Source organism: Seriola aureovittata, chromosome 20 (genome assembly GCF_021018895.1).
Source record: "Seriola aureovittata isolate HTS-2021-v1 ecotype China chromosome 20, ASM2101889v1, whole genome shotgun sequence".
NCBI classification, from domain to species: Eukaryota; Metazoa; Chordata; class Actinopteri; order Carangiformes; family Carangidae; genus Seriola; species Seriola aureovittata.
In genome coordinates, this window is record NC_079383.1 from 7,408,142 (window position 1) to 7,480,230 (window position 72,089).

Sequence of the window (72,089 nt, forward strand, 5' to 3'; positions counted from 1 at the left end):
TTTTACAAATCCTTCAACTCCACCAGAGGGCGATGATAGGCTCAGAGCTGCCTTCAGATAACTATAACCCTCAGTCTGACTGAGTAATCCTGCTGAGCCTTAGCCTGGCTTCCAGTAGCTGATAATGATGATGATGCCATCAGGACTGTCACCGTGGTTACTGTAGACAAACTGACGTGATCAAGGTCCCAAGCCTTTTACAGGAAAAGGTCTCATCGAGGTCCAGTCCCTTCGTATACACGAAGCATACTGATCCTGTCTCATGTGTAAAGCATATGGCAGGGGTATTTAATTTAAATTCAAAGAGGTTCAGTTGAACAAAATTTCCTCAAGCAAAGGTTGTGGAAGGTGGCTCCTCTGTGTGTGTATCTCATTGACTGACTCAAGTCATAATGATTGGCTGAGTTGCCTCATATGACCAGTGTGTAAAGGCCAGAAAAGTGGTTAAAATAGAAACACTCTTTCAAAATTTAATATTTCTCAATAATTTATAGGTTATAGCTCCGGGTCCGGATAGGGCAGGGTCTGGGTCCAGGTCTGCACTGCGATATTAGTGAACCCCTCCCTACAGTTCACTTACTAGCCACATGTGCGGGTTGAGGATGCTCTTATCTAGCTTCAGCACAGAGCCTATTCACACCTGGAGATGGCTGGGAGCACTGTGAGAGTAATGTTCTTTGACTTCTCCAGTGTTTTTAATACCATCCAACACCTCCTGTTGAGGGAAAAGCTGAGTGAAGCACAGGTGGACATTGCCCTGGTTTCCTGGATCACTGCCTACCTGACCGGCAGGCCCCAGTACATGAGACTACAGAGCTGTGTGTCAGAGCAGACTGTGAGCAGCACCGGTGCTCCACAAGGGACTGTTCCCTTCCTTTTCACTTTCTACACCTCTGATGTCAGAAATGCTCCTGAGACATGTCATCTACAGAAGGTCTCAGATGACACTGCTATTGTAAGGTGTATTATGAGGGGATGGAGGAGGAATACAGGAGCCTGCTGAACAACTTTGTGAACTGGTTTCAGAACAACCATCTACAGCTTAACACCGGGAAGACAAAGGAGCTGGTGGAGAAAAAGTCTCCTCCAGCTCTTGTCACCATCCAGCTTGTGAGCATCAAGGTGGTTAACACCTACAATTTCCTGAGTGGTCATCTGCATGACAAGTTCGGATGGGAGGCGAACATGGACGAGCTAGATGAGAACGGCCAGAGCCAACTCTTCTTCTTGAAGAGGCTGAGGTCCTTTCTTGTTAGACACAATTGTTGAGGACTTTATATCAGTCTGTGGTGTCAATTGCCATCTTTTATTCAGTTGTGTGCTGGGACAGCAGTATCACAGCCGAAGAGAGGTCGGCTCTCCTGGAGGAGAAATTGGACACAGTGGAGATGGTGGAAGAGAGGCAGATGCTGGCAAAGGTGTAAGCAGTCATGAAGAACCCGTCCTACCTAGGAGTCCACTGAGCAGCAGACTGCTCCTGCCCTGCTGCAGGAGGTAACACTACTGCAGGTCGTTTCTTCCTGTAGCCATCAGACTGTACAACTCTGTACAACTGTAATTCATCCATTCACCATCTGTATCATCACCTGCACTGCTAATTCTACATGGGTCATGCTGTCTAGCACAACACAGCATGTAGTAAATACTGTAACACTGCGTTGGCTAAATACTGCCCTGTACTGTGACACTGTGAAGGCACATTACTGCTTTATACAATCCAACCAACATTTCCATTTTACTTGTAAACACATTACGTATGTAGAGTATGTAATGTACACAACTCATTATTATTATCACACACACACACACACACACACCTCACCACCTCCTCTAAGGAACTCTCACTCTTCACCTGGCATTGTTAGTCAGTAGTACCAGTCAGTCTCCAGTAGGTGTCATGGAGTCCTGGCACATAATGAACAAACTAATGTTTTCCACTGATACTTTGATACTAGTGAGTTTTGTCGACACTGGTACATTCTGCCTCCAGGAAATAGCCACATCCTCCTCTCTACAGTCTGACACTACTACAGCTCTCATATTCTCTTGCCTACTCAGCATTTACATGATACCAAACAGACTGTCAGACATATCTGGGAAGCATTACAAACAAGACAAAATTAACCTTAATCGAGTGCAGTGAGTGAATCAAGTTTTATCCTCTGGAGTTACCATAGTTGTGTGCGCTCTCTGCTGACCCGTATAGACCCATATACTGGACTGGACTTCACTGGACTGCTGCTGATACCAGCTCTTGTATAGACTCACTGCCTTTCACACTTATCTACATACTGAACTGCAGCTCATACATTGAAGAATGCTGAAGACTGTGTCCTGCACTCTGTGTCCTTAAAGGTGCTCAACACTCCATACTGTAAAAATCTAAATCTTTAAAATACTGGATACATGTAACGGCCCACTCCTGGTATATACCACTCTCAGCAGTAGTGTCAGTGTATTGTATAGACAGCAAACACTGTGTGTGAAATGGAAGCAGAAAATGCTGTGACTGCTATCCAAGAGAATTGCTGTTACATTTTGAGTAATTATTAATAATTAAATAATTAAAAGTGTATTACCACTGTGAGACATCGCTCTGTCACACTAAAAGGAAAACTCAATTTAAAGCTCTGAAAAACAGTATTATCTGTTTATCTTGTGTGACCTGTGACTTTCGATGGGATACACTGCCATAGTGGATTCTTAAAAACAAACAGTAACATTGTCACTGTGAGTCAGAAATACAGTTAATATACTGTACATTTCCACACAAAAAGTGACAAACACTGTCTGCGAGGGGCTGACAGTGACATGTGACACAGTTCATCACAGGTCGTAAGCATAAAGCATGTGTTTGTGCTCAGAGAACCAACACATTATTTCACACTGAATGTAACAAGGTAGACTGCAGACTCATGAACTGCTGATTTACCTCCATCCCAGCCGAGCGCGGTTAGAAGTGTTGAGATTTATGGAAGACACAGGTACGGCTAGTTTACCTCGTAAGTGATGAAACACAGAAATCACCCAAGGAGTGCCTAACAGATAAACACCTCAGTGTGAAAATTTTACATTTCTACTCAAGGTTAAGATTATGCCAGAGTCTACCTCTCACTCAAAACATTGTGTGAAAGTATACTTGTATACAGAAGTAAAGAGCAATAACTACATAATGGGTGAAAATTTCATATATATATAGTTTTACTATATAAATGTGTCATTTCTATAAAAAAAATTTTTTAAATATGGATCACTGGTTACACATTAGTAGTTACATGTGTGGGCCTGTCTGATTCATCAGTCGGGCTCTAATCAAAATGAACCAGACTCTAGATAAATGCCAAATGTGCAGTATGAGTGCACAGCCTCATATTACATGACACTAGTGAATATAGGTAAAACTTCCCCCAAAGGAAACTAGGTCAACACAGCATTAATGTTATTTATCAGCCAAATAGGATCATTGAAAGAGCATATTCTGTCCAAAGCCATCAGTTCAACATATCTATCAGCCACTAAAACTCTAAACACACATCAAACGGATCACTTCAAGACTGATCAGTGTTTTCAAGATCCAGCCTTTGAACTAGTGTTTCTTCCTCACCAGTTTCCATCACTGCATCAAATCCAGGGCCTCCATCTGGGATCACTAGATGCTCCTGATCTCAGGCTTCAATATTTCCACCCTTTACTGTTGCAGTTTATGGTACAAAAGCAACTGCTAATCTCCTGCCAAATGCACACACATTTCACAATGACATTGCAGAAAAGGGCACATGCATGACTTTTTGTTACTTAATGTGTTGATTCATATGTTTAACCTTCAAATATATGTGTGTTTCTCTGACAATAGTGAGGATGATGTGTAATCTGCATCACTTTTGGTTGAATATTTGACTAATATATATATAATATGCACTTTGACTAAAGTGCACGAACACAGCTGAAAAGTACAACATGCAGCTAAGCACTGACACAGAAGTTGTGCCAATGAATTCAAGTCACTGCAATTTGCTGTGATAACACTTTACAGTCATATGGCCAGTGTGAAAGTTTGACTTCCTTTCTTTGTTCCCCTTGTGCTCACTTAGAAGTTTGTTGGCCCGTTGACTCATTTTCTAATCCTGGCTTCCTCTCTCCTTTTCCAGCTCTCTCTTCCTCTCCTCCTCTTATTTCCTCTCTCACTTGATAATCCTGAATAACCTTTTTGAAAGGTTCTTGCCCTTTCCAACTGGTCCTCCCACCAGCGCAGAGCTTTGCCAGGATCTTCAAAGCCTCCCATTTCAAACACGACTGTCTTATAACTGCTGCACCTGCTCCCAGTCAGATCTCCTGTATCTCCTAGCAGCATGGATCCAAAGCCTTCAGTTTGTCTGCCTTTCTCTCCGAGCAGAAGAGTAAAGAAAAGATATGATGAAGAAAGGCCAGCAGTCTGCAGTGGAGCACTGCTCGCTAATTTAAACAGAGACTTCCTCCAAATGTTTGTATCTGCTCAGGCATTTCCTTCACTTCTGTGGGCGTAAAACTTCACATCATGGTATGTCTGGCTGCCTGAGGTTGGGTGGGATCACCAAGTTCACATTCTCTGTCCAGATGAAGCTCCAGGGTTGAGATGGAAGCACAATGACAAGACGCTCTCTCAACAAGGTCTCAGATTGATTGCTGTGTTATCGTGTGGCCTGCTGCAGCCAACTAAAATCCACTCCAGTCACTGCTCCAGTCCAACAAGAGCCTTTTTCAGAGTTGGACCACTTCACTTGAGACTGAACCCAGAGTCATTTTGGGGAATTTTTCACCATGTCAGAGTTGCTTTCTTTCACATGGAAATTCTTCTAAACCATGAATAGTTTGAATTTTTGTTTACTTCACGCCAAGCTCCAGAATCTTAATGTATCTCACATTGCTGATAAAGATATTTTCATTAAAAGGATTTCTTGGTTGTTGGGTTGGTATTGTAGTAATGTACAAACCTTTAGCCTTTTGAATTATAAGTTGGGTTCTAATTTTTGTTTCATGTGTGATATATATTTTTTGAGTTGTGTACATACATTATCCCAAATGTTTCCAGCAATTCTCAAACCCAGAGAAATTTGGGTGATTTTAATCATGGCAATGGTCTGTTTCATTAAGTCACATGTCATCGACATCATATCCCCTATGTGCATTCGTTGGTGTTATGGTTGCCTGCTAGAAGCTCAATATTGACTTTTAAACATTAAGCCAAATTTATAAGATACATTTTAACACCTTGGTCATTTTCAACTATATTTTACTGGATGACGGATTTTAGTCATCGGACATATGGATCTTATGTTATTAGAGATAAAAGAGTCAAAGAGTGTAAGCATAGCACTGATTTTTAAAGTGAAACTTCTTTATTTGTTATTTCTACCAGTTTTAATGACCTGGTCTGTTTGTTATGGAGAGGAGGAGACCACTGTGGATAATTCATCAGCCAGTAAAAAGTTATTAAAGAAACAAAGGTAAGCAGGTAACCAGCTGAAAAGCATCTGTGAATCACTGATTTATTTTTTTTTATGTTATTTTCTGGGCACTTTTTGCCTTTATCTGGATACAGTGAGAGAGAGAAAGGGGATCACATGCAGGCCACAGGTCGGACTCAAACCCGGGCCACTGCAGATAGGATTAAGCCTTCGTGGTATGCGCTCCATCAAGTGAGCCACCGGAGCATACCGAATCACTGATTTTGAAAGTGAAACTGCTTTATTGGGCGTTTCTGTGGGTTTTAATCCCCTGGTCCATTTGTTATGGAGAGAAGGACATTGCGGATAATTCAGCAGCCGGTAAAAGCTTCCTGAATGTCTGGTTCTTAAATTAACAGAGAAAAAATTTAAACAAAGAATAGCAGCAATATTAGCTTCCAACATCTCATGTCCGCCATACAGCATCAGTGAAACACTGACTTTAATGTGAAACTACATTATTCAGTGCTTCTAACGGTTAGCAGCGACAGTGAAGGACTCCAAACTGGGAGAAGCTGACAGTAATGGTAGTGGTTGACAACAACTCCCATGATCCCATGCTATTTCATGACATCACCCAACACCGTCTTTTGATATTGTTCTCATTGAGAGCCCCAGAAGTTACATACATACTTTTCAGTGGCTTTATAGCCATTTGAATTTCAAGTCTGCCAATGCACATTAAGTAATTCAGTTGAATAAAACATGAAAGGTCTATGCGTTTTCTCTCCAGCTTGTATCATACCCTTTCACACTTTCTCATGCATTCCCACACATGAAGTAATTTCATCAAACCCAATATGGCACTGCATATGCACTGAGCTAAAACCCTTTAATTTTGTCTCTCTGAATCATGGTTTGGCAGAGCTCTCAGGACTAAATGACACAGGAAATCAGCACATCTGGGACTCTGGCTCCATCAGTGATGTGACTGCATCTCCTTCTAGGAAGTGAGAGCTGATCTCTACTAACCCAGCGAAGATGCCAGTCCCTGCCATAGAGCACCATCAGAGCTGGGCTTGTTTAAACTCTGGACACAGAAATTCAGACAAACAGCAGAAATGAGTCGGCTTGGTATAAAAATAACCTGATTACAGCCCACACATTGCCATTGAGGAGAACAGATATTTACATAAGCTTAGTGGTGCAGGCAGCTTCACACCAGCATGAAACCAGATTCACTTTGCGGAGACAACAAGGTTCCTGTATCCTGGACTGAGACAGAAACATGCAGGTATGTGATAAACCACTACTACCTGTAGCTTATTGATAACAGATAGCTACACATGAGAAGCCGTTCAGAGTGCTGTAGTAGAGTGTGGAAGACTGGAAGTTACCTTTATGTAATCGAGTCTAGTCCTTTCACCTCAACTAGAAATTGTTTGCTACTACATCAGTGAATCACATTCACACCTATGGGCACTTTAGAGTCACCAATTAACCTAATTTGCATGTCTTTGGACTGTGGGAGGAAGCCAGAGTACCCAGAGAGAACCAACAAAGGCACAGGGAGAACATGCAAACTCCACACGGGAAAGCCCCAGGCCCGAGGTTCAAACCCAGAACCTTCTTGCTGTGAGGCAACAGTGCTAACCACCGCTTTGTTTCATCATAGTCATGTTTTTATCATGGTTTTAACATGCTTCACCTTCAAACATTCATGTTGCACTTATATATTCATTCAAACTATGCATGTAGTGACCTGAGTCTAAGAACAGTTTCCTTATAATTCATATTTGTTTCGTGTCACATATTTGCCATCTCAAAGTCATGGGACTACAGCAGGAGGACAAGCTCAATGAAGCTAAAATTGTTTTGACAAACATTTTTGACAAACGGGGGTGTAACTTAAGCCTTCGTGTGGGTAGGTGAACAACCAGCTTACGTACTACAGCACTCACGTTACTTTAACGTTACTGTTTATAAACTATTTCTGCACTGGTGTTGCTGATAACATTGTGAGTGTTTTCAATTGAATGTTTTCAGCACCCAAATGTTGACAAACTCAAACAAAAGCTGGTAAGTGCAATAAGGGTAATTTAATAAACGCAAGAAAGTGCAAAAACTTCCAAAAAACTGGTGCACAAGGAAATCACTGAGGTTCAGGTAGGAAACACAAAACTCAGGAACACGAGGAAACACATGCTGGGACAACAGGAACAAACAGTAGCAAAACAGACGACCTGACACAGACAGAAGGGAAGATAGAGACCTAAACACACAAGGGAGGCGAGGGGTAATTGAACACAGGTGAAACACAATAGGGCAGGCAGATAGGGTTATCTCCCTTGATGTTTGGGGGAGGCAAAGTGTTTTGTTTTTTTATACAACACTTTTGCTGCCACCTGCTGTTGTACCTGTTTTCATACGCTTATGGACACAGGATTGGACATAACCAAAAAGTCCAGACATAAAAAGTCTGAAGTCCAAAAGTGTCCAAAAACAGTCAAAGAAGGGTCAGATCATGAGAGTACTGACCTATTTCTTTTATTTTGTGGTGTCTTTTGGAAATGCCTTAGTAATAACATTACACGCAAACTTTTCCGCTTTTCCCCCTCCAAATTACATCTGGGTCTTCTTTGTCTTTTAATGGTATTCAAGGAAACTAAGTACAATGGCTAATTATCCACTAGACTACTGTTAGAGTGACTGTAAGTCATTTCACTTTGATGGCCCAACACATAAATTGGTTTGGGAAAGAATAAAACAACAAAAAACGACTTTATTTCTTGGTCTGACATGGGATATGAACTTCACAGTGCCATAAGTTTTTCTGCACTGCATTAGATGTAAATCTACAAAACAGTCCATTTTAAGAGAATTATTTTGGGAATGCTGGCCTAATGAATAAAATAAGGAGACTGATAATAATGTGGATTCCCACAATGTAGAGAGAAAACTCCAGAGAACATGATTATACTTGGTTTACACATCATGTTTTAGTAAGGAATCACATTTATCAGCGTTTTAAATGTTTCTACTTATCATCAAAATCAAAGTATTTATTGTAACTAATCAAAATGTAAGTAATCAAAATGTTACAATAAAATACTTTGATTTTAGTTACATCAACATATATTGATGGTACCAACACACATTAATATACTGACTTCATTTTCTAGATGGCCACTGCAATGCCAAAAATAGTTGTGTAGTTCCTCCCCATAGATCTGATAGGACTACAAAACTGTAACTTCAACATTAGAACAATAGAAGCTAATTCACCACACACACACACACACACACACACACACACACACACACACACACACACACACACACAGAGCTTTGGGGCCTTGGAGAGATTTTCCCTTGTGATTGGTTGTGGTTAGCAGCTCTGAAACCCAGAGTCTCTGCACTAAAATATTCCCACCCTTCCTGTGTGGGATAAACATTTGTACCATGCAGCCACCCACTGGCCAAAAACCTGAAACTGATCCTCAACACAAAATCAGATGTAGGTCGATTGGCGCTGTTGGCAAACTCTCTCTCCTTCTCTGGCACAGCGTGGCCAACAGTTTCTTTTTCAAAATTGGGCTTGTGGGAATAAGGCAGACTGATGCCATAACACTGTTAATAACTTCTGTGGGAGACACTTGGAGGGGAAGTATAGCACTAAAGAAGGCAATAGCCACACTCCATCTCTTGCACTTACTGACAATGTTAAGGATTAGTCATTTCAGGACCCAAATGCAGACAAGAACAAAAGATAGTACAAGCAAAAATGTAATTTAATAACAAAACTGACTTACAAACAGGTAATTGAAATTGAAGCATAACTCTGAAAATCGAATTGGCAAAAGTCAGGAACAGAAACTGGAGTACAAGAAACATCAGGGGGACTGAGCAGGAGCAGGAGAGACACTGGGGAAACTGAACAGAAGCAAAACAGATGCACTGACAAAGGCTGAGGGAAAGACGCATGGTGTGTCTAAAATCATATCTACTTGCTATACTATACACTGCATATACAGTACATTCAACAGGGTTAGGAATGGTGCCAGTTGAGGGTGAGAAGTGGAGTTTTACAGTTCTTTGACCATTTTGAGGGAAACATCTAAGTACTTAAAGTGCATGTTGCTGTACAAAATAACAAGTGAGTATGGAAGCAGGTGAATTGAGACACAGCATCAGACTAAAATACAAAAGGGCGGCAAGGGTAATTGATATAGATGAAACATGTCAGGGTGGGGTAGACAATCACAACAGTGGGAAAACTAGACAAAGACAGGAAGTAAAACAGTGGACCCACCAGGTAAATTATAAAAAAAAAAAAAACTGACAGACAGTCAAGATATATAAAGAATAGTGTTTTTGCTGACAGTTTTATTTTCTGCACTGAGTGTGTTTTCGGAAATGCGTGATATAATCAAATGAATAGTTTGATGTTTTTGGAAATGCTTGCTTGAGAGTTAGTGTTAATTTTGTTAAAAAGGACTTTTTGCTTTTTGTGCATGTGAATGGTCTACAGAGTCACAAGGCTCAAAGTTTACACCAAAGGAAGTAACTCTGTGAAGGCAAAACCCAATTTTCTCCTTTGTAAGAAACGCATCATTGGGGGTCCAGACATTACTTGGTGCTGCCCACCTGCAAGCTTGACACCCTCCTGCAAGCTTGGCATGCCACAAGCTTACTTATAATGAAGAGTTTTCTTTAGTTTTGTAGCCATGCTGAAAAGAGACAGTATTCTCAGTTGCCTGGAGAAATCTTTTTTCAATGGTTCCCTCAAGTGCTCCTAACATTGTACTGTGAGCCTGGTACTTCAAGAAGCACTGCTTCAGAAACCATGCCATTACATGCTTCATTTTCACAACTGTTTTCTCTGTAGTTCACACCTAATGTGGCTGAATAGGGGACTCAAGCTCACAGCCTGTCAGTCTACATTGTTAATGTGGATGATGTTTTACCGCGTTGCTGGTGACTCTTATTCTGTTCTGAGCTTTTCATGGACTTAAGCCGCGTTTTGACCAAAAAGTACCTGGAACTTAAAGGTACTTTGAATGGGATGAAGAGTGAATACCTCGACTCTCCTGACTGCAGACCCGGGTCCACGACAGACAGGCCTTGTATATGTTTCAGAATATTTCTGAATTGTTGGCCAGGTTCATATGGAGTGGAAGACTGACAGAACATTTCTGTCAGTTTAGCTTAACCCCATACATTCCTGTAAAATTTGCCAAATCTGCTAAAGTACATACCCATGATTGTACCTGCTGTTATGATTTTATCGTGCATCAATCAGCTTTCAAAAGATATGTCACATGAGTACACACTTACACACTGGAGTTGTGTACATAGCATGGTTATGTACTTAACAGTCTGAGGCAAAAGAGTAGCTGTAGTTTTAAGCCTAAATTACACCCCACAATTTCCTCCTTTTTCCTTTTGAGGCTAAAAACAATTAACTTTTCTTTTCTTGAACTTGCATGTTTGTTAAACTAAATGTTTTTCTTTTCCTTTTTTGTTGTTTCAGGCAAACCAAAACATTCAAGTCCAACATTCCCTCTCTTTTAGCTCTGGTTTCTCTCAGCTCAGAATGAGCTGGAAGATGCTAAAACACTTGGTGAAAGGAACTTAAAGGTGAGTTCATAAATCATTCCTCCATTACTCACCTGATGTTGTATTGTATTCCTACTAACCTGACATTAACTCTTACATGTTACCATTCAGTAGGGCATTGCACAGTCAAAGGCTTGATTCAGTCCAACATCTAATAACACATAGTCCTCTAAGATCTTTAACCATACTAACTAAAACCCCTCTGTCATAAATAAACATATATCCATCTGTATTCTAGCGATCAGACAAATATAAGCATAACCTTAGCACAGTCCAACTATAATACATGATTTAAAATGTTAATACACTGCAGTGTGAATTTAAATAACTTTAGAACATGTGACAACAACAAACTTAACCACAACCACACTTAAGTGGCTTGTATCTTTACAGGGAATTGTTGTTCATATCAGTGCTGAATAACATGGGTTAAATCACATTCCATGTGAGTATTCATATGCATTCTCCGTTGTCTTTATGTTTTCATAGTTTTGTTGTTGGTAATGTCAGCGAGCCCTCTCCAGTGCTCACAGTAAGCAGCTCCACACATGTCTAAAATGTAAATGTAAGAAATGTAATGGACTAAATTAGCCCAGAACTGAGAATAATAATGACATGTGGAAATCATTATCCTGCAGATGCTTCTCAGATGATTGATCACATTAAAACAAAGGTGTTATGACATTAGAGCCTTTAAAATGTTAATTATCAGCAAACAGCCCTGACCATTCAAAGGCAATATTTCTGTAATATTTAAGAAACACTTGATGAGGAGGTTGAGCTGATGCTGATGGGTCTGGTGTTGTATTTCACTGAGACATGGATACAATATACTCCTAACTGAAATCTTTAGTGTCCATGGATGTGAAAATTTGGCTTTAGTGTCACAGGCTGGCTAAACACATCCTTGTAACTTGTAACAAACAATAAATACAATAATAAATTAACACCACATGCATAGTACACACAACAATAACAGACATAATTCCAGTGTGAACGATGTTGACGCATTAAAAGAAGTTTACGAGTTTGCATTGGTATGAAGGACTTTCTCTAAATTTAAGGAAGTTAATGCGACTCTAGTGTCTTACTGTGGGAAGTCCTGCGAATTTCTTCCTATTTTTGTTTCACCTGCATCCTGTTTACACATTCCAGTTGTTTCTGCTCTTTCCCAATAATTTTACTGGTCATGTTTGTAATCCTGGTCAATCGTGGTCTGTTTTTGTTCTTAGACCCCAGGGACTCATACCATGTACCAATGGCATGCTGTCAGGGCAAGCAAGACAAGGAGTGCTTGCCCAGTTAAAGCTAAAAAGTGGAATCAATATCTCTCCTTAAATCTGATCTCAGAACAGCGTTCTGTCCCATAAAGGATCTGTTGCCTGTTTGCATGCATCATGTAATTTACTGCCCACTAGCTAGCTTGACTTCCGTCACATCTATTGTTTCTGTCATTTTTGTGGGTGTGACTGTGTCCCTTTAACAAAGGCTGGGGCTTGTCAAGCAGAGAGTGGTGACTGGTGACTAGCTATATCCAAAACATGCTTGTCAAGCTGTCCTTGATTCAGCTTCTACCAGTCTGAGATCAGTAATGATATTGAGTGCATACTGTGCAGACGTGTGTGGAAACTAAACTTGCTTATTAAGCACTAAGAGGCAGCAGTAGCAAGTAAACAAGCAAATTACACTAATTTATCATTTCTGTGCATGATCTGCTGTAAGTGTGACAAGTTTGAGACAGAATATTGTTACAGGAGTAGAGCCACTCCTTTTGGGAATAGCTCAGTAAGTAGGTTGTGTATGTAGTGGGTGAGAGAGGGAGAGAGAGCACTAATGCTGGCAACTACAGCAGAGCATGGCTGTATTATGAAGCAGAGAGTTTTTTAGTTGATTAGACATGCAACGTATGTGTACTGCTACATTATTGTTTAAAATCTTGCTTGCAGAACCTTTAAAAATGTATTCTGTATAGGTTGTAAAACTGGAAGTACAATCAAAATCCTAGATATTTAGTTAGTAAAGCTCAACAATATGGTGGAAATATGTTGACTGATAATCTATGCCCCCTGTCCCCTGCATAAGACCATCTAGCACCATGTCATGAGCATATTAATACATTTGGCAGGTTGGATTCATAATTTGCACTTCATTTGTGTATTTGTGTATATTTGTGTATAAGTAGAACAAAGCAGGTGAAAGCACACAGCCTTGAGGTGTTCCTGTATTCAGAATAATTGTGTGAGAGGAAATACCACTGCACCTTACCCTCTGTTTTCAATCTGTGAGTAACTATTTAATCCACTGTGAAACGTGGCTGTTGGTGTTAATGTCACACAGCCTTTTAATCAGAGTGTGTTTCAGCATACAATTCAAATCTGAACTGAATAAAAAGTCTGACATAACTTTTAAACTGCTGTAGATGTTGAATAACATACATATATGTGTATATACATATATATATATATATATATATATATACATTATATGGACAAAAGTATTGTGCCACACTTCTTAATCATTGAATTCAGGTGTTTCATTCAGTGCCATTGCCACAGGTGTATAAAATCAAGCACCTAGCCATGCAGTCTGCTTTTACAAACATTTGTGAAAGAATGGGTCGTTCTAAAGAGCTCACTAAATTTGAGCGTAGTAATGCAATAAGATTGCCACCGTTGCAACAAGTCTGTTGCTTACATTTTTTCCCTCGTAGATAAACTGTGAGTGGTATTATTGCAAAGTGGAAGCCATAATTTAGAATTTGCTCTCGTTGAAATGGGGCACCAGTCCTCTGGGAGGACAACAATGAATTACTTCTTTGATAAATTTATCAATCTCATAGCAGAAGCCATGACTTCTCGATTCAATGGATCTCCAGTCTCTACGTCAAAAGAACACAACAGGACAACAACTGGGTGTAAATAAAGGAATTTATAAACTAAATTATGATCTACAGAGTAAATGCAAGGTGTAATAATCATAAAGATAAAAAAAATAATGAAATGAGCTGGTTGATGAGTTGGCAATTGTGGGAGAGAATATGTTATGGCTATACACTGTGGCTATACAGCTAATGATACTATCTCTACAAATGAGATTTGGTAATTAAATATTACTATATTTAGACATCAACCCATTAGTGGAGTGTTAAGACCGGCCTACTGTGAGTTGCGCTGTAGCTGGAGACCCTTGGCTGGAACCCAGGTGGCTGTGGTTGCCGTAGTAACCCTGGAGACATAGTGGATTCTCCTGGAGGCCGTGTCCCATTATCACTGTGACGGATTCTGCCGGTGTCTCAGCGTTTCAGCTCTGGTGGAGTTTGCCAGGAGACTTTCTGTCTCGGGTGCTCTTGATTTCTGGTTGACTTCTCTGCAGGCGGTCATACAGAGGTGTTATCTGCCGGTGCCTTTTGCGGGTTGATGCGAAATAAACTCTAAGGCACTTCACTTTGGCTAGATAACTTTAGAGGAGACTGGTGTTGACCAGATGACTCTAAACTGTCAAAAATCTTCAAAGAGGAAAACTTGATAATAATTAAAAGTTACAAAATTACTCTGAGGCACTTCTGTTGTTTTGGTTCAGTTGGTCTTGACTTGGCTTATAAAAATAAAAGATCGCGCATGTAGACAAAAAGAATGTTACTTGGAGCCTATGACAAAGAAAGAATAAAGTACGTGGACAAAATGATCATGTGCAAAAATGGCTAAGAGCCATGAGTTTGTGACCAGCAGCTTAGAGCTAAGAGTTTACATAGCTACAGAGCCAGCTTTGAGCCGGGACTTTGAGCTTTGAGCAAAGTTTTCAGCCATGTGTGAAATGACCACGACTGTTTTATACCTTGGGGGCTGGCGCATGTTTCAGGGGCGTCATCTGTCATCATCAACTTGGAGAAGAGAGTAATTTCCCACAAAACTTTTGAAGTTTAATTATAGAGTTTACCTATAAACTCGCACAAATCCATCTTCCACCATGACCATAGACCATTTCATATTACATCCTTCAAATCTGGAATTAATTATAATACAAGTGGTTAGCTGATCAAATAACAATAGAAACATTTCCTTAAAGCTAATAGTCTATAAATGTGGATTACACAGCAGTTCTTTGACTGTAATAATAATAATATGGACATTCTGGATGTCATGTAGTTTGTGATACCTTGTATGCTGACAGTATGGTCACATGAAGGACATTGTCTTGATGTCGAAATGTTATATTTCAAACATTTTATAGGATAGAAGTTAGGGATTGAAGTATTACATAGTAACATATCGTGAGTTACAGAACAGTTAGATATTTTATTATACACTGTTGCTCATAAAGTTGGAACAAAATATTTTTTACCTCTTTCCATGAAATGATTGTAATAATGTGATTTATTCTTGACAGATAAAGTGTATATCTTCTCAAAACTTTGGTAGTCAATCTCTTCCAAAGTGATTACTGATGCATTTAAATAGGAATAAACAGAGGATTATGTCTGAAAACAAAATTATTCCAACTTTATGGGCAACAGTGTATATTCTTCCTCAGATCTGTGTCTGTGAAGAGTGTTCTGCTGGTCACCTCTCAGGATTGGAATGTGGGTTGTAGTTTATGACTCTTATCTAGAGAGGGACACCTTAGTGATAATCAGTCCTTTTGGTGTTACTTGTCCTATATAAGAAACAATCAAATATCATTAGACAGAGTCTTATTGTTACAAACTGGAGATTTTGCCTATTTTCTCCAGTTACATGGTGTCCATTCGTTGATCCTCTGGAGCTGACCCTTTGACCCTTGATCTGATTCTGTGTTCCTCTGGCATGCTAAAAGCATGGTCCGTTTGTGAGAAAAGGGTCCTTTGATGGTTTGATGGTGGGAAGAGTAACAAAGTGTCAATTTTGGGTCCATAACTCTGTATGTCCTTACAATTAACTTCTTTAATGGCTTGTGACTGATGCCAGGTCAGGTATGTACGCTAAAAAGCGTTTAGGAACCACAGAAACTCAGCCACGAAGTGGCAGACCACGTTAAGTTACAGAATGGGGTCGCCATGTGCTGAGGCGCATAGTGCGTACAAGTCGGCAACGTTCTGCTGACTCAATAACTGCAGATTTCCAAACCTCCTCTGGCATTAACATCAGCACAAAACTGCGCCGGGAGCTTCATGGTATGGGTTTCCATGGCCGGATAGCTGCATGCAAGCTTTACATCAGCAAGCACAATGCCAAGCATCGGATGGAGTGGTGTAAAGCACGCCGCCACTGGACTCTGGAGCAGGGAAATGTGTTCTGTGGAGTGACTTATCACGCTTCTCTATCTGGCAGTCTGATGGACAAGTCTGGGTTTGGCAAATGCCAGGAGAACGTTACCTGCCTGACTGCATTGTGCCACCTGTAAAGTTTGGTGGAGGAGGGATAATGCTATGAGGTTATTTTTCAGAGGTTGGCCTAGGCCACTTAGTTCCAGTTATGGGACTCTAATACTTCAGTTTACCAAGACATTTTGGACAATTCTATGCTTCCAACTTTGTGGGAACAGTAGGGGGAGGGCCCTTTTCTGTTCCAGAATGACTGTGCCCCAGTGCACAAAGCAAGATCCGTAAAAGCATGGTTGGGTGAGTTTGGTGTGTAAGAACCTGACAGAGCCCTGAGCTCAACCCCATCGAACACCTTTGGGATGAACTAGAATGGAGATTGCAAGCCAGGCCCTCTTGTCCAGCATTAGTGTCTGACCTCACAAATGCTCTTCTGGATGATTCCAGAAATCTCCAAATTCTTGTAGAAAGCCTTCCCAGAAGAGTGGAAGCTGTTATAGCTGCAAAGGGGGGACCAACTCCATATTAATCCCTATGGATTTAGAAATGTATGTATATGTATACATATATACACTGTTGCCCATAAAGTTGGAATAATTTTGTTTTCAGACACAATCCTCGGTTTACCCCTATTTAAATGCATCAGTAATCACTTTTGACCAGGTGATGATTACATTATGTGTCTCAATTACCCAGGTGAAATGTAATAAATCACATTGTCGCAATCATTTCATGTAAAGAGGTAAAAAATATTTTATTCCAACTTTATGCCCAACAGTGTTTATATATATATATATATATATATACATATATATATATATATATATATATATATATTCTTGCTCATAACCCAAAATTACAAAAATATCCTAATGCTGATTTACATTTAGGATTAGAGAAGAAAGGCAGGGAGAGAGGATGACATGCAGCAAAGGGCCAGAGGTCAGACTCGAACTCACACCACTGCGGTTTCAATTAAGCCTTAATGATATGCACACTACCAAGTAAATGACCAGAGCGCCGTACTGCTGTCTTCTGCATTTTTTCCCAGCAGACAGAGCTTGTCAGTCTATTGCTACTTGATAAACTTTTCCAATCCACTTGTAGGCTACAACTGGTTTGGACACAGCATTTTATTGTTGGGTCTGAGCTCTACCTCATGAGCTGGACACCAAATATGTTGGATTTTGGTTGTTTATCAATTTATTGGCTATCATAAATTAAGAAAATATTAATATTAAAAAATAACTTCAAAATTAATTAAAGTTCACTGGGCAACAGCCTAAACTTATAGGCAAAATAGCCACTATGGTTTTTGTCTCAATTTATTACCATTAATCTGGAACTCTGATTAACCATTAGCTTACTAACTGTAACCAAATTACCAAATCAACAGTAAGTTACAGTTGAAGGATTGAAATTCTACAAAGCAGAGGTTGGCAATATTCACGCTTGTGCAACATTAAACACCAGTAGTTACTCAAAGACATTTATTTACAATGCAGCAGAGTAAAACACAATGTCTAATCTAGTATATACAGGTGTGTGTGTGTGTGTGTGTGTGTGTGTGTGTGTGTGTGTGTGTGTGTGTGTGTGTGTGTGTAGGTGTATGTGTTGGTGTTTGTGGGGACACAGACAAAGGCAAGATGGCCGATTCAAAGTGGTCACGGTGACCACATGACCTGAACAAAGAAGACTACAAAAGATGGCGGTAAACAAAGAAACTACTCAAAATGGCCGCTGAGACCACCTGGTGTGTGTGGGAGGGAAGGTGTGAGTTTCTTTGTTAGTCTAGCTCATGTAATCTAAAGGTACCAGGTTAGAGGGGGAAGGTTAGCTTCATGCAGGTTCTAGGACTGAAACGTACTGCTATGTGTGTGAGCATACGAGTACTCGATTAACTGTATGACTGACCACAACCTAAGCAAACATTACAACAACAAGACATCAATCAACAAGTGCATTAACAAAGTTAAGACTTCTCCTGCTTAGCTGTGCTGTGCTGGGAAAGGTTAGGCCCAGTCAGTTAACGTTACCCAGAGGTCCTTTCCAGTGTTGGTGTAAAGTCCAGTGAGTTGGGATGCTTCCTGGTGGAGTAAAGTCCTGTCTGGCTGTGTTGCTTGCTGTTATCTCCTTAATTCTCCTCACAGAGTTAGCTGTTCCATGCTAACTCTGCTACGACTCCTGTTGCTTGGAAATCAGCTGGCCTTGTGTCGTAGCTGCTGATTCTGAAGAGGATTTGGTTCACTCACAGTTAATCCGAAGCAGGTCGCTGCTGTTGAGGAGAAGAGTGCTTGCAGGCTGCTGGTGGCAGGTCGGCAAGAGAGCTGGTTTCTCAGGTAGCAGAGCTGACCTGGGCTGGGGCCTTGTTGCCCTTTGAAGAACCAAGAGGAGAGAGCAGGAGCTGCTCTCCAGAGCAAGCCAAGAAAAGAAGAGAGAGAGAAGAGGTCTAGAAGACTGGTTTTGTTTGGTGACACCCTTGGGGGTCACATGTCACATGCTGACCCACACTGGCTGGCCAGAAGGGTCCGTGGGGGGAAGGGTCGTCCCCAGGTGTGAACGGTGAGGAACTGTGGAGTGTGAGTTCCTTTGTCCAGTGGAGCAAAGAAACATTTGGTCTATTGAATGATTGAGTCCCAACATTATCTTCAAATACAAGACGGCTTCAGAAAACATCAAAAACATATATTTAGGACAAGTCATGGAGTGAGAGACCTGTAGTTTTTATTTAAACAAAGTTATTTACATAATAAAAACTCAAACGGTCCATCAGACCGTCTTGGCGGTTCTAGTGTTAAAATATGATTGTTGCTTATTTAATAATGAATATTTAATGTTATAGAAGAATACTGAAGCCAGGTTTTCAGGGACTATGTTTATGGTTAAGGTTGTCAGATCCCGAAAGGGGAAAATGTTGCTACTGAGATCATATGGTCCATATGTACAAGATATGAGCACAATAACATCAAGCACCATGTCCTAGAGGACAGGGGTCGTACACACAACCATATGGTACATACACACACATTACATAGATGATTACATTACATAGATAAACACAAAGATGCACAAAGTTTAGGTGCATGTGTGTGTCAGAGAGCAACCTGGCAGCAACAAAAATGTTTTAACATGACATTTCAACAGATAAAATTTTTTAACAAGGTTGTTGGTAGATTTCAGGTATATAGAGGAGCTGCATGACAGCAGGTGAACATGTCAGACTGAACCATGTGTTTTTGCAGTACATTTCACACCGTCAATTTTCCATCATGTAACTCCAGACAGGTTTGTGATGATTGTTGACCACAGGTGGGAGAGCAGACTTTTATTCTCTGTTTGCGTTGTGGAGGTCAACAGTCTCTGATGAGCAGCTCATGGCTTGAAGCAGGATCCATCAAAATGCCACAGCAAATAAATTCAACCAAAGGGAGCACTGTTGTTTGTATTCAGCGAGGATGCAGCACAAGTTCAAACAAATCTATTAAAAATGTTTTCATGATAAGATGTATTCATTTGAAAGGTCACACTTGTCTGAAACAGACAGCCAGAGATATTTGCCAATATTACATTATCTATGTATTGAATATTGTGAAGCTCAAAGTTGTCCAGGAGATGAACAAACGATCAACAGACAGTGTCTGCATGCAGATTGAGGCCTAGAGTTTATACTGTCATAGTTTCCTTATTTCCGAACAGAAGAATATGAGATGACAATAAACAGAAGGTAGGCAAACTGCAGATAATCAGTGTTAATGTTGGTGAAAGGTGACAGTGTTAAAAAGATCCTCAGCAGGTTTTTCATCCTACTGCTTTTCTCTTTGGTTTCTTACTTTCTCCCAAGTGCAGGAACTAATTTCAACAATATGCAATATAATCAATATCTATGTAATCAGGGTGTTGGGACATGTCAGTGTGCGTTTACTTTGCTGTGTGTTCACTTGGTGGAGGCCGGAGTTCATCCTCATCATTAATCCCTATTCCAAAAGCAAACAGTGATATTTGACAGTAACAATGCTCAATTGCTCCCATTCTGTTGTAATGAATCCAGTGTGGCCTGCTGCCGAGTCAAACAGCTGCTGGCATTAGTTTGCTATAACATTATCAATGCTGCACGTGGAAATCTGCATTATTAGCTATCAGACCCAGTAATGGCCCGCAGCACATGGGTGCTTAGAGCTTTATCTAAAGTTATGACTAGAAACCTGTGGCTGCTGGAATCAATGGCTAATAACCATCCATGCGTTCAGAAGTCAGATGGAGGGGCGTCGTGTAGCGTAGTGGTTTAAGCAGGCGCCCCATGTGTAGAGGCTACAGTCCTCGCTGCAGTCGGCCCCGGTTCGAATCCTGCATCGGACGGCCCTTCGCTGCATGTCATTCCCCCTCTCTCTGCCTCCCTGTTTCCTGTCGCTCTCCACTGTGCTGTCCATTAAAGGCATAAAAGCCCAAAAAATATACTTAAAAAAGAAGTCAGATGGAACTGGATTATCTGATTGGTTCTTTAACAATTCACTTGAGTGGGTAGTGAGCCATTTTAGCCACGTACAGGGGAGATGCTCAAAGTGGGAACATCATAATTTCACTTGCTGGTGCCCCCAACCCTACATGGGTGCCAGTCAAGTGGCAACATTCTGTGACATCACCCAATAGTTTGTTAACTGCCATTTTGAAGCCTCGAGTTTGGCTTAATGGACATCACCATCTTGGTTTTTTGGAACCAGAAGAAACCATATTTGAATGAGAGGGTGGTGCTGGGGGTAGCGAGGGTGGATCTGACCTGTGTCCCTGAGGACACTAAAGCCACGTTTCGACCAAAAAAGTACCTGGAACTTTTAACTTTTCCTCAGGAACTAAAAGGTTCCTGTGGCCCATTGTTGTCTGCGTTTCCACCACAACATAAAGTCCCGGGAAGATTATGCAAAATTATCACTTGACATTACATTACTCACAGCACTCATAACATGAACGAAAATATGGGACAAATTGCGTCCCGTATATATTCAATACAGGAACCAGCATTTTATTTTCAAATATGGGACGATCCCGTATTATACGTGGCGGATGGCAACCCTTGCCACTCCGGTTGTTGTGGTCCTTTATTTTTTTGAAGTCCTGTTTCAGACCTTCTCCCGGACCTGTTTCGCGGTGTGGAATATGTGTTTGCTTGCTCGGTGCTCGCTTGCTGCAGACACAAATAAAATGCAGCAAGTTATTATGTAAACTTGTCTTGTGACAGTGAAGTTCACCTGTACCTGTAGGGTTGCCACCTTTTATGTGAATAATAAGGGACGACCCCCTTTTGCTCTTTTCATTTAGCCAATGACACCATAATGAGTGTGTATTGGAGCGAGAGTTCTTTGGGGCCAGCCCCTAGCGGCCCTCAGTGGCATTGTACTTAAAGTCACTTCCGCATTGGCTTCATTTTTTCAGCACCGCAACCCAAATCCATTTTTATGTACAATCTATGGTGCCAATGTGGTGGGTTACTGGAAGGTCAGAAAGGGTTGCATACTCACAAACATCCAAACATAGACCATTTTGATCTTGAGACAGTTGCTGATATTTTGGATTGAAACTGGTTTGTGTTCTTTAATCGTGAAGTCTCCATATTAAAAATAGTAAGAAGTGTTTGTTTGTTTCAAAGTTGTGTAACTGTTGTGTAACTAAACTGCAGCAGGAAATGGCAGCAGGAATCAGGAGTGTTATCCACAGGTTAACAAGCTAACAGGCTAACAAACACTGAGTCCACTGTCTCACTCTGGCACATGGACTAATCTGTTGAGTCTTGAAGCTCCCAGTCGGTCTCCTTCAGCATACAAGCTGTAGTTCAATGTGCAGGGAAGGGTGGAGGGCAGCAAGCGATCAAAAGCTAAACCTGTCACAGATTACTGAGTGACTTTGTGACACTGTTTAATGTTGTAGGCTAATGCTTCATTTACATGTCTGAAAGTGCAGCTTGTGGTTGTTTCCAGTGTAAACAAACCACAGTGTAAACTCGCTTTGTATCAATATCCAAAATACCAGTACAATATAGGGTTGTTAATTTCTGGCCAACACTCATTGAAATCATTATCAATACCTAGGATCAATACCCAAAAAAGTGTTAGATCACATCCTGAACTCATGAATATTTTGTAATTTGCCATTAAAACGTGTCCTGACTAATTTACAGGATACTACATCAGCTGATTTTAACATTAAGAAATGTGATGCTGGCCCTGTTGCTACTTCAGATTGAATCCAGATTTTACAGTGTCACCCACACCTACTTTATGATTCCAAATGTTGAGTGCTGAGCTTTCAGGACTAGCTGTAGCTGTGAGTTTCGTCAGTCTGGCCATTTGCCACCACCACAATTGGACCTAGAAATACTAGCTAGACCCCACCGTAATAGGGGGGGCAGGAGCTGCTGAAGACTTGGCAATACTAATAAAAGTTAAAGTTGTCAAGCTAACTCTCCTCCAAATGTCAGAACTAAACAGACCTATTTTTTACAGCAGAAATTTTGGCTGCTCATAGCAGAGGATGTGTTTGTGTGTGTGTGTGTGTGTGTGTGTGTGTGTGTGTGCATTGTTACATTTGAATCTTTGGCAATGTGTCTCTTTCTGTATCTGTCCATCCCTGACAGCGTCTTTGATGGAGATCATGCTGTCATCTGTTTCAGTGTTACTTACACTCAGAAATGAGACATGTCCCTCCTACTGCAATCTGTCTCTGTTACAGAACTGGGGTGGGAGTTGGGGGCGGGGGTGGGGAGGTGGGGGGCACTCTGGTCACCTTGAACACTCCTCTCTCTTTCTCTCTCTCTCCACCCACTCATCATTCAGCACCCAGATGGAGCCATCGCAGGTGAAAGCTTTAGCTGTGCACTACTTTTTCAAATAAATGTGCTGCAGGGAGAAAAAATATTAATGAACACTATGAGTTTTAATCTGTGTCCAGTGGAGTAAGCAGACACAGAATTTAACCAAAAAGGTTTGATGCTTAGAAGTTCCACCTGACATTCAGTGGCTTCTTGCTGTGATACCTATTTTAAATATGTTCATATATGTTATTATACATGTTAACAAATGTCTGCACTAGTGTGTACTGCACTGATACATGCTCTGGTTCAGTCGCTGTATCAATTCAGTCCCAAGATTCATTTACTAACATCATCATCATTATTCTGGCTAGTGATGTCCTCAAACTTTTATCTAATGCTGACTTTTGTCAGGTCAACACTTTATTTTACATGTTCCATAATTACAGAAATGCACTGATAAGAAAAAGAAAATTCATAGGAAGTTTCCTGAAAAGACATAATTATTTCTAATGACACTGTTACCACAGAGTCTTTTACTGTGTCATTGCTCAGCTGTACATGAAAACCATACAAGTAGACATATATGTAATAATAACGATTATTTAATTTAAATGGAGCAGTTCTTTCAACAGCTATTTATAAACACTACACAACTTTATAGCTCAAAAATGTCTGTATTTTCTCTTTTAACAGTGCTAAGTTACTTAGTTCTTAATAGGAAACTGGAGCTGAAAATGATGGACCCATAATATGAAAATACTGTATATGAAATCAGTGCTGTACTGCACCTAAGCAATTTCAAACTTTCTACTGATATTTATATATATATATATATATATATATATATATATATATATATATATATGTATGTATATATATATATATATGTGTGTGTATATATATATATATGTGTATATATATATATATATATATATATATATATATGTATATATATACACCTATATAAACAAGACACACTTGTGGTGGTGTGTAGACTAGTTTATTATTCTTAATGATTTCACACAACCCTGAAAAAGGATGTATGTGAAACTACAGGTCTGTATTCACAGGATTATGAATGAATTCTAGTTTATTTGGTAGCTATTCCTGGTGTGAGTACTGTACAGAGAAAGAAGTGCGCTATTTGATAGATTCCCTGCTCAAGTGGTGTTACCGGTGGTCAAACTACACCACCCTTCCCATCTACCACTACCTCTGAGAGTGAGAGAGGAGGCCTTCTCAGCAAGCAGAACCCTGCAGAAACTAGAAAGGGCACCTGCTCTGACACCCACAGTGACATGATGTCATTGACATCATTTACAAATGAGCGATAGAAGGGCCCATGCCACCCCTGACAAGATATGGTGGGTGCCCATGTCACCCCTTTCTAAATTCACCACTGGATTGCAGCTTTGTATCAAAAATATAAATTTGTAAAGTGTGAATGAATGACTGTAATATTTGCAAGAACACTGAATTCTGGGAGAGTAAGGATATTTAGAGCTGCCGGAATATAAAGCCTTCTTTCTGCTCAGGGTGCCGCTTCTATCTCATTTCAACCGTAATAAAGTTCAGGGCCTTCTGTTCTTCCATTCATTTTTGATTTGGTATATACAGTATATACAGTCTAATCACAGTAATACAGTATAATGAGAGCACCCAGCTCCTGTGCAGCTCAGTGGGTAAAGCTAGTTATTGTAAAAACCTGTGGTTTGCCCCCTACAGGAGACAGCCATTCTGAGAATGCATGTTCTCCTTTGAACCAGGGCACCTGGCTCAGTAATGACAGCCTTACATGGACTGTGGAGCAGGTTGCTGACTGTGGATGGAGTGGGATGTGTATGAAATGTGCTTCAGCATGCTGTCCAGAATTAAAACAACGTATTTCGGTGAGGGATTCCCATCAGGGAGGAAGTGGAGAGCTTGGACTGGATTATAGGTCATTTTCAAAACATGTCCTCCTTCATACTGTGCACAGGCATCAGCTGCAGTTCTCAGGCTCCTACAGCTTCTTCCTTTCACTCCACAACATGCAGCCTAAAGCAGCAAGGCCAAACATCTGGCCTCAGAGGAGCAGAGCTCTGTCAGCTCTTGGGTGGATAAAAAGTTGCAGCAGGACTGTGAATATTTCCACTGCAATATGTATTTATACAGGTAACTGTTAGAGGAGCTTCTGATTAGCAAGTCCTCTTTACATATACAATATGACTGCTGTATAAATATAATAAAAATGTCGTAAGATGTTAATAGAGAGACATTTTGATATGGTACTTTTAGTACTATGTGTACAAACACACGTTTGGTGGATACATGACAAGTTACACCCCAGAAAAAAAAAAAAACTTTTTAGGGCCCTTTCCATGTTGAAGAGTGGGGTATGTATTTTCCCCTTCACTATTCCTTCAGTATGTGGTGTAGACCTAAAGATATGCAACAGAGCAGGACAGAGAGACTGACAGTAGCTTACACCCCCACAGAGGAGAAATATTTCATCAGCTAGCTGTGACCTGTAAGCCATAAAATAATGTAATATGAATGAAACGCCCTTGGCCTTCAAGCTAACATCACGCTATAGGTTAATATTATAAAATTGTCTGCAAAAGTTTGGTCAAATTCCTTATCTAGTAGATTGTTGAAGTGTAAGTCCAACCCTGTTCAACCCCTGCGACAAACACAGATTAAAATCTTGCTATATGTTTTTTTTAAGTAAGCATCAACTCAATCATTACTTACAAAAAGTATGAGTTTGAATTCTGCCCTGTTTTTATTTCTATAATCAGCAGCCTTTTGGAGGAAGACAATGTCTGTACACAACAATCTCTCCCATTAATGGAAAAGTTAGCATAATGTATTCATAACATAAATAGTAGTGGCCAAAACACTACGAGAAAAAAGAAGGTTAATTTTCAAACAATAACACCCATAAAACTATCAGCAATGGTATCTGAAGCAGAGTGCAAAGGCTTCTTTCTACAGCTACCATGGGACATAGGATCAGCAGTGATACAGGGAATCCATGTCAAAGATATCAGGCACAAACTAATAATGGGCCCACAAAGCAGACTTCAGGCAGGAAAAAGTTCAAGGGTCTTAATCAGTCACAGGTCAGTACACAGATAATCAGTCAAACAGGCAAAGTAATCCAAATCGGCAGGCAAGTCAAGACGAACTAAAACAAAACAACAGAAGTGCCTCTGAATAATTTTGTAACTTTCAATTATCAAGTTTTCCTTTTTGAAGATTTTTGACAGTTTTGAGTCATCTGTTCAACGCCAGTCTCCTCTAAAGTTATCCAGCCAAAGTGAAGTGCCTTAGAGTTTATTTTGCATCAACCCGCAAAAGACGCCAGCAGATAACTCATCTGACCACAACTGCCTGCAGTGAAGCCGACCAGAAATCAAGAGAGCCCGAGACAGAAAGTCTCCTGGCAAACTCCACCAGAGCTGAACTGCTGAGACACCGGCAGAATCCATCACCGTGATAACGGGATACGGCCTCCAGGAGAATCCACCTAGATCCCGCATCTCCAGGGTTACCATTGCAACCACAGCAACCTGGGTTCCAGCCAAGGGTCTTCAGCTACAGCGCAACTCACAGTAGGCCGGTCTTAACACTCTGCTCATGACTGGGTTGATGTCGACATATAGTAATATTTCATTTGTCAAATCTCATTCGTAGATGTAGTATCATTAGCTGTATAGCCATAGTGTATAGCCATAACATATTCTCTCCCACCATTGCCAACTCATCACACAGCTCATTTCATTATTATTTTCATCTTTATGATTATACCTTGCATTTACTCTGTAGATAGTATTTTAGTTAATAAACTTATTTATTTACATCCAGTTGTTGTCCTGTCGTATTTTTTTGACATAGAGACTAGAGATCCATTGAATTGAGAAGTCATGGCTTCTGATATGAGATTGATAAATTTATCAATGAAATAATTCATTGTTGTCCTCCCAAGAGGACTGCTGCCCCATTTCAATGAGAGCAAAGTCTAAATTATGGCGTTAATGCTACAGTATGCTTACTGTAAATTTAACCACCTATAAAATACTGTAATTTTTATTACAGTAATAATTACAGTACTGTAATTGTCATCACAGTAATAGGGTGCTGTATTGTTTATCACAGTAAATATTAGACTACTGAAACAGGCATTTTTGCATTCATTTTAATTAAGAATTGTAAAATAATTACATATTATAAAATGAGGACACTCTTCATCAGAAAATATTCATTTATTTATCATTTCATTTAACTTTCAACATTTTACATTTGATAATACCTAGGCACTAAACAGAAGGTCTTACAACAAAATTGTGTGGAGAAAGGCAGCTGTCCAGCATAACCATTATACTCCCATCAATTGTATAACATGTTTGGAAGATTGTAGAGATGTCGGGTCCTCCTCTGTCTGCCTGATAACAAACATCTGAGTTGAAAATGAGGCCAAAATGTATGTCACCAAAGACAAATTATGGTTTCTGCTGCTGAAAAAAATCCCACTCAAAATTAATGTATTGTGATTAACATGAAAAATATTTTTACTGTAGAATTCACCCACCAATAAATTTTGACCATGATGCATTGGAGATCTACAGCTACATGTTGTGTACAGGTTCTACAGTAAGCATTTGTTCATTATACAGTAGCCTAATAATGCTGTGAAAACTACAGAAACTTATTACAGTGTAATAAACAAAAGCAAAGAAGCACACTAGGAACACAATAGAAAAATGCTGGAACTCTCACACTAAGGCAAAGAAGATCTGGCACAGAAAGAAGGGAAGACACAGACTAAATCCACTAGGAGAGGGAAGACAATGAGACACAGGTGCAACACATTAGGTTGAGGCAGGCAATCACACAGGCGGGAAACTTGACAGGAAGTGGATCTGAAACGAAGCAAGTGACCAAAATAGAAGAGGAAACACAAATATTGAAAATAACTGAACATGACCTTATGTGGCAGGAAAGACTGTAACAGAAGAGGCAAGCGTCTAACATCCATACAGCAGCATTAACATCACCATATACAGAACTTTACTTTACCCAAAGTTCTCCAGAAATCTTCATCGAAACACTGAAGAAGAAGACAGGTTGATGGAAACACAGTAAATATGGAACTACAGCCAGCAGCCAGTTAACATGATTAGCACAAAGACTGGAAACAACTGGTTGGCTCCGAAGATGGATTACTAACAGGTCTCATTGTGTTATAATCCATTCGTGGTCCGAATGCAACAAAATCCATTAAGACTCACTGATTAAAACATTGTATCTTGATGGTTTAATATGTCAGACTCGCTGCTAAACTAAGCCAAACAAGCTTCATATTTAGTGGTATCAATCTTCTCATCACACACAGCAAGAAAGCGAATAAGCCTATTTCTGAAAGTGTTAAACCATCTGTTTTGGGGATATCCAAGGCATGAATTTCCTTTAAATCTGGCACTATTCACTGATTGACAGATTAGTCAATAGTGAAACTAACTTTTTCTGTCAAAAATAGATTTAATGTAGTTGAGCAATAGTTTCACACTGCACCTCTTCCTGTCCAGGATTGCTGTATTTCAAGTTAACCTTTTGGAAGAGTCACACGTTCGTCCTGAGAGGGGGATTTTCTGAAGCACCTTTAAGACAAGTGATGAAGTGCTGATCTTTGTCAGCTCTCATCTGGCTAGAAAATAAGCACTATGACGCTGAACCTCAGTGAGAGAAAATGTTGAATTTTACAAAGCAGGGGGAGATTTTTCTTTTCAATCTGGTCACCTCCTTTCATCTTTGTTTTTTTTTTTACAACAACATTACCAAACTTTGTAAAGTGCATTTTCAACAGAATCACCAAGTAATGATTCAGAAGACCAGAAGAAATTATTAGATCTAATGAACCAACAAACTGCTGCCACTATCCAGCCACAGTTTATATGTGTGTGTTCAGTGCAAGATGTATTAGTAACAACTGAGAGTCATCCAAGTTTGGAAAAAGAGTATGAAAGTATGAAAAGCATCATAAAACAACAGGTTGCTCTTCAATTATTTTTATCTTCCCTTAAGGCAAACTGTTTGAGGTTCACCCACAATGCAGTGAAACTCTGTGCTCAGCCATTGGGGAAATTTTTATGATGACATTGCACCTGTGAGAGCAATAATAATAAACCTAATCTTAATATGTAGAGAGAAGGAATCCACCATTATGAAAAGACATTAACACCCTATTGCTTGTGTCATTTGCTGCAGGCAGGAGCCATAAGATTGGCTAGCGGAAAAGAAAAACACCTAATCATCATCAATAAAATCCAAATACACTGCTGCTTGTGTAGCAATGTAGCAGTCTAGAAGAGAGAGAGGACATGCAGATTTTATAGTCAGAGTATACTATGGCATAAAAATCAAGCCGGTATGATTGCCTTGGGAAGATGTTTTTATGTCCAGACCCTGGGAAACCTTGAAAAATTTGACACACTGGGGGGTTATGGGTGTTATCAGCCCCAGACACTCTGCTGGAGATTGTCAATATGAATCCCGTCTTCCTCCACTCCTACGAGCCCTGCAGTACTGTATATTTTCACCCGTGTCATGGTGCACTTATAGGAGAAAGTAATTGAGCAGAATTTGATTCAACAAGCATGGCACTCACTGGGTAGGAAATTCCACTCTGTCTCTCAGAGGGAGGTCAATGGAGACAGTTTAAAATTTAGCTCAGTATGTGCACTGCCCTGTGCATCAGCTCACAGTACAAGTTTCAGAATTTCTTTCATTGAGAGGTCTTGTCCGCTGCATCGACGTTACAGAGTGAACTCAAACCCTGCTTCACACAATCTGTGTCTCACAGCTGGTTTGTCAAGGGTGAGTAAGCTGTAAATCTAAGTGGGGGAGTTGGATGGCAGTGTATGGCAGTCCTTTCAACAGCTGTGCCATGCCTCTGACTTATGTCTGACAGACCCCTGATGAGGTTTCCACTGACCAGTCTGCACCACCACATTTCACTCTCCTCCTCTACTGCCCCATTCACATTAACTCTGCTGAAAGCAGCATTTCGCCAGTCCAAAAAAGGGGCCAGTGCTTACATCCCTGCTCGTAACTGCAGACTCACCAGGTTAATTGTGCCACTCAAGGGTACCACTGCCTCCTACTGCTTTTTCTTCACATGAGGGATTGGCTCAGTGAGACACTGAAGAATGCCATCTATTCAGAGGTGAACAGGACGACACACTGAGGATATTAGGTTAGACATCCATTAAAAAGTCACACAACAGAGCTATATTTGCAGCAACATGGCAACAGATCTTTGTAGAAGCAAGCAGAGGTTATATGGTGTTTACAGGCACCTGATTTGACATGATTAGTTTTAGTCTAAAGCCCTGTTCAGACCTGCCATTAACATCCGTGTCGGGTCATCTGATCACATGTGGACAGCTCTAAGTACAGGTGTTACCACATGCATTGAGGACACATTTGAGATTCAATCACTCAGACCACATTTGGAGGTGTTCTGGGCCGCATGTGGCCACATTCTTTTAGCAGTGTGAATAAAACGTGTCCTGGGACACATTTAAGGACTGCACATCATTAAACTTTGTCTCCCTCACAAGCATTTGCTGCATTTGTACCATCATTATTATCATCACTCTTTAAATTAGGCTTTTAGGCCATTTCACACATTTACTGTGATTAATTCATCATATTAATCACAGTAAATGTGCCATTGTATAGACCCAAACTGACCTTGCTGCTAAGACTATCTTTGACTAACACTGGAGGAAATGAATATATTATGACCACTGAGGCTGGTTGTATAAATGGACATTTGGTTAGAAGTAGCTGAATGTGTCAAAACATCCTGCCTCTTATCTCACCGGCTAGAAAATGTTTGTTCGCAGTCTTTAAACTCCTTGTTTTATCCATCTGGTGCTGCAATCTGGGCCCAAATGGCCAATGATGAGATCATGTGAGCACTGTACACAGATGAAGATTCATACATAGGACCAGGTGGGTTGGTGAACTCTGTCCTCCACTGAGTGATCATAAGACATCACAGCCGGTCCAGTGATCAGAAAAAAGAGAACATTTGTCCTGGATGGTCTCAGCTTAGTGTAACAGTCATGCATCTGTACTTGGTATCTGGCATGGTGCAGCACACACAACATGTGTGTTTGATTATATCAGCAACCTGCCTCTTTTCAGGAAATATCTTCTGTTCTTTTTTTCTTGGGATATATGGAGCTGTTCAGTTGGACTTGAGTCAGGCAGCATGTTCTGGACGCTGAGCATTCTTTACATCTCTGCTCAGTTGAGTAAATCAACACAATATGTCCAAGGTTTTTGAATTCCATGTATGTAGGGATTTTTTGTATCAGGATTTTAAATACAAACAAGAATAGTACATGCACCTTTTTTGTTTTGTTTTACCTTTTCTTTTGTTAGAAGTTTTACTATGTGATAATCTCCAAACACATTTCTAAATGGCGTAATTGTTCATTTCTTCTCAGAAAGCACTATGTGCATCCTTGGTGTTTAATTGTTATTTGAATAAAATTGTGTTTGAGTTACATTTATTTTTCTGCTGTGATAGCATTCCCTTCATCAGTGTTGCCCGTAGGAGTGTGGAGTTCTGCTTTTGACTTACAATGTTGGTTGGTGTAATATCTGTACAGGAGGGTAATAAGACTAACTTCCTGTGTATCCACCAGAGACATAGGAAGTTAACCAACTTGTTACCTGTTGCTCGTCTCACCTTTGATTTTAGCACTTGTTCCATTTGTCTTTGACTCCCATACATTCTCTGTCACATCTGTACGAATAAATAAATCAAGTGCAAACCCATACATCTGTAGTGTTCATTAGATTCATCAGTTTTCACAGTGCCTACATGGTCTATGTGCTTTACATCACAAAAAGAGCAATAAAATAAATAGATAGATAGCTAGATAGATAGATACTTAATTTACCCCCCAGGGGAAATTCATGTGTCCATCAGCTCATTGTTTCCAAGCACAGACCCAGCCTTTTTTACCAGCTTATCCAGTCTCTTTGTGTTCGTGTCGGACATGCTGCTGCCCCAGCAAACAGCATGCTGGCCACAACTGACTGATAAAACATGTGCAGCATTTCACTGCGGACCTGAGCCTCCTGAGGAAAAACAGCTGGCTCTGCCCCTTGCGGTAGATTGCATCTGTGTTCAGGGACTAGTCCAGTTTACTGTCCAGGTGCACACTGAGTATTTATAAGTGTACACCACCTCAATGTCCTTCCCTCGAATGTTGACTGGCTGAAGGGTCGGCCTAGACCTACGAAAGTCCATGACCATCTCCTTGGTCTTGCAGGTGTTCAGAAGGAGGCAGTTCTTGTCACTCCATTCACTGAAGGCCATCGTCAGATCCCTGTAGGGGAGAACGGGGTAATGTGAGACATCGGGTAATGTGAGACACCCCTTGTATCTAGGCAACGGAACACATTTGTGGTCATGTGACCATTGTGTTTTCAAGCCCCTCCCATTTCCCATTGGCCATGAAGGAGAGGACCTCATTGTGCTGTGGTAAGCATGTTTTTTTCACAAAAATATATTTTTTGCGTGTAAAAGTAAATTTTCTTGCTGTCAACTTAATCAACTGTTGTGCCAAAGCAAATTGATTCAGGTTGAAAAACTTATGTCATACATGTTGATGAATTACCAACATATAAAACCATGTGATGATGCTAGCTTAAGATTAGTCTTAATTGCTAAGAGAGGTTGTTTTTTCTAAAATGGTGGTGGTGGGGTAAAGTGAGACAAATGCTGTGGGGTAAAGTGAGACAAATGCCATGCCACCATGAGGCACAATTTAAGTTTAGTCTTAAACATATTTTAATGTAATATTACATTACATATGTTTTATTTTTAATCAATGTAAGCCATTATGCCAAGGAAATACACCAGGAAGGCAACCTGGGGCAAAACACCCCTTGAAGAGATGGAGAGTGCAGCCTCTGAGGTCAAGGAAGGAAAGAAGTCCATCAGAGCAGCTGCAAGGGAGAGAAATATGGACAATCAAGCCTCCTACGATTCATAAAGAAAAAAGAGAAAGGGGAAGTAAAATCAGTAGTCTGGGGTGCAGTAGCTGAGGCAAAGAGAATATTAACAGATGAGATGGAGGAGGAGCTTGCCAAACACTTAAAACAACTAGCTGAACAGTTCCATGGCCTTCCTCCAGTTAAGTGCTGTCAACTGGCATTTGAATACGCAGAGAAAAACAATATCCCTGTACCTGCCAATTGGACAAAGGCGCAGTCTGCAGGTAGGCTAGGGTATGCAAGAGATCACATGATTCTGTAGGTTAACTAAGGCCAACTGATCTTGCCACAAAGCTAATTCTTATAATAATGAATTGTCTACTCTAGGTGAAGATTGGTTTGGCAGATTCCTAGTACGTCGCCATCTCTCTGTCTGAACTCCAGAGGCAACATCCCTGGGAAGGGCTACAGCCTTGACAATCTGGCTGCAGTGATGGACAGGTGACAGAATTAATTCTTTATTTGAAAATGTTTTATGGAGGCTTTACCTGTAAGATTTGGTTTTAATTTTGATACGGTTCTTCCTCTGCCTCTCATCTTTAACAGGCATACATTCCCTCCACACATGATCTACAATGTGGATGAAACAGGCGTCTTTACAGTACAAAAGCCACAGCAGGTAAGCTACACATGATACATTAGAGAGCACCAGACTGATACTGAGTGGCTTGTGATAATGACCAGCTAGCTATTGACAGAATGCTGAAACTAATGCTATTAGTAATGTTGTGAACCTGTGAATTGGAAAAAATGAATGGACTGAAAAGAAATACGTACCTTTAGACCAGTAGTAGCCTATGATTGCCATTGATTCTAAACTTTCTATTTGATTCAGGTTGTGACAGAGAAAGGAAAAAAGCAAGTTGGTTCTGTCACATCAGCTGAGAAAGGAGAACTGGTGACTGTGGTGTATGCAGTAAATGCTGCTGGGAATGCCACACCTCCCATGTTTGTCTTCCCCAGAGTTAGGTTTAAGGACTGCTTCATGATAAGAGCACCTCCAGGAGCCAAAGGTACCTCCACCAGAACGGGATGGATAAATGAAGACACCTGGGCTGAGTTCCTCGATCACCTGATACACCACACTAACTGCACCCCTGACCGTCCCATGCTGCTAATCCTGGATAATCTTAAAGCTCAAATCTCACTTAAGGCAGTGGAAATAGCCAAGAGCAATGGTATTGTTCTGCTCACCCTCCCACCCCACACATCCCATCGCATGCAGCCTCTTGATGTGACCATGTTTGGCCCATTCAAGACCCAATACAGCCGAGCTCTTGATGGGTGGATGAGAACTAACCCTGGCAAAACAGTCTCCATCTACCAGATTGCAGGACTTGTGAATGAGGCCTTCATATCAGCAGTGACACCACGCAACATCACCTCTGGATTTAGGTCCACTGGGATTTTCCCATATAACTGAGAGATTTTCCCTGATGAAGCTTTTGCACCATCTATGGTGTCAGACCGGCCAAACCCTGAGCTGCAGCCTGCCCCTGCAGATGATCTGGATGGTCCACCCTCTGCAGATGATGCAACCCCTGCAGATGATTTGGATGGTCCACCCCCTGCAGATGAACCACCCGCTGCAGATAATTCACTCGCTGATGCAAATCCATCCACTGCTTTTGGTCCACATGACTGTGCCTCGCCTGGATATGTGTCTCCTCGTGAAATCCTACCACTTCCCAAATGTCCCCCCAGAACACAAATCAAACGAAAGCGTGTGAAGACAGCCATCCTAACTGATACTCCTGAGAAGCAGGCAATTGAAAAGGCTTATAAAGAAAGACAAAAGAAACTGGCAGGGAAAAAGCAAAATAGCAAAGAAAAGGGAAAACCGAAAAAGAAAGAAACCAAAAAGAAAATCGTAGTTAGCAGCTCTGAGGAGAGTGATGTCCCTGTCCCACTAGATAATGTGTCTGACGAAGAGAGCTCTGAGGATGAGAGAAATGATCCAGGAAACACAGATCTGTCCATGGGTGACTTTGCCATATGTTACGGCCGCCACTCTGGCCATTTTTGTTGTTTAATTTCCCTGTCTGCCAGGCTGCCTGCCGAGCTGCCTGCTGCGTCCACCCAGATGCTCCACCCTCTCTGGCCTGATTGGTGCCATTTGTTGCAGCCGGCCAATCCCTGCCGCCCAATCAGGAACCCCGGATATAAAACTCCGGCTCGCCTGTCAGTTGAGGCAGCTGACTGTTAGTGGCAGCTCGCCTCTTTGTTGAGAGAACATTTGTATTGCTTGTAAAATAGCAGAGATTCGTAGCTGGTTTTGTGACTGCTTTGTTTGTTTTGTTTTACCCATGGTAATCTTTGAAGCCTGGAAGTGGGGTCAGGTTTAGGATTTACTGTGATACTGATTTTGCTGATTCCTCCTCTTGTAGTATTTATTTAGTTAGAGACACTAGGTGAAGGGGTGCTGTTCCCGGCGTGTTTTTGGTTTTTAGTCAGCCTTGGTAGTTAGTATTGTTTTTCCTTTTACTTTGAGTTAGGTAAATGATTTCACCTGTTAGCTCCTAGAGAGTCCTCCTTTTGTTATATTCTGTTTTTGATTTGGACAGCATCCGCCGGCCCCGTTCCTTGGTTTGTTTTTGTCCATGAAAACCATTATTTTCACCATTTGTGCTATAATAAACAACCTTATACCTAATACCAACTGGGTTTTGTGTTGCTTCCCTTTCCCGTGTGAGCCGGGTTGTAACACCATAGTTAACTTTGCAACCAAACACAGGAGCGTCCGTTACATTGGCATGGTTGAGAAAGTTGAGGATGACGAAATACTTGCACAATTTCTCAGAAGAATCCAGGGAAACACGAAAGAGTGGGAGAGACCCAACACACACAAGGAAAATGATGTGGCACATGTTCCTAAAAGTGATGTGGTGAAGAAGCTGCCTCAACCTAAAAGACCTGGAGGAACCACACAGAGAGAGCAATTCTTCATCTTCCCCTGTAACCCTCAGAGCTGGAATGTAGAGTAGGCCTCGTTTTAGAGTATGACAGTATGCTGATGTTCTAATCCAGGTGGGTTTGGTCCTGTGTTCTGAGTCCAAGGCTGTTCTAGCTGGTTCTTATTCCTTCCTCTGCTCTGACGCCCAGACACTAGCTGTCTCTAAGGGTCCTGTGTTCTGACCCCCAGACCGGTTCTATCCGTCATTTGAATGTTAATTAAAACATTTTTAATTATATTATGTTGTATTTGATTTTGTTCAGAGTTACTTTCAAGTGTTCAGAAAAAATGTGCTTAATTGACCAATCCCCATGATTCTGTTACTAGTCTGACATTAGTTCTGGAATGTGTGGTTGTCAAGCTAGCTGTCATGATTCTAACTGCTACAACAAGTGTTGTTATGGTAGTTTCAGAGTGGAAAAAGTAAGTGGATCAGTTTACCCTCAGCTGGTTCACTTTACCCCCTTGATTTCTCTGGTCTGTCTCAGTTTGCCCCTAAGCTGGGGTAAAGTGAGACACAAGACCACTTTTTTAAAAACAATCATATTTTCTCTGCTCTTCGTCCTGAATACATTCTGATAATTTCCATCGCTAGGAAACACCCTGAATTAATGGAAAATGTGTAAATTTTACTCATATATCGTTTTAGCTCACTTAGAGGGGAGCAAATGTAAAAAATGTCTCACTTTACCCCACTCTCCCCTACTCCTTTTCCTGCCCATTCCTGATACACGCCACAATAGCTGTGTCATCTGAGTATTTCTGGATGTGGCGTTGTATATAAAGTCCGCCATATACAAGGTGAACAGGAACGGTGCCCGAACAGTCCCCTGTGGAGCCACAGTGCTGCTCAACACTGTCTCTGAGAAACAGTTACCCAGCCTGCCGTACTGTGGTCGTCTGTCAGGTAATCCACAATCCAGGATGTGAGGCAGGGATCCACCTCCATCCTTTCCAGCTTGGCTTTAAGGATGGGGGGTTGGATGGTGTTAAATGCACTTGAGAAATCAAAGAAAATAATCCTTATGTAACTACCTGGCTCAAGTAAAAATGGGCCTGGTGGAGCATGTAAAGGTTGGCATCATCCACTCCAATATGTTCTTTGTAGGCGAACTGTAGGGGGTCTAATGCATGTTCAACCTGTGTCCTCAGAAGGTGGAGAAGCAGCCGCTCCAGGGTCTTCATGATGTGTGATATAAGGGTCGCCGGTCTGTAGTCAATTATCAGCCAGTTGTCCTACTTTAGGTACCGGAACAAGACACAGGACCAGAACCCTCCCTGTTTGAAAGTTTAAGTTGAAGATCCTCTAGAGAGGCTCAGCCAGCTGGGCTGCACAGTCCTTTAACAGCCTTGGACACACACCATCGCAGCCTCTTGAGCTCCGCTCTCACCTCCTCCGCTGTAAAGGACAGGAGATTTGACCCCAGTGTGGAGGGAGTTGCAGCTGCAGTGTCAGGTTGTGGAGGAGATGCCGTAGAAGAAGCTGCAGCTGAAGCAGTGGGAGGGAGAACAGGTGAGGCGGTGTCAAACCTGTTGTAGAACAGGTTGAACTCATTGGACTTGTCCACATCACCTAATGTTGCCTGGCTGTTCTTGTCCTTATACCCATTTATGGTCCTCATCCCCTTCCACACCTCTCTGGTGTTGATGTGCTGCAGCTTCCTCACTACTTTCTTTTTATAGTCCTCCTTCGCCTGATTTAATCTCCTCTTCAGCTCATGTTGCACACACCTAAGCTTCTCCCTCTCTGAATCCCTGAAGGCCTCCTTTTTCTGATTGAGGAGGGTCTTGATGTTACTGGTGATCCAGGGTTTGTTGATTGGAAAGCAGTGTACAGTCCTTGCTGGTATTACAGTGTCCTTACAGAAGTTAATGTAGTCCATGGTACATTCAACCATTCTATCAAGGCCAAGGTCCTTGCTTTTATCATTTTCAATGACTCCAACAGGATATTCCTTTCTGTGCACTCAGTCTTTTAGAGACTCACTGGCCTTCGGGGTCCAGTTCCTGAATGAGCAGGTGGTTGCAGCCTGCCTCAGTACACAGGGCTTGTAGGAAGGCTGAAGAAGAACAGATTATGATCTGATCTGCCAAGTTGTGGTAGAGCTGAAGCATCCTTGACATTTGAATACAACAGATCCAATGTCTTATTTTCCCTTCTGGGACAATCAACATACTGAGTGAAGCCAGTCAGGTGAGAGGTGAGAGTGACATGGTTAAAATCCCCTGATATTGAAATGAATGCATCAGGGTGCTGGATCTGTACTCTCACAACAGTCTTGTGAATGACGTCACACGCGACTGCAGGCTCTGCTTGTGGTTGAATGTAAACAACAATGGCGACGATGTGTGAGAACTCCCTTGGTAGGCATAGTACAGTCTAAGACCAATTGGCAACAGTTCAATATCCCAACAACAGATCTTCTTCTTCACTGTGATGTGACCGGGGTTGCACCATCTATTGTTCACAAGCAGAACCAGCCCTCCACATTTATTCTTTCCACTTGCTCCGGCATCTCTGTCCGCTTGTACTGCCGTGAAGCCACGTAAATCCACACAGTGGTTGGGAGTTTTGTCGTTTAACCAGGTCTCTGTGAAACACATGAGACTGCCCTCACGATATGCTTGCTGTTTCTTCACAAGGGCCTCCAGTTCATTTCACTTGTTAGCCAGGGAGTTGATGTTTCCAATGAGGATCGATGGTAGAAAGATCTTATATTTCCATCTGCTAGCCTTTAGCTTAGCTCCGGCTTTGCATCCACGGAACTGCTTCTTCAGCTCAGCTGGTATGGGATCCTTTGTGTACATTATTTTCTCCATCGTCAAATGAAACGACGACGTAGAATAAAAAACATCAATCGACAAAAAATATACTAATACATACAAATATATTGCAAAAACTATGAGCTATGCGGACTAGCTGCCACTTGTTGCCAGCCACGCTTCACGAATTGTCATTTACCACTTCCACCGTGAACGCAGCATAGCAGGAAATCCTTCTTGTGCCAGCGCAATGGTAATAAATGTTAACTACTTTCTGAATATATAATCTGGGAAATGATCCTAAATATTATAATGATGGGTCATTTTTGTAACATAGGGACATGCATAAAGGGAAAAGACCTTTTTAAGTGGGGAAAGCCGGAAATTAAGCTTAAGGCTAGCATTGCGCTAATATGAATTTTACATTCCTTACAGTGTCCAGCTCAAGTTTTACCTTTATTGTGACTGTGATTGATTGACTATAATGAGACAGTGGCTGCAGCTGCACAGAGCTTTATAAATGCGCTCACACAGAACCTCACTCAGGGACAACAAGAGCAAGGAAGACAGCAGAAACAGGGATCGTCCTCTGTAGAACAGGTTTTAGATTTTATGGAATTTTGTTTTTAATGTTCACTGAAAATAAAAAAATAAATAAAATTTAAAAAAATATTTGCAATTGTAAAAAATGAGATCTGAAAAAATTAAATCTGCAACTGAAAAAAATAAGACACCAGATATTAAAATATATATGAAAGTGAAAAATTTAACTAAGTAATATATTTAAATGAAATTCCAGAATTAAATCAAAATTATATTTAAACTGAAACACTTATTTTTAATTTGAATTCATGAATTCATTCATATTTTTCATTATTCAGATTCAGATTCAAAACGTGAACTTTCAGTTTCAAATTTTAGTTTTTCATTTACAAAACTATTGGCCCTGATTTGGCTCCATACATCACCATACTGTATGTGTGTGTATGCTAGATGATTGATGTGCAAGTTGTGAGTCATTTAACTTTTATTTTCGGTTCAGTCTGCTTGCATTGATTACTTTATACTCTTTTCCTGCTTGAAATGACACCAGGTTATTGCTGTGTATTAATTCACTCAGTTAAATCCATTGGACCAGCTGAGATTGTATATTAAAGCCTTTTCTGTGCAGCAGTAGTGAGGAAGTGGCTCAGCAGTTGTAGATTATGTGTGTGAAGGGCTACAGCAGCACGTTAACTACAAGCAAACCTTTGTGGTTTTTTCCTCAAACTGCCATTGTGCTGTTCCAAGGCCGTTACATGACAACTCTCTACTCAGAATATTTTTGTATGAAAGACAAACTTCAATAATGAGCACATTAAAACTGCCTGTTCAGCTTGACAGGACTGTTTGAGCAGGTGTTTCAACTTAAACTCTGCAGACATGAACAACGGCAATGATGTTGAACACAGGCACAGAGGATCTCTCCTAGAATGGTATTTCCTCTTTTTTTTTTTTTTTTTTTTTTTTTTAAACAGCTGGAAGCAATTTTAGACAAGTGGGTCTGCCAGCTCTCTTTTTCTCCCCACACTCTCACAGACATATCCTATATCACACACACACACACACACACACACAAACACACACACAAACACACACACACACACACACACACAGCAAACGCACATTTCCGACTTACTCTTACCTTACCACTGACCCAAAAATCATCCTTTCCCAAATTGGGGACATGGCTTCTCAGGATTTTAGTGCCTCCGGAGGATGCTGTTGAGAAGCTTATTCCCCACATGGTTACTACAGGGAATCAGCTCCACAGAGCTCACAGTTGTCCACATTATGAAAGTGATACCTCATCAGTATGTTCATGGAACGAACAAGGCTTCAGATCCTAAACCAGCACTTTACAGTGAAGCTGATACACTTCCAGCAGTTTGGCACAGACTGTGTAAGAGACTCCTTAAGAGTGTTTGCACATGTTAGCTACAACCTGAGGACCACAGGGCCATCTGAAATAGATTGCTGCAATTAAGACGTACTCCCAGTCTTTATATTATAAGAAACTGAATTGCATAACAAGATTTGTTTCAAATCAGGATTACTGTGACAAAACAAGTTTTAGTTGTAGTTTTGGTGACAAAGCACCTGGAGATGTAGCTGAACAACAACCCATTTCATGTAACTTGAAAAATGATTTCTCATGAGCAAATTCAGAAAGGGTGGGCCTTTCTATGTTTTAGGTGGTGGTGTGTTTTTCTGAGGTTGAGAGGATGAGACAGAGCTCAAAGGTTCATTTAACATCAGCTGATAATGCTTGATATTCTCATTTTGCTGACTTGCATTTATATCTGGTTAGTTAATCATTGCTATAAACATACAGTAATAAGTGAACAGATTATTAGTCAACAACATAGCCACAAAATGAGTAGCCCCATGTCTTAGTGTGCATGAGTCCCCAGGTAGCTGTAAAGGTGTGCGGAAAGGGGATGATTATTTAAGCACTGCATTTTGTTCCATTTCTGCTGAAATACAGGACCTCAGGCCTCCACTGTGCACAGAGCAGGATTGTGTGTAGGGATAGGTGTGTAACATATCATGCTCATGTCTGCACGCAAAGTATGAAGCTGGGGCCAGCAAGTGATTAGCCTGGCCAATCAATATACATACAAATAGTGTGGTAATTAGTGATCTTTAAAGGGGCTGGGGGGTAAATTTCCTTGGGACAAAGCTTGGCTACCTCTTTTCCCCTTGTTTCCAGTCTTTATCCTAAGCTAAACTAAACTGCATGTAGCTTGGCTGCAGACATGAAAATATCAGTCTTGTCATTTACCTCTTAGCAAGACAGCAAATGAGCGTATTCCCCAAATGTCAAACTATGCAGTTAAATATGATTTAATGATAATGACCACTGATTTCATGGATGTATAACACCCCCTCTCTCACACACACAAACAGGCTTTGTAAATCAAATAAAGGACACACGTGCATACTGGAACATGTTTACACATGTACACTAATGTAAGCAAATATGCACATGCCCTGCCATATGGGGGAGCATGTACACCCCATGCTGAACACTCCCTTGTTAGTGTGAGAGCAGCCCATCATGGGATGGGATGGAGAATATGGGAGGCACGGGGGGGGGCACAGGGGTCCTCTTGTTTATTTAAGGTAAAACTGTTGCCCAGTTTACATTCCTACCTGTGCTGGGTCTGAATTGACAAGCAGGACAGATTTATTTTTACAAGCAGAGCTGAGTTGGGCAGAAGGGACCTTTATGGATATAGAGTGTGGATCGTCATGTGGTATGCTGCATTTGGTCTCAATGTGAAAAATAACATTGCAGTCACTCACAGTTGGACAGTTCTGTAGGTGGATGTGTGTTAGTCACTGACAAGCAGAGTTATTTACACCCAAGGTCGCTGTGACCTAGAAAGTCAGGAGTGGTTGATTTCGATCTGGTCAATGCCATTTTTGAGCCACCTGCAAGGACAGGGAAGAAGTTTCCATTTAAAAAAATAAAATCAAATGGAGTCAATCTTCATGTAGTGTGGAAATTGTGCAGGCCAGTGTGGGTTTTGAAGCATATGGCACAGAGCACTCCCACTGTGCTGCTGATTGAATGGCTGTATTGATAAAGAAAGTGAATGTCTGTGTGTGTTGGAGTCAATCACACTCTGGTCTGTGGGAATGTCTGGAGACTGACAGAAAATGGATTACATTGAGAGTTAGAAATTGGAGTTGGGACCCTTTAGGAACCTCTGACTGTCCCCTGATCAGACTTTATATGACATTTAGAAACAGAGACAGAGAGAGCAAGCATGAGTGGGTGATACAGACTTTGCCCTGAGCTGTATGGCACATTATAAGACAGAGCTGGACTGTTAGCCATGCTTTGCTTTGAATCAGGACCCCAGGGTGTCTGCCGTTTGCAGCTTGCTATCAAGAGGCCTCCATAGAGATTATGCCATGATATGTCATCAGGGACATAGTGACTGTCCCACCCTCGTATGGAAAGTCTCCTTACATGTTTACTCCCAGTTATTTTCACTGGCACTGTGAAAAAGCCTGGGCAAAGTCTTGAACTGCCTGTAGCAGTGATCCCACACCAGCCTGCATGTGAAAAAATACAAGGTACAGTTTAATTTCAATAAAATACACGTCAACATTATGAGTCACCTGAACACATACAGAGAAGTTTAATGGATAGGTTCTGAAAGAGATTCATTAACAGTTAGTTAAAAGTAATATATAATTGGAAACATTAGCTAAAGTCATGGATAAATAGATTAACTAGTTACTGTATTAGCTTACAGGTAATGAGTGAATGGATAAATGGTTGAAAATTTGTGGTACCAATACAAACTTGACCAAAGTGACCTGAATACTGATAGTTCAACTGTATGAAAAAACATCTTGATATTTACATTTTGTATAGTCATTGATGTTAAATAAGACTAAGGCCCAGTTTAAAGGCATGTTGGAAGTTGATGGGCAGAGTTGAAGCCGGGCTGTGGAAGAACACCAGAACCACTAGTCTGACAGTCACTGTGTCTTTATCTGGCAATGGTTCTGCATACAGACTTGGACTTCAAACAGCTTCACTTATTTTTACTAATTAAAGCTTCAGTGTTTTCAGGCAGCTAGTTTCCTTAAACACTTGTTGGAGCTATTTGTTAGTTTTGTTAAGTTTAGTTTTAGTAAATTTAATTGATTAATTATGAGCAACTTTGTTTGTTTGATTAACTTGTTTGCTTTATTGAAATTAGATTTTTGATAATATTTTTGTTTGTTAGTTATTTGTTTAGCATATTTAGATTTGTATAATTAGTATTTTTGTTTATTTTTTGGTAATTGGTTAACACTGGGCACTTGGGGTTATTTGATTAGGTAGGCACACTGAGGACCAGCATGCACCTGGGTGGGCCAATGGTTTTTTACCAGTGCAAAGAGAGGCAGCAGCAGCCATGGTTTTTCTTTGTTCTTTTGATTGTTTTATTTTTATGCAATAAATCCACACAAAACTGCAAGATTGGAATGGACATTCATCTTCCTTTGCCTGCATTAAACCACATCCTTATGGTGCATCAGCGGCCTTTTGATTAGGTTTGGTTTAAAGTTTAATTTGTTTTTTATGGACAAATGGTCACTACACACTTCCTTGTCTAATTTGAGTTTTCCTTTTAAGTTCAGCTCTTGGGAATTGGCATAAGGTTTCCCTTGCTCAGGATGCTGATCAGTGGTGTATAATGTACATTATTCTCTGTTAGACGTATTAAGGGCTTATTTCGGTAAAACACTCCAGCACTTTAAATCAGAAGCCGGCCTGCTCACATGCTTTCTCCACCATCTTTATTCTGCAAACTGCACACCAAAGCCAAGAACATTTTGGCAGAAGCTGCAAGGCTTTTGCTTCATTATTCTAATTGCCTTTAACCTGTAATCAATATTTACAGCACAGACAAGCATTTCTTCCTTTTTTCTCTTGCTTCTGATTTGATTAAGGAAGACAGCAGCCAGAGTGAAAGTGTGCTTCCTGTTTCTAGCTCAGGTTCCAACATAAAAAATCTTTTACTAAAGAATGAAACTGAATTAAGGGAAACTATTTATTAAAATTGTTTTGACTTTAAAAGTCACTGAAACAGATTTGAGCATACCCAATAGCTGACTTGTAGCAGTCTGATCACTACAAGCCCCAGATAACTGTGATTTTCCCTCCACATCACAGTGTGATTACTCCTGACCTTCCACTACAGAATTGGAGTCACACTCCAAAAGAAGCTCTTCTCGCTCGAAGTGAACAATCTGTTCAACACAACCGACCATTATCATGTAATGTTTGCAAAATTAAAAGGCCTACAATCGTGGAGAACAAATAAAAGGTCAGACAGAAATAAAGGAAAAAGTGAAAGCAAGGCGAGGATTCAGAGGAAAGGGGGTAAGTGGGATGAGAAGTAAAAGGGTCGGTGAAGGAGAAGAAACAGTGAGTGTGAAAGGCCAAGAGCCCACACTGTGACTCCATCTGGCCTCTTGCTCAACGGGTGTGTGTGTTTTAGTCAGTGGAGGAGCGCCAGTGTGAGAATGACCCCTGTACATGTGTTTGTGTGTGTATGTGCCAGACTGCATGTGTGTGTTTTTGTGTGAATACATGCCTACTCATCTGCGTTTGCCTGCATGTTCATGCATGCATGCAGTTTGTGTGTGTGCGTGTGTGTGTGTTAGTGTGTGTGATGTAGTGTTGATCTCCAGCAGTGGATGTGAGGACGTATCACAGCCTGACCTCTATACAGGGACTGAGGTCAGCGGGAACACATCTGTGACAGTACATACCAGAGACACTGAGTGAGCAGGGGAACTAATTCAACTTGAATATCTAAGCTGCTACTTGTTGTTTTTTCCAGCCTGAACCAGTTTCTGATCATATGAAACTTTTTTCTTGTTAAATCCTCGCTGAAAATAATGAATTCTGGAATAATTTAATGTGTCTTTTTACACCATTGATTTAATAATCTGGAAATGAAACAAATAAAGTCAAAGCCAAGAAAAGAGATTTGTTTTGTCAGTAGGAAGATCCATTATCACTGACAGGCCCGTTCTATTTGGACGTTGTTTGTATTATTTTTCTGTTTGTGTAATTATACTGTGTATACTGTATTTCACATGGCAGAATATAACTTTCTAATGTTCCAACAGTTTAACAGTCTGATGGAAATACTGTGGTTGTTGATTGTAAATAAAAACTCTTTCACATGAATGCGCTCATAGCCAAACGAGGGACCACATAGTTAATTGAGCCTGTTGGTTTGTTTGCTATCCCCTCTTTTGTTAAACCTCTTCAGGGCTCGGGAAAGGCCATGTTTGTATGTCCTCCTGTATCTGCCGTAGCACCAGTAAGACCAGTGGTTAAAATTAACTAAGTACATTTACTACGGTCCTGTACTTTTTTAGGGACTTGTACTTGAGTATTATGCTATTTTATACATCTAATGTGGTAAATGTGTTTGGGTTCTGTGTTATATGTATTCAACAGCTACAGTTTCTAGTTACTTTGTACATTTTGTTGATAAAACTTATGTATGCATCTTTCCTCTACTTTACTACACTTTAGAGAGAAATACTGTAGATTTTACTGCACTACATATATCTGACAGCTGCTGTACAGTGACTATGTACTTTGATTTTTGACTGCATACTGATTACACTTGCAGGTTAATTAAGTTGATTAACTGGTAACTTGTCTCACAACAGAACCAGTAGAAAAGCTGTTGAATTAATATTTTTATCTTGTTTTGAAAAATAATAACGTGTGTGTACAAAATATGACCTTGTGATCTAATAAATCATCTTTCAGGACCTCAATAATTTAACACTTTGTAAGATGCAATTCTGCAAAATTAATAAATGAGTACTTGATAGTTTAAAATCAGTTTGCTGGTAATAATGATACATAATGCAGGGCTTTGTATACGTACATTATGGAAGGAGTTTTTCTTCCACCACAGACAGAGGCACACTCACTCTGCACACGTGCATAGACAAAGATTATGCTTCAGTTTACATTTATTTTGATGGAGATCCTGATGTAGATTGGATTAATTACATTTGACTGGCTTTGTAAAAAAAAAAAAAACACTTTAAAAAATGTGAAGTGACTGTTATTCAGCTCAGTGATGAACAGCAGCCCAGGACGAAAACCAAAACCCTATATGAAAACACCATCATCATATCAGGCTGGATTTCTACATTTCAAATAGGATGACAAACAGTTGGATAGTGTGTTACATTTTTAGCCACAGCCTATACAGTGCATTTCCTGATCCCAGGAACAAGCCTGGGACACTGACTATCCAGAGAGCTCATTATGTAAACAGTCTACAGTAAGTTGGCAGCCTTAAAAGAATCTCTTTGCTTTTAAAGTGCTTTGCCCTTTTGGCCTAATTCGCCTTGTGATACTAAGCATCCATGCTCCATGATTTTGAAAACAGTGATAAAAAAAATGCAAGCCCAGCACCATAATCCCCTCTGCTTCAATAACAAATGGTGATGAAACAAACAGCTTTTCAAATCCCTCGGAATCCTCCCTTCTTCTCTGCCCAAGCTCTGTCTTGTCCCCAAATATACCCTGACCCACTTCGGGCTTTCGCTGGAGACAGTTTACACTCTGCTGCATGAAAGGCAGTCTGGGGCAGTCATTGTAATAGTGTCAACAGTCTGGGGGCTGAGCTACTGTTTACTGTGTTTATAGAAAAATGTGAAGAAAGCTGTTTAGCACACTCCAAAAAAAAGAAAAAGACAACATGCAGAGGATTCAGTCACTCAAATGAACTGAGTAGAAGCCATTTGAGCAGGTTTAGTAATGATGTAAAGTTGGATGTTTTATATCTTACCTGAACTGTACTCAGAATTGATAAATGTAGTTTAGTTTGAATGTCTGTGTGTATCTCACTGTACACCGGGTCTGGACCTCTATGTATCCAGTATTTTTTCCAATACGGCGTGTTGAGCACCTCTCAGGCCGTGTGCAGGACACAGTCTTCGGTGTACGAGCTGGGGTTAAAGTGGCATTTGGTGGGGGTGTGGGGGAACCCTAGGCTCCGGTGGAGTGGTGCAGTGGGAAAAATTGCTCACCATTGCCTCTAACACGTAGGATTTAATCAGGATGTCAGAGTCTTGTTCTCTATGATTCCATCCATTGCCATGTATGTAAAAACATGAATCAAAGCAAACTACAAAATGTCAAAAAAAGTCTTATACACACATTTTTACCCACTAGCATGTAGCAACTATTTTTTCCTGCAGCTCAAAAAAGGGTCATTAAAAGTGACAAGAGCAGTTTGGTTCAACTGGGATGAATTCATTAGTGAACTGTCAAATAGATTTACAATGCCAACAAAACCTTGACCGGTGAATATGACGATGATCAAAAGCCAATGGTTTCATCCCGCCTCCTCTAAAGCTCCTCCAAAGTCGCAGTCTGTCTCCACATGACATTCACATATGTTAGTTATTGTCAAAGAACAGAGCCAGCTCCGGTGAGGTTCTGTAAAACAGTGACCCTCCTGTGGAGCCTCACTTACAGGAGGGGGAACATGGAAGTAATGAATGTGAATAAAGACACTTTGTTTGCCCTCAAGTGGCATTTTTAAAATCTGGCTTTCAGAATGATGACATGAGTGCATCTTTAACACAACCTTGTGAATCCACTGATATCCAGAGAGATTCAGTGTGAGGATTCTCTCGGTCCAACCAGTGCTGCCGGAAAGATTTCAGTTTTTTGCCTGGTAGATCCAGACAGAGTGGCCTTTTACTGGGCTGCAGTAAAGAACGTCAGCCTCCTCCAGCTATTCATTATCTTAAGTGTGTCTGTAGCATACAGTGAGCAAATAGATGATGGGAGGGACTGCTGAAACAAGATTTTCAAAAGGAACGATCTCTCAGGAAACTATTAATTAATGAGAGGATGTGATGCGTCCGATTAGGATGGTGGCCATGCACATGCAGCTTGTTGCTGTAACAAAGTTAGGTTATTCGAGAGAATATTATGTATACAGGGCATCCCCCCAGGAGCAGAAAAATAACACTCATGATCACGTTTCTCTTCATTTATGAAATCTGTTTCTTGTAGCATCTCCTTCTATTAGGAAACCAAACAGAGCACAAAGTGTGACAACTTACATAACAGTATTTTTTGCTGCGACTGACTCACTGATGATCAGGTGTTAGACTTCACTCAGACACTCACAAGGGGATGATGAACAACAATCATATTATTACAGAGTGTCTTTCAGTACATGTGACAAGTAACACAATCACAAATGGGCAGAATTACCTCTGACACTTTGCTTCTATGTGTCAGGTGAGGCTGCCACACAGCAAGAGCACTGACACTGTGTCACACTTCAGACTCCACTCCTCTGTCTTGGACGCTTTTTGGTCTGAGTGTTGCTGCAGTTTTGTATGATGTGTGAGAGTTGATGCTAAAGGTTGAAGGTGTCCTGAGATGTTCTGCTGACACTCTCTGTACAATCAGTCAGGAAGCTCTGAAGTGTGGTTTCAGAGGCTGATCAGCCCCACCTGTTGATGTGCACCTTGATGTGTATCAGGCCATTAGTGTCATAGCTGTAATGAGCCTGAAAGAGGAGCAAGAAGGGGCTGATTAAACTAATCTAGCAGCTGACTGACTTCCTTCATCTTCTGCTGATGAAACACTGTCAAAGCTAAATGAAACAGGAAGAGAAACTCAGCTCTGTGTGTGTGTGTGTGTGTGTGTGTGTGTGTGTGTGTGTGTGTGTGTGTGTGTGTGCGTGTGTGTGTGTGTGTGTGCGTGTGTGTGTGTGTGTGTGTGTGTGTGTGTTGGGGTGGTGGGAGGGGGCACCTGATGAAGGTAAGTCCAATTGTAACCAAAAAAACAGGGATTAAGTTGTAGAACTCAGTGAATCCATGGTGACATTGTACTTCCTGTTTACACCACCGAATTATGGGAACTGTAGGTCCTAAACTAAGACTATGATTATTCCCTTAATCAACTAACTTTATTGTTTCTGTGATAACTTATGAACTAGACATCCAGCAGGTTTTTACCAGCAGCCAAATTATCTGCAGAGGCGTCCTCCTCTCCATAACAAATGAAGCAGGGGATTAAAACTCGTAGAAAAACCTGTAAGTAACTCTTAGTGCCCCGACAGCTGACCTGGTAGAGCATGTACCACTAAGGCTCAGTCCGACCCGCAGCGTCTCGAGTTCCAATCAAACCTGAGGCTCGTATGTCATCCCCTCTCTTGAGGTTTGAGAATCGCTGGAAACATGTGAGATAATGTAAGCTGAGTTGATGTTCCTCTTAACATTCACCAAGTGCGGATTTACACACAACTCTTTTTTATTTATTTGGCAAATATTCACAAATCAGTCAAACTGGTCAAATTAGTTTTAAAACAGTGATATATGCAGTGGGCAGATGCAGAATTAATTTAGTCAGTTTCATTATAGTTAATGGTGAAAAGCGACTTGAACAGAAACCGTGAACTGGTGCACAATTACCTTCCAATCAAATCAAACAAAGAGACCATTTGGGAACATAATAGAAAGACATAGATAAGAGATTGCTTTTTGGGCCAAAATGAAATTAATATTCTTTCTGGAATGCCTGATTTTCAATTTCCACAATGGTTCATAAGGTTAGGGAAATAAAATTAGAATTGAAAATTACAAAAAGCAATGTCTGATTCATGTTGTATCTTTTTTTTCGTTCTTCACTTTTAAGGGCCGCTCATGCTTTTAGCAGCACAAAGCCAAGTAAATCCTCTCAGACAAAAGAACTCCTTATCTTTGTCTATCCATAAGAATGGAAATCCAGTACATTTTATTACTCATGGAAATTCTAATTAATGCCTTATAAAAAGTGATGTGAAATGATTTATAAAAAGAGGCCAATCAGTCAATAACTATCTGCAGCTGGAGCTGGATGCAGTCGTATCTGTGGAGCAAAGTGAGTAATCTGAGATGACAGGATGTAATGTCTCAGTTTGGCCGGAGCTGCAGACATGGCAGACCTCTGCTCTGAGAACAGCCTGACGCTGCATCTCAGCTGCTTTCTGCTTCACTTCACTCACTTTGCAGATGAGGTTGGCAGCAGCGGCTTGCTCTGTCTCTCAGACTAATTTATGACCTCTGCAGAGGAGGGTGCATTAGGAAGATCAGCAAACGTCAACCTCTGCCAGGAGGAGCAAATACACACACGCACACACACACACACACACACACACACACACACACACACATCGGAGTATGTGCAGTCAATCAACGTTCAAGCGAATGGTCAAAATCACAGCAGATGGTGCCAGGATCAGAATATCCAGATTCTTTTGGCTCAGCATGGGCCAAGTTCCAGAAACTGTTGCTGTGTAATGCACTACTGCTCTGATTCGCTTCTCCGACTGGCTCGTTCTCCATGGCAACATCAGCTGAGGCACATGGGTATTGTAGTATTTAGACCTATCCACCGAAATAAAACTTGCTTTGTCAGAAACAACATTGAAATAATTAATATTATTAATTAATTGTATTATTAATTGTAGCCACAACCTAAACATATCAGGTTCATATTGGCCATGTTCTTGCCAAAGCCTTAGTTAACTTTATAACACCATGTTCATAGGCTGAGCACTCCTCATGACTACTAAACTGACCTTAAAGTGATAACTACACATGAAATTTAATAAAGATAAAGTTTAATTTTGTCTGAATGTATCTGATGGTTCACTCAGCAGTCAGTCCTATATCCAGCTCAGTTCCTACAATCCCACCCCCCTCCACCCCAGCCAAGGAGGGTTAGGGCAGATGTAAAGGCAACGGGACACAGCACAGCTTTATCTCTAGCACTGACCTCCTCCAATGACAACCATATGCTCCTATATTAAATACGTATGGCAGCATTGAGAAATTCATGGTGTAAAGGTGTCAGGGAGGTGAAGCCTTGTGCTGCCACATGGTTTAATGTATAGCTGTTGTCAACATGTTCGAACTGAGGGAGGAATATACAGATAGAGATGTGTTGTCCCTGTGTTGTTGACAACAACAACAAGTTATGCCAGTGCACAAGTATGACTGAAACAAGATTTTCATTTATTTTTGAAAAACAGACCAGTGCTTTGTATGCGTGGCTGGCAACAGTATAATAATATCTGTTAACTATTATTTATAGATCCTGTTATTTATTTCCTTGAGGGTGAATTTCCTGTTTCTTCTCTTCTGTCTCTACAGAGATGTTAACTGGAGTGGGGAGCAAAAATATGTTTTTGAAGGGGTAAAAGTTTGTCCTCTGAGGAGCAACAAATGATTTCCTCATGTTTAAACTTCAGCTGTTTATACTGTGATACAGATGAGGAGAGGCCCCACATGACAAAACCAAGAGGTAGAACTAAAGATACAGGTTAAACTTCAGTCACATCAGTGCAGGTATACACTACTAATACAGCTCAGTATCATGTGACATACTGTATATTGTCAACCTTGTTCCTAATAATTGAGACCTGTGTCAGACTGGGTTCAGATAATATTCAGGTATCTCTGCAGGTTTTAGTCTGTGTCAGTAGGTTCAAACACACTCACTATCAACTCAGATGTGTCAAAGTCATTACAGGAGAAAAATGTGTGAACTTTAAAGTGCATTATACTGATTCAGAGGCACTGAAACTCTTTTTGGTCAATGTTCATTAATTGGAACATCCAAGGAGCATTAATTACTGCTTCCAGTGAGACATAATGGGAGACATAACATTTAACCTTTTAATTCAAGTTTATGTTTAAATGCTTGTGGATGCATTACTCTTTTGTGGCACGTATAAAAAATGGTAAATTGAATGGAAAAATACACATACAATTTTTAACCCCATTTTAAATGCAGGATGTCTGTACATACAGTGTTTACGCAGAATTTACACATTCATTCAAAGTTTCTGCTGTACTGTGAACTGCCTGCCAGCTTCCCTCTTTTAAACCCAGGGATTTATTATTTTGTTTAAACTGAATCTTGGTGTCTTCATGGGAGCACAGAGCAGCAATCAGCCCGCTATCAACATTTACAAGGAGATAAAAACTAGACAGACAGACAGACAAGGTCAGTCTATATCTGAAATAAAACACCAAAAATTAAACAGCTGCAGGTGAGCTGGTTGCAGCTTTAAATCATTCTGACAATCGTCAATCATACTGATTAATTAGTAGCTACTGTAATAAATTCCATATTTGAGAGAATGTGAGTTTACATCTGTCAGTGTTTTAGTTTTCTAAGTTCCAAACGCTTGTTTAGAGACTGTACTCTCTTACACAGGCCATCTGTGCAGAAGCTTGTTTTAACCCAAAGTTAGGTTTTATTATTCAGTGACATCTACTGGTCTTGTGAGACAGCATCAATCATTTCAGCTAAAGTCCAAAAACGTTGTGTCAGCTTGTCAATGCTCAAGTCGCCCTCTACTGGCTGGAGTAATAATGACAGGATAAAAGGAGGAAGTCAGGTATTTAGTATAAAGACAAGATCGCTGTTCGGTTGTTTTTTTTTGTTTGTTTTTTTTTACCATGATTGTTCTACAACTAGTGTTGCCTACTTAGCGAATTTGTTGCTTGATTTAGCAGCTTTCTTTCAAAACAAGCACCTACCGACAAATCTAATGACTTTTCAGACCAACCTACTTTCCACAAAAGAGAGACGTCAGTACTTTCCCGTAAGCGAGAGGAACACCTCTCTCATCGTCTACTCCGCTCTGAGTGGCAGAACAGCAGTTTGTTACCCAGGCGGAAGCTGTGCACTGTTGCTGCGTGAGAGAAAGAATAAGAGGGGTATTCTGTTGCGTCAAACTTTCTCTCTGACTAATCATTTTACAAGTATAGCTGATTTACATCACAGCCGTTAACTTATGTGATTATTGATTTTGTCAGACAACTTTCATGAGGAGAAAAGCAGACAGATAAAGGGCTGAAACCAGCTGACAAAGCTGAATACCACACGAGTTCACAAATATGATAATTAGCACATCAGAGATGATGTGTGTATATATATATATATATATATATATATTATCTTATATATATAAATATATATATATATATATCTATATATCTATATATATATATATCTATATATATATATATATATACATACAGGTGCTGGTCAATAAATGAGAATATCAAAAAGTTGATTTATTTCAGTAATTCCATTCAAAAAGTGAAACTTGTATACTGTATACATTCATTCCACACAGACATATATTTCAAGTGTTTATTTCTTTTAATTTTGATGATTATAACTGACAACTAATGAAAACCCCAAATTCAGTATCTCAGAAAATTAGAATATTGTGAAAAGGTTCAATATTGAAGACACCTGGTGCCACAGTCTAATCAGCTATTTAACTCAAAACACCTGCAAAGGCCTTTAAATGGTCTCTCAGTCTAGTTCTGTAGGCTACACAATAATGGGGAAAACCGCTGACTTGACAGTTGTCCAAAAGACGACCATTGACACCTTGCACAAGGAGGGCAAGACACAAAAGGTCATTGCTAAAGAGGCTGGCTGTTCACAGAGCTCTGTGTCCAAGCACATTAATAGAGGCGAAGGGAAGAAATGAAAAAAGTGTACAAGCAATAGGGATAACCGCACCCTGGAGAGGATTGTGAAACAAAACCCATTCAAAAAATGTGGGGGAGATTCACAAAGAGTGGACTGCAGCTGGAGTCAGTGCTTCAAGAACCACCACGCACAGACATATGCAAGACATGGGTTTCAGCTGTCGCATTCCTTGTGTCAAGCCACTCTTGAACAAGAGACAGCGTCAGAAGTGTCTCGCCTGGGCTAAAGACAAAAAGGACTGGACTGCTGCTGAGTGGTCCAAAGTTATGTTCTCTGATGAAAGTAAATTTTGCATTTCCTTTGGAAATCAAGGTCCCAGAGTCTGGAGGAAGAGAGGAGAGGCACAGAATTCATGTTGCTTGAGGTCCAGTGTAAAGTTTCCACAGTAAGTGATGGTTTGGGGTGCCATGTCATCTGCTGGTGTTGGTCCACTGTGTTTTCTGAGGTCCAAGGTCAACACAGCCGTCTACCAGGAAGTTTTAGAGCACTTCATGCTTCCTGCTGCTGACCAACTTTATGGAGATGTAGATTTCATTTTCCAACAGGACTTGGCACCTGCACACAGTGCCAAAGCTACCAGTACCTGGTTTAAGGACCATGGTATCCCTGTTCTTAATTGGCCAGCAAACTCGCCTGACCTTAACCCCATAGAAAATCTATGGGGTATTGTGAAGAGGAAAATGCGATATGCCAGACCCAACAATGCAGAAGAGCTGAAGGCCACTATCAGAGCAACCTGGGCTCTCATAACACCTGAGCAGTGCCACAGACTGATCGACTCCATGCCACGCCGCATTGCTGCAGTAATTCAGGCAAAAGGAGCCCTGACTAAGTATTGAGTGCTGTACATGCTCATACTTTTCATGTTCATACTTTTCAGTTGGCCAACATTTCTAAAAATCCTTTTTTTGTATTGGTCTTAAGTAATATTCTAATTTTCTGAGACACTGAATTTGGGATTTTCATTAGTTGTCAGTTATAATCATCAAAATGAAAAGAAATAAACATTTGAAATATATCAATCTGTGTGTAATGAATGAATATAATATACAAGTTTCACTTTTTGAATGGAATTACTGAGATAAATCAACTTTTTCATGATATTCTAATCTATTGACCAGCACCTGTATGTATGTATGTGTGTGTGTGTGTGTGTGTGTGTATATATTATATAAGATAATACCCAGGTGTTTTATAGTTTAAGAAAAGTTCTTTACTGATTTTACTGACTTTAGGGGGTTAACAAAGTACTTATTTTAATATAAATCATGATCTTTCCCTGAACCTTACCAAACCTTTACCACAGGATTGTCACATCATAAAAGAATAAGTTTATTCTTCACCATTGATTATCTGAACAGATTATGTGTGGGGATAGTCATTCAAGTAATGCTCCTGTGGGTCGTATCGTTGGGGGGGGGTTTCTCTCTCTTGGTCTCTCTTGGAAGTGTACCCCCTGTATTCCTTCAGATGTTATGCTTCTGTCATCACTGGTTCTAACCCACTTTTAGGATAGCTGTTTGGTCCACATAAAGAAGGATAGTCAAAATTAGTTAGACTCCCTCTGCACTGTTCATATGATAACAATATTGACAAAACTCATGCTAAGTTAGCTGTCTTTCTGAACCAGACTTCATGTAAGTATCCTGTTGTTTATAAGGGAAATCCAGCTCTGTGGTAAACCTGAATTCTTTGGGTCTCTGCTTAAATACACAACATGCTGAAAAGCAGTTATTATTTCTCCCAAGACCCTAAGACCTCAGATTGGAATCTATTACCAACCTGCATCAAACACTCTCTGATCCACGCTGCTTCAAACTACAAATTTTAAAGTGACTGTTCTTTTATTTTCTATTCTTTTCATTTTTTAAATTTAGCTTTATTTTATTTTCCTCTTGTAACCTTTGTTCTTTAATGGCTGTTAATGTTTAGATCCAAGTGACCACATCAGCAAAGGCTAATGGGGATCCACTTAATAACAAACTATAAACTATGTGGCCACAAAACATATTTCTTGTTTGGTCAATAAAGGGATATAAAGGGTCTCACGGTGCCTACATGCTCTATGATGCACTTTAATTCTGAGGTTATAGTAATTTTCATATCCAGTATCAGGTTCTTAAGTCCAGGCTTATCAGAGGTGTAATCATCCAGTAGAAGTTGACTGGAGGATAACTGTACCTCTCTGAAGATAATATGCATCCATACAGGACTGACAAACAGTAACATGAGATCACTTTCAGTCACATTCATGTATTGCAGCGGGTGGAGAAACTTAAAATGTCAGATGAGTCACACTTTCTATCAGTCCTCTATTTGTTTTTTCTTTCTTTTCTTTCACTGGAGCAAAGCCTGGCACCTGGAGGATAATGTTACATTGATAAATGACATACAATAGAGCATGAAATCTCACTTCGAGGTATTCCATGTGTGTACTAGCAAAGTAACAATAAAGAACTTGAACTTGAATTTGAAGTATAGGAAACCAGATTATCAGCAGATGTCTTGAATGCTGCTGTGGTGGCATTTCATTTTATTTTTCATTTGAATTTCCAGAAGTTTTCTGATGATTTGTGCTATATATCTCTGCTCTCTGATCAACTCTGACTACAGTCCACCCAGAATTTGGATGCCCTTCAACTGCACCCATAACAAGCTTTAACTTGTACTACCACTCTGTATGAAAGGTGCTGTACACATCATATTGACTTGACTCTGTGATAATAAAAGCTGTAAAATTGGCATTGTACCTGGTGAAATGTGGAGCAAAGAAAGAAAAAGAGAATAATGATGGAAACTAATTGATACAAGTCAAAGAAAAAAAGTGTGATGATGGAGGGAAGAATGAAAAAATCTTTGTCTTTGACATGCATTTCAAGTCCCTGAAGGACTCTAACTGAATGTAGTCATGGAAAAAAACCCACACTGACGTCAGTACGAGCTGCATGGAGACAGGTGTGAAATCACTGGCAAGTAAAGAATAGCAGAACACACAAAAACAGAAACTGTAGGAGGAAAGTGTCCATGTTCCAGGAAAGCTGTGAAAAGCCGCCTAAGAAGTGTAAGGACCGACTAATGCAGAGAAACACAATCAAGGCTCTAGTAGATATATATTCAAAGAAGCCAGCAAGGACCTTGAAATATTTATACATGCCTGTATTTCCCCGGATCATTATTCAGAAACTCAACAACTTACAGTCTTTCCTGTAGACAGAGGAAAAAATTAGACAGCTCACAGTGTTTAGACACTGAGAAACACATCCTCTTCTTTACTGATCCTCCAGTCTCTTTGCGAGTCAGGGAGAGATGGAGGAAAGTGGAGAGGAGATGGAAGGTTGTGGTGATTTTGACCTTTCAGCATGTCACTATGTTGGCCATGGTGACACCATCCTACCTTTCATTTACCTTCAGAAAAATGCATTAAAGCTGCACCACACCGACCTCACAGAGTGCATACAAATACGTAGAGCCCAATATATGTCCTTTAGGGAGCCTATAATGCTGCTCTACATGTTTCAATGTATTACTGCATCACTGCAAACTATGGTACAGAACCTGCCTGGTTTCAATTCAGTGCTGACTTGAAACTTGAGCTTTTTCACCTTTTTTAAAAAAAAAAATTCTTTTGATTTTATTTCTGTATCTCTGCTTTTATTGTGTGGTGTGTGTAAAGTAAGTAAGTAAAAAATTTAAATTTATTGATAAATTGACTTTTACATATTACAGAGTCACAAAGTGCTTTACATCACACAAAGGTTCAAGAAATAGGACAATAAGAGCATTAGAATAAGAATAAGAAGGAGGTATTCAGATAAACTGCCTAAAAGCCTGTCTGAATAAAAATGTTTTTAGCTGCTTCAAAAAGACATTGCAGGAGTGTAAGGCAGTCTGTGACATTGGTTTTCAAATGTGCTATACAAATAAACGTTTTTATTGCCATTATTGTTATTAAATGTTTTTTTTATTTAATTTTATTTATTTTCCTCTTGCAACCTTTGTTCTTTAATAGCTGTTAATGCTTAGATCCCAATAACCACATCAGAAATAGGACAATAAGAGCAATAAAATAAAAAGAAAGAGGTATTCAGATAGACTGACCGAAAGCCTGTCTGAATAAAAATGTTTTCTGCTGCCTCAGGGAGACATCAAAGGAGTGTAAAGCAGTCTGTGACATTGGTTTTCAAAGGTGCTATACAAATAAACATTTTTATTATCATTATCATTATTATGAATTTTTTTATTAGTTTTATTTTATTTTTCATTGTAACCTTTGTTCTTTAATGGCTGTTAATGTTTAGATTCCATTGACCACATTAGCAAAGGCTAATGGGGATCCACTTAATAAAAAACTATAAACTATGTTACCAAGAGGCCACATAACATGTTTCTTGTTTGGTCACTAAAGGGATAGAAAGGGTTTATGTTCTCACAGTGCCTAAATGCTCTATGTGCTTTACATCACACACAATAATAATAATAAAAACAGTAAATAATAAATAAACAATAATAATTAGATAAGTCCACTTCCTTTGGCTGAGGTGTTGTATAGCCTGATGGCAGTGGGAACAAATGATCTCCTGAACCTCTCTGTTCTGCAGCGCAGTGAGATGAGATGTTTGCTGCATCTGTAGCTGCTTCTCTGTCCTACCAGAATGTTGTGGAGAGGGTGGTTGGTATTGTCCAAGATGGCCTCCATCTTACATTGCATGTGTCTCGCCACAACAGTCCTGAGTGAGTCCAGACTCCTGCCAAGCACAGACCCAACCATTTTTACCAGCTTATCCAGTCTCTTTGTGTTCGTGTCTGACATGCTGCTGTCCCAGCAAAGTGCAGCATAAAAGAATAAGCTGGCCATGACTGACTCATAAAACTTGTGCAGCATTTCACTGCAGATGTTAAAGGACCTGAGCTTCCTGAGGAAAAAGAGCCGGCTCTGTTCAGGGACTAGTCCAATTTACTGTCCAAGTGCACACTGAGTATTTATAAGTGTGCACCACCTCAATGTCCTTCCCTCGCAAGTTGACTGGCTGAAGGGTGGGCCTAGACCTATGAAAGTCGATGATCATCTCCTTGGTCTTGGATGTGTTCAGAAGGAGGCAGTTCTTGTTGCTCCATTCACTGAAGGCTATCGTCAGATCCCCGTACTCCTTTTCCTGCCCATTCCTGATACGCGCCACAACAGCTGTGTCATCTGAGTATTTCTGGATGATTAAAGTCCGCCGTATACAGGGTGAACAGGAACGGTGCCAGAACAGTCCCCTGTGGAGCCCCAGTGCTGCTCATCACTGTCCCTGAGACACAGTTACCCAGCCTGACGTACTGTGGTCGTCTTGTCAGGTAATCCACAATCCAGGACATGAAGCAGGGATCCACCCCCATCCCTTCCAGCTTGTCTTTAAGAATGTGGGGTTGGATGTTGCTCAATGCACTTGAGAAATCAAAGAACATTATCCTCATGTAACTACCTGGCTCATCCAAGTAAGAATGGGCCTGGTAAAGGACAGCATCATCCACTCCAATATGTTCTTTGTAAGTGAACTGTAAGGGGTCTAGTGCATGTTCAACCTGTGGCCTCAGAAGGTGGAGAAGCAGCCACTCCAGGGTCAAGACATGATGTTTTCCACAGGACCAGGACCCTCCCTGTTTGTAGGCTTAAGTTGAAGATCCTCTGGAGAGGCTCAGCCAGCTGGGCTGCACAGTCCTTTAACAGCCTCGGACACCATCCGGGGCTGTTGCCTTTCCAGGACGCAGCCTCTTGAGCTCTGCCCTCACCTCCTCCACTGTAAAGGACAGGAGACTTGACCCCAGTGTGGAGGGAGTTGCAGCTGCAGTGTCAGGTTGTGGAGGAGATGCTGTAGGAAAAGCTGCAGCTGAAGCAGTGGGAGAGAGAACAGGTGAGGCTGTGTCAAACCTGTTGTACAACAGGTTGAACTCATTGGCCTTGTCCATGTCACCTGATGTTGCCTGGCTGTTCTTCTCTTTATAGCCAGTGATGGTCCTCATCCCCTTCCACACCTCTCTGGTGTTGTTGTGCGGCAGCTTCCACTCTACTTTCTTTTTGTAGTTTTTGTAATCTACATATATATTATATAAACACTGGGTCGAATGACCATGTACATGTATAATGTAAGGGTCACCAACATGTGTAATTATGTAAAACCAGAGACCAGATGATATGTCAGCATACATGTTGAATCCCCGATCTGTCTTTTCAGTCAGTGACAGAAAACAGCAGCACACATGTGCAGTATTAAACAGTAAGGATTGTTTAAATCACACCACACTACAAGCTGCAGTCTGAGGTTACATCCCAGAAAAACAATCTTCCTTCATAATTTCTCCCTGAATCCAAGTGAAGCTTCTGTTTTTGTCTCAGCTGACATGATGTGATATTTGGAACGATCAGTGGTGATTGTCTTCTGACTCACCACAACAGAAACATGAGTCATCGGCAGAAAAAGGTCAGCTCAAATGGACATTTAGCTACAGAATGGCATTCAACAGAGGAGGAGAGGAGAGGACAGGAAAGGAGAGGAGAGGAAGGAGAGGAGAGTTAATTTTGTAGTGCAGGATATCGACTTTAAAAAGGGTCCCTATATAAAAGTTTCTGATGATTCACTCTGATGCTGGAATGAGACAGAAAGCTACAGAAAGATATAAGCAGCATTCTGAATCGTTAATTCTGCTCTAATTAATATTGATTAGATTAGCTGGCAATAATCCATGCTTATCTGCAGAGGATAATGTGAGTGGGAGTGTGCATAAACAACTGCAGGGCCAAATTAAAATAACAATGTTTTAATAATGAACAGAGTCAGTCACCTTCCTGTGCAGTACAACTGAAACTCTACAAACACAATAACTTGCTTTATGATTTACCCCACAGCAATTAGCTTCCTTATCTACACCACTCATTTGTTTTATGGTGTTGTTTTTTTTGTGGATATGTTGATTTTACGATGCTGTTTACTTCAGTAAAGTGGACGTCCAACAGCTTACAACAAACATCACTTCGCTCTGTATGGGAAAACCCTTTCTTTTTTTCTTTTTTTAAAAAAAATAAATCCCCTGGGGTGCCAAAAGCTGCTTTGCCTCCCCACGGTCTGTCTGTTCTGTTTATCTGCAGCAGCACATCTCTTTTGTTTTTATAGTCTTCGTTTCTCCTCAGGATCTGCTTATGCCTGACTGGGCCCCACACTTTAAAATGATGAAGTGGAGTGCAGAGTGTCTGGGAGGGCGATCTTTTATTGCTATGATGTGTTTGTGTTTATTGTTTCCATTTGTTATCAGCTGGCAGCAGCAGCAGAGATACAATATACGAGTGACAAGTAGACCTGAGTCTGACTGATCTGTTTGACCCTCACAGGCAGATACATGTGACGGACACCGGTTATCGCCTGTATGGAGTCCCACGCTGTTCAATAGTACATAAATAAATAGTGACGCCAGAACTTCTGTTCCAGAAGTAAGAAAACCTTTTTTAATATGACACTTAGCTACGCTAATAACTAGAAGTCCAGCCTTGAACAGAACCTCTCTCTGTTATGTGGTTCACTCTTATTTGGGCACTTAAAAAAAAAAAAAAGATATAATATTGTTTCATTCAATATTTCTGTTTTTAGCAGCCTTTAATGAGCACCATTTCCCATAAGCCCTACATGTCACGGCTCAACAGGAGGCAAGTTCTGACATGTCAGTAATAACAGTTTTTGGAGAGCAGGGATTACAAAATGACCTCAGAGAGAACATTGGTGAGTTTTATGGACATGGACAAAACCAAATTATGATGGCAAGAGAATCTGCGCTGCTGTTTTTTCATGGGAGCTGTAGTTTTGTCTGTGTTCATTAATGACTGGCAATTTAATTTTGTTAAAGTCATGACAGTTTCATCTTCAGCTGTAGAGGACACCAAACCAAAACACAAACCAGAGAGAATTCAATGAAAGAGCTGCTGAGATAAGACCATTCTCCCTAGGATGATGACCATGAATTCTGACTGAAAGCTAATTTCAAGAGTCTGGGGCTTACCTGCTGGTTGGTCCCTCATAACTTTAATAAACTAAGCCCATACTGTAAACCCGAACTGTCTCTGTCTCACCTGAAAAATATCAAAACTTAATAAAGTGACATAAAAACAGCCTCGGAACTATAATTAGAAGTCTGACTCTATTTCCATTTCACAATGACTGAGGCAACTGTTTTCGTGAGTTTTAGAAATGGTTTTATATCCTTTTCCTGATATACCACAGTTTTATCATAGTGGTCTAAAGAGTGTTCTTTGGACTTTGTTGTTTTTGCCTGACAGGCAGTGTGAATCGTGGGACATTATAAACACAGGTGTGAGCCTTTCTAAACAATCTCCAATCAGTTCAATTTGACACAGGTGACTCCTGTAGAGTTTTAGATACATCTCAAGGATAATAAAGCAAACAGGAAGCACTGGACCACAGGTGTCACAGCAAAGGGTCTGATAGAGAGAGATTTTAGTCCATTTATTGCATAGAGCTTTTACATGTTCCTGGATATGCAACAATGAAGTTAAAGAGCCATCACCTTGTACGATGATCTGCCAGTAGGGCCTTCTCACCTGCCTGTGTGTGTGTCTGCTCATCTGTCTCTCTCTCTGTTTATACGCTCAGATTTATTTATTGAATGAAGGAGTCGGTTTAACCCCTGCAGGTTACTCTCTTCTAATGAAGGTAGTTAAGGTACCGATGGTATAACTTCATGACTTAGTCATGTGACATTCAGCTGATCAGTGGTTTAACTTGATCACTCAACTCTATCACTCAGTCAGTTAGTCACAGACATTTAGGACTTGCCCCACTGTTATGTTCCAGCCAAAAATAAATATTATGTGAATTCTTCAGTATGTGTATAATAGGCTGTATTTTCTGTGCATCTTTATTTATCATGTTTCACAAAAAAGAAACTAAGAATTTGTGATTGTAACCCATCGGTAGGAGCAATGCAGCTCATCTCATCTGACACAGGAAGAAACACTTTACACTTCTGTCTGTCTTGTATTTCTAAGTTTTGTATATATATCTTGTATTTCTAAGATTTGTGTATATATAGCTACAAAACTTAGAAATACAAGACATTGACTTGTCAAGTAACTAGTAAAATTAAATCACATGTAAACTTCTGTTGTGTCTTGATAATACAAATCTAGTTTAAATAAATGGGAGCATGGTCACTCTACAGTATCTAAGTTTAATCCACCTCAGTGTCCTGAAAAAACCTCCCTCAGCAAAGCACAGCTTTACTGGATGGCTGAGACCACAAATGAACTCCCCAAATAAGAGCAATGAAGAATATGATAATTCCGCCATCAATGGATTATGGTCAAATGTCCACAGTCAGCCAAAGGTTTCCATGGACTTTAATCCCTATCTGATTTGAAATCTCTTCATGTGGAGACACTTTCCTTTTTTCCCTGGTGTCTCCTTCAGAGCTGCTGTTGATGGTGTTTTGAAGAGTGAGGACTTAAATCTCATCAAGACTTCTGGGGGAGATTAAGAGTAACACTTTGGGGGTTGATGGCTGATCCCTGAACAGCCTGCAGTGTGGATGCCAGTGTACAATCTGTGTAATTAGAGCACGCAAAATCAAATGTCTGACCTGATTTCAGCTCAGCGTCTGATGTGAAAGATGAAAACACAGAACATTTGCCCTCCTAGTACCCTGTGCCTGACAAAACCTCAACTCTTACTGTCTTCTTTGGCTTTACAGTAATAGAAAGAAAAAAAGATGCACTTTACAGTACAGTTACTGTTAGATATTGCATACCTTTTTTGCCTTCCTGTAATAAAATGTGATAATCTGGTCAACACATAATAACCAAGTGGTTATTGGTTATTAACCAAGTGGTTATTATGTGTTGCTGTTCCATCTCTCTCTCCATCATTTACCACTAAGGAATATAATCCCTTGATCTAACTCACAGATTATCTTTAAAATGTGCATGTGTTGTTTTTCGTTTCTGACATGTCAGGCATCTCAGAGCTGGGATTTACCCTTCAGTTGTGAGACGTGATTTACACATCTCTTCAACATCAGGCTTGCTGTACATGTCAGAAGAGTAAAAGCAGATGAAAATAAAGAGCTTTAAACCCACGGACTACTCCTACACACAGTGAGAAGAGTTTTATTTCTCTTTGGCTGCCCTGCCTCCTTGTACAGACACGCAACTACTCGCACATGTGTTTGGTCAGCCCCAGGGAGGCCTAAATCAAAGCAGGACTCTAAATGTGCCATGCTAAGTGAGGAGAGGATTCACTTTAATCTTCTCAAAGAGGCTAACCTGCAACTTCCCCTCAGACGCCTTCTCATCTAAAACCGACTTCAGCATATAGGAAACACAAAAATGTTAAAAGGAAATCTAACAACCCAAAATAGAGCTTTACTGCTGCCGCTCACAGAAAAGACTGACATCTGTTTGCAACACGGAGACAAGAGATGTGTCTTGTAATTGAATCCCTGTCAGATTTGTTAAATGTGTTGGCTGTCAGCTTGTCAAGACGTTGTCATCCACACATCTTCCAAAACTTTCATTATGCCTGTTAGTGTGCCCACACAAATGTGCCCACATGGGGAAAGACAGTCATGCACACATGCGTATGCACACCCACAATCCATTTAAAATCCTGTCTTTTGGTCTCAGCTAGGCTTCAGCCTTAACCATCCATCTTCTGCTGCGGTGGTCTTTGTTCAAAGCTGTTTGATGTGTGCTAGTTACAGAGTCATCCAACTTCCTGGTGATTCACTCCAAGACCACAGATGGAAGCAGCCCTGGCTGGCTTTGCTTTTCTGATCTTCACAATCTGCAAACTCCCTATCATCATGAGGTTTAAACGAACTCTTGCCTTATAAGGTAGAAGAAAGAGGGAATGCAACAGGCTTTATTTTGTTTGCTGCCATTCTGCCAAGGAAAGAACAGGTTTGTAGTGGTTTTGTTAAATTCCCCTGACATAGTGTACATTTGTGTTCCTGCTTTCACCCCTGCCAGTGACAGTGGAACATGAATTAATAGCATGTATAAATCAACATGCTGCATGTCACTTCAGGTGTTGTGAGACAAATGTGGAACTTTATGAGAGACACACAACAGCTCCAAAAATGGCCATACACATGTTGTTAGCAAGCTGAGCATGGACAGCAAGCAGAGAGAGTAATGAGAGGCTGATGCGGCTCTGCAGCATATCTGGCCATAGACTGATGGGCTGGGGAACTCATTGCATTAGAGGGAGAGGAATGGAGTAGTAGAGCACCACACACACACACACACAGCACAAATGCATCCCATAAACACAAATTACCTGCCAGCATCAATTCCAACTCCTGTATGTCACATTTATGTTAAAGGTTAAACAGAAACAAATGGTTGATTTGGCCCATTGCTGGAGCTTGGCGGGGTCCCAGGACAAAGGTGTGCACAGTCTTTGTCAGCATTTTGTCTGACATGTTCAATAAAAAGTAGTTAATTAGCTAACTAGTGAGGTCCACAAAGTTGACTAAGTGAACTAGTGGAAGCCAAAATGCACACTAGTCACACTAGTGTGAGTGTCTTTTGACTTTACTTGTTTAGTAGCTGCTGAAAGCTGGGGAACCAGTCAGCTTCTGGAGCCCAGCTCCAGTTTCCTCCAGCTCATCAAGCAGAGGAGACCTCCTGAAAACACTTTGCATGCCCTTGCTGACCCAATATACCATGTCGTGACACGTGGTACAGGGAATGTCAAAGCTCTCTGACACAAGCCAACCAGTACACAAACACAAGGACCTCAAATGCCTCCCCCTATCCATGGACGTGTCTCCCAGGAGATGTATGACTATTGACAATTTATTCTTCTGTTATTTGTCTATTAAATAATTTGCAGTGACTATTTAATGTGCTTATTGGTTACTTATTTGAATATTTATACATGATGATGATCAATCAATTTCTATTATCATGAAATAAGACCTTTCTCACTTTTATGAATGTATTTGATATGTTTGATGCATGAAGATTTACAGAAGTGAATTGCTGCCAGGCTACAAAAAGAAAACACCACACTACACCACAGTGTAGAGTGACTTTATTGAATATTATTCCTGATAAAAAAAAGTGTTGTGGTATAACATGATCAAATCATGTAAATGAGCCATATTCCTCAATTTGTTCTCCGCACACTGATTCCTCATTCAAACATGAGTTTGAAATTCATCACATTTTAATGTGAAATTAGTTATTACGATATTTAAATTTAAGGTAAACACAAGAAACTTGTGCTACAGAAAATGGACCAGACTCAGTGAATAGCTCCCTAAGCTTAACATGTCCTATGATAACTATTAATTTAGCTATACAGACTAATGAGCAGTGATAACTAACATGTCTTTGGGGTCATCAGGTGTGAACCTCCTTTCACGAGGGTTTCGTCTAGTTGGTCCCACGACACCTCCAGGAGGCTAGACAGTAATCACTGGCGTCCCAGAGTCACTCCCCTAATGCCAGCCATCACTGCTCCTCACACCACGACTATTTTCTTTATCTTGCCTATGCTACCACAAACAACACCATCATCAACTCTGACAAAACACACTAGCAGATTCAGCAAACAAACTCACCTAAACAGTTGGAGAAAGTGGTGGCCATTTTGAATGAGGGAGGTAGAGTCAAGGAGAGATGCCTTTTTTTTTTTAAGTATATATTTTGGGCTTTTTATGCCTTTATTTGACAGTATAGTGGAGAGAGACAGGAAGCGGGGGACAGAGAGAGGGGGAATGACATGCAGTGAAGGGCCATTCGATGCGGGATTCGAACCGGGGCCAACTGCAGCGAAGACTGTAGCCTCTACACATGGGGCGCCTGCTTAGACCACTACGCCACACAATGCCCCGAGAGATGCCTTTTTGAGCTAAACTCTCCCCCGCCGGATTAGGCTGTGCTCTACCTCCCCCTACTCCCCCACTCCCCAAGACAATGAGGGAGGTAGAGTCAGGGAGAGGTGCCTTTTTAGGCTAGCTTTCCCCCTCCGGATTAGGCTGTGCTCTAACCCCCCCCCCCCCCCCCCCCCCACTCTCCAACACCACACCATTCAACTCACCTAAAACAAACAAACTCACCTAAACAGCCAAAGACACACTACAAACCAATTCAAACAACACAAGCAAACAATACAGGCCACCTCACCTGGACTAACCGCATGGTCTCAAAGAGGCTCACACAGGCCACACCCCCCACTTAAAAACACTTCCTCTTCCTGGATTTCTTCCTTGCTTCTCCTAAGAGTCTGTCTATCCTAAGTGCTCCCCCTGCTGGGCCCCCAACTATTATTTCTTCTCATCCAAATCCACTGACTGGATCTTGCTGCCTCATCTGACATGTCCTTTACTATTTTCCTCACACTCTGTCCACTTGCTCCTAACTCCCTTACCAAAGAGACAACAGACCTTGCTACAAATCCTCTACATCCTACTTCTACTGGACAAATCCTAACTTTCCATCCTCGCTGCTCTGCTTCTGCCCCTAACTCTACATACCTGAGCTTTTTCCTTTCATATGCTTCTTCAACTAAGGCCTCCCACGGAACAGTCAGCTCTATGAAATATACTTTCATTCTACTCCTAGACCACAAGACTATGTCAGGCCTTAGCTTTGTACTGGCCATTTCCTGGGGAACAACAAGCTTTCCTCTTAAATCTACCTGCATTTCCCAATCACAAGCACCCTCTAAGCTGCCTAGCCTCCTTGCTGTCTTACCAACTTTCTCTCCCTCTTGAACAAACTTGATTGCAACTCTCTTTATTTTAGGCCCTCCTAAATTTGCCTGCCTCCGTAACTCTTCAATTCCTGCAGCTAAGCTTTTTAAAACCTGGTTATGTCGCCACATATACCTACCTTGCGACAGACTAACCTTACAGCCTGACAGAATGTGCTTTAAAGTTGCAGTACCTGAACACAATGAACATAGTGGCTCTCCATTTACCCAGAGTTTTAGGTTTGGCAATACATCATAAGTTGCCCCTATCAAAAATCAAATACTACTTTCTTCCATACTCCACAGCTCTTTCCAGCTAAACTTTTTCTTGTCTACACCTTCCCAATTAACCCACTGTCCCTGCTTAGCCTGGGCCACTGCCTTTGCACCCCTTAATATTTCCTCCTGTCTACAAACCTGCTCCACGACTAGCTTTCTCTTCTCCTTGGGACTTGCTCTACTCCACACCGGTTTGCCTGGGCCAAGCCCCAAGCCTCCCCGGCCTATTTGGTATTATGCAGTATATTGTTATGTATAGTATGTTGTTTTAACAATACAGTGTATTGTTATGTATTGTTATAACAAGTATAGTATATTGTTATAACAAATAAAGTTTGGGAAATCTAAACTTACACTTCACTTATCTGAACTATTTCCAGCTAAAGACAAGCTGTTTTCCTCCATTGTCTCCTCACTGAGAATGACACACACTGCCTGGTAAGGGCCGTGACTGTGAAGCGCTGTTCTGGAACCAGGACGGTGCGGCACAGTACCAGCTTCTCTCCCCAAGGGCAGATCAGACATTACTCTTGTAAGCTGACCACACAATGGAAATATACACGTTACATTCTCACCTACAAAATATTCAAACTTAATAAAATGAAGTAATAACAATGTTAACAGCTAATAATATAGCCTTATTTAAAATCGTCACCAGTCATTGCTGTTCTGAAGTTCAGTGCAGTTCTGAACACAGCGTTACTTACCTTGTGTGTCTGTTGGTTGTTTTACTCCCTGTCTTTGTCTAGTTTTCCCTCCTTTTTGGTTGTCCACCCCACCATAATGTGTTGTACCTGTGTCCAAATATCCTTGCCTCCCTTGTGGATTTAGTGTCTGTGCTCCCTGTTCTCTGTCAGCTCAGTTTCCCTGGTGTTTCTTTGTAACCTTGTATTTAAGTTTTGCCTATGTTTATGGACTTTGGATTCTTTGATGCCCTTTGACTGGATTGGTTTAACTATTTTGTTCTTTAGTTTTGACCTTCCACCCAGTAAGTCTTTTGTGTTTCATTGTTTGAATCTCTGATACACCAGAGCCCTATATTTTAGTAAAAGCATGTTCATGCTAGCTAACCTGAAGCACCTGATAGTGCCATGCCTATGTCTTGCAACCACCCAAGATTTTACATAAAATAGATATAATAATAATAAGCTAAAACATAATCCAGTAATATAGATTAAACTATCCACCAATATGTAAAATACAGACCACTAAAATAATACTTGAAATGAGACTAAAACTGCTGCTAATAATCATTATTACAATGATAATGCAACTGCTACTACTGCTACTATCACTTCTGCTCCTGTGGTTGGTAATACTTTTTCTAGTACTTGTCATTGGATTTGTAAATGGCAGAAAATTAATTCCAGCAGGATCATCAGCTACAGTTTAAATCTACTAATACAGCACCAGGCCTGACTGTGCTGAAGGTGAATGATTTCTAAGACTTAATAGAATCCAATCAGCCTGTTGTTGACTTCGCACCTCTGCAGATACAGGAACATGTTGGCATTTCCAGTGTGCTGCCTCATTCCTGTCCCTGTGTCATTTGCACTTTAAGCTCAGTAGATGTACTGATACACTGACTCAAAATGTTGGTATTGACGTCTTTGATGACTTAATTACACATTTGCATAAAAGGTCAGGGTGACAACGGACGTGAATCACTAAAATGTACAGTAGGGGGCCTGTCCCCCCTCACATCCTCTGTGCACACCTCTCCTCCTCCGCCTGCAGGCTGGACTCTATTTTTACATGTCACGTCATCAGAAATCATCAGACTGTTCCCTTAAATGCTGAGTGGCTCTAACGCAGCAGGTTGATAAAGGGTGAGTGATGCACATCAGCTACACAAAACCTAGCATTGTTATGTAACATAATAAGTGACTTATTGTTTGTATTGATAAACAGTCCGTCAATGACCCAAAACTGTTGACTGTTCACAACCACCACTGGACCAGCCACAGAAGAGCAACCAGAACTACAGGGTGTATGAGGCTGTCATAAGAGTTTGAAGGGTGGTGTCTTCTTAGACTGACCAAAAACCAAAAAGACCAGAACTACTTTGTAGACTCTAGAACCCCACTGACAGATTTTGATATTTGAGGGTTTAAAAACTGAGAGAACGATACAGTATTTAATGCTTTTTTTAAACCAAAACACATAAACAGAGATTTTTGTTGGGAGGCAAGGGAGTGTCTGAATCAGATTTCACTAGTTTTTACTGATCTCAATGAGCTGACATTTATTTTTCTTATAATCCCACTGATGTTACCGTGGCTGCGGTTGTCTTTTTTGCTCAGGAAGGTTCATAACTGAGAATAATGACCTGGAAGAATCTAAGCGGCAGCCATGATAAGAGCTGGTCGAATTCTCTACATGATAAGGAGAGGAGCTTAAATGCTTCCTATCTTATCTAGTTTAGCATAGGAAACACTGGACTTTCAGTTACAAAAGGAAAATAAATAATTCTGTCCCACAATTCCTTGCTGAAGCAACATTTAAAATGCACCACTGTAGTTTCACCATGGCCAACAACAGAAAACAAGCAGAGCACCTATTTTATGTTTGTGACACAATCCAAAAGTTATGGAGTAATCTTGAAGAGCAAGTATATTGAATTTCTTCAAACAGTATCATCATTATCATGAAAGAATACTATATGCATAAATGTTGTTTCACTAACTCCCCTCCCATTATGTAGTATAAAGCACTAAAAATTAATTTGATTTTATTCATTAACAGGTGTATAAAAATGTCAAAAGCACCTATGTCAGGAAACTATATGTCTGAATATAACATACTCTTGCCCCTTGCTCAGTTCCTTTTTTGATTTAATTATTATTTTAATGGCTCAGCTTCCTCTTTTACATTCCATTCAGTCTATATTTAAACATTTCATTCCTGCTTGTTTTTTTTTTTTTGTCATTCGGAAAGGAGTATTTATCTTCCACGTGTTATAAATAATGACCTGCTCTCATTTGCTTATGTTTTTCTAAAGTAAGTATCCTAACCCTCCAAGGGTTATTGTTACAACAAATTCATTTCTATTACATTTTTATTTTATTACTGAACCATAAAACTAGGATGAGCTAAAAACAATGCTGATCCATGTCTTACATGGATCAGCATTTGGTGAAGCAGCTTTTGTCTCAGTCTTTTATCATATGTGGCTCAGTTATTTGCATATTTCAGAGCAAGAATATGATTAGAATAACAGCTCACCACCCACTACAAGCCAAAGTGGGACAAGCAAAGAACCCATTCCTGTGAGGAGGAAGGAGAGAGACACACCAATCTGATGTACAGGGTGAGGATGTTGAAGCAGCATTGATTCAACCAGGAGGAACGAATCATTAAACCATTTCTGTGCATGTACACTGCGAGAAACTCCATCCACAATTCACAGGAAGGTCATTCATTTCCTACAGAACCGAGGGACCGGTCAATGCCAACAGTGCTGTCAGCTTAGAAGTTGGCCTCAGCTGAACTCATCAAAGCTGCTCACTACATAAGAAGTAATCCAGCCTAGTTAATGGAAGAAAAGGTGCTAACAGTCCTTCAGATCTTACTTGGCCAAATTATGGTCCTGCACAGTTCATGTTCACAGATATGAAATTGAAAACATTTCTGTTTCTGCAGAACCTCTGAGGAAAATGTGTCTTTGATTGGGTGAAGCATTGGATGCAGCGTGTTGATACAGGGAGCTAAACCAGCAGCTAGCTGTACTTGGTCTGCAGGCTGTTCTCTGTCTTTGTTAAACAAAGTTGATATTTTCAATTTCTTTCCATTTACACAAAGACTGTCTTGTGTCCATATTTTTATATAATGAAGATAGCATGGATATCTCACAGCACAATACAAGCGTCCACATACTAGACTGCTGAGACAACGTAACTCACAACCTATGAATGTACATATTTGCTGTCAAATTAAACAGGAATAATTGACAGCCCAAAGTCTTAATATGTAAAGTTCACCATCAGTTACTGCTACTTACCAGTAGCTCCAACAAAGTAACCAACCTAC

General features: G+C 40.6%; 1 long non-coding RNA gene across 1 annotated transcript; it reads left to right on the forward strand.

The window, feature by feature from the left end:
* Positions 1 to 6,636: 6,636 nt before the first annotated feature.
* Positions 6,637 to 36,068, forward strand: LOC130161405 (uncharacterized). Its single transcript, XR_008826143.1, has 6 exons — positions 6,637 to 6,717; positions 10,957 to 11,063; positions 32,476 to 32,687; positions 33,530 to 33,643; positions 33,749 to 33,821; positions 34,038 to 36,068. It is a non-coding gene; the product is annotated as an uncharacterized LOC130161405 (long non-coding RNA).
* The last annotated feature ends 36,021 nt before the right edge of the window (positions 36,069 to 72,089 follow it).